A 72089-nucleotide genomic window follows, 5' to 3' on the forward strand; every position below is an offset into this window, starting at 1 on the left:
GAATAATAAATTGACTCCATTATAATTAATTACCAGCGCCTAATACAAGCTTAGATTTCATTTATTGACCAGCTAGCTAACTTTTCTTTGAAAGATTTATCAGTGATGGCATTTAACGCGGGAATTAATTTCACATCCGCGAGATGGCGCTGTTGCAAATCTTTACTTCGGTAAGCTACATCATGAACATGACATGCTTTGTCGATAGCATTTATCGGATACTCGCCTGGATTGGGCTGATCTAAGGCATCAAGTCTGATATCAAGTCGGGTTCCAGGACCACAGTAATTATATCCTGGGAGATGTTTTTCTCCGGGATATTTAGCCCACGGAGCCCCTGGTAATTTTCCTAACTTGGCTGCGATATCACCTCCTTTTTTTTGGGGGGGGAGATAAATTTAAATTTCTTTGTACCACATCGTTCACACTTGCCTGTAAGCGCAGATCTGTTATTTTTTTGTTGTAATAGTTGTCAAATCACCTGTTGGAGTGCGTGCTCTACATTTCACACAATATAAATCCATATTTATATGATATTATTCTAATGGAAATCACTGACTTTTCTGCTACAAGGAAACGAGAACCGGTTAAGCACCATCCGATGCTACCAAATTCTGTCCGAATGATTATCACGGGTCCATCTGGATCGGGTAAGACTCAGTTGTTGTTAAATTTAATAATGAAGTGGATGAAGTGGGACAAGTTGTATTTGGTAGCTCCATCTGTGGACGATCAACGATGCTACAGCGTGTTAAAAGATTTTAATGAAAGTGCAAAATCATTAAACGACGGTGATGATGTTGTTGAATTTATTACTAGTATTGATGAATCACCGTCTGTGGATGATCTTGATGGGAGTATTAACAATTTAGTTGTGTACGATGACGTAATGTTGGATAAACAATTAAATCCTGCCAGGATATTTTCCAGAGGCAGACATAAAAACACAGATGTGATTTATGTTACTCAAAAATTAACACAAATACCGCCAGTAATCAGAGAGAATTGTAATATTATTGCTGTGTTTAATGGAGCTGGTGCACACACGCTACGATATATTCATCAGAATTGGTGCGACGGTGATATGGATATAAATAAGTTTAGAAATTTATTTAGCCATGCCCAATCAACCCCGCACGGATTTATAACAATAAATTTACATGATCCTCGAACACGGTATCGAGTCGGGTTAGATAATCTTTTTGGATAGAGAGCAGCAGAGGGGGCGACGACAACGAAACGCAGCAACAACGGCGACAATTACGTTTACAACAGCGTAAGGTTAGAGCCCTCCATTTCGGCGTTTGGAGGCTTCCTAAAAGTTGTGGGATTCACCCCTTCTGGGGACGACGACAACAAAACGCAGCAACAACGCCGACAATTACGTTTACAACGAACCGTCAACGCGTTCTTTTTAAGGGCTTATTTCGGCGTTTGGAGGCTTCTAAAAGTTGTGGGATTCGCCCCCTCTGCTGCTATTTCTTAAATACTATAGGTTAAAGAGTAATGTAATTTATTATATATACACAGTAAAGTTGATTGTAAGCATGGTTCTATGAACATGGCAGAGAGATTTTAAAGCCAAATACAAACCTGCATAAAGTGAAAGAACAAGTCCTTTGAGAATTGGCACATTCTATTAACAATGTGACTCTTCAGGCTATTTTGGTGATCCTCCAGACATGAATTTCACTGTAGCAAGGGATCAATTTATGGATTCACTTCCTGAATCTAAGACGTTTCTGAGAATTCATGAAGCACATGATAGGGACATTGGTGATGCTCACATGCTGGCAACTCAGAAGTTTTTGGTTTGCGGATCATCAGAAAGTACAGTGTGTCACTTCGTTGATTGTGAGGGGCCTGAAAGCGGCTTTTTAGCCTCCCGTGTGTGTGTGTGTGGGGGGGGGGAAATGCAACTAGTAAAGCTTTGCAAACTGTGATAGTCGAGAGATTTAGACAATCTGTGTCAGAAAATTTAAGTCTATGACAACCCACTTTAGGAGTGTCATTGAGCCAGATCTGACCAGCTCTTCATCCAAGCCTGAGACATCAGATGACAAACAACAGTCTTGGCAGAATGATCAAAATGACAAGAACAGAAAGAATAACATAGGTTACAAAGATGGAAGAGGAAATCCTATAAGCACAATACAAATTACAATAAATCTGTAAAACCTAAAGCTGATTTCTCATATGAGTAATTCCAGGGATTCATAAACCAGTAGAACACGGGCCAGTGTTCACCAGGCAAATTAAAGTCAATGCTATCACCATTAGATCTTCAAAGTATGGTGATGAGGAACTGTTGGGTTTCTTTAGCGTTTCAAATTGAAGATTTATTAGTAACCATTTTAGTGGATACTTGAAGTTGCATATGGACTTGATTTAATATAAAGATGTATTTTGAAAAGATTCTAAAGACTTTGGGGTTATAAACTTAATTCCGTATAAAATCAGTACAGGGGATGAGGCATCCATACACCAGACCACTTATGAGATTCTACTTGGTAAGATGAAAGAGGTAGAGGAGTAAATGAAAGATGTTGCTAGTAGAGGGATCAATGAAATATTTAGTAGCCCTAGCTTGGCCTTCGCCTGTTGCTTTGGATTGGAAATAACAATGAGTCTACATGCTTTTGTGTGGGTTGTCACGGGTTTAATGATGTGACCATTACAATTTCTCATCCCGTTCCATAAATAAATGATGCTTCAAAAAAACAGATACTGCCAGATGAAAGTAGCAGATAAGGAGAAGCCTAAAATAGGAGTTTTGGATTCTGTAGTGGCAGTTTACAGTGATGGAGTAGTATGATAATAGAAGATTTAGACCTAGGTTAATGGTCTAGTTCAAAGCCTTCTACACTATATGACTTCTTCCTCCATCACTCTTGAGTGTGAGTAAGCCCATGATTGTAATGCATATAGAAGCCTCCCAAGTGAAGTTAGTAATAGGTACCCCAATATACAACTATTACAATGGTATGTGGGAGGATAGAACGCTTTGACCTAGATCAGAAACTGAACAGTTGATTATTGTCATAATACTTCGGCAACTCTATTATATTTTCAGATCCCAAAACATAGGATTTAGGCACACAAGTGTAACCTGCATGAGCCCCACGAGTGAAATTATCCTGAGATACCACAGATTAATACACAACTACTAGAGCTATTGCACCACTCTTGGTGTATTCTACCAAAAGGAAGTCATTAGTGCAATTTTTACATTTTTTTACACCTGTCCATAAATCATAACTATTCAAGTGTCATGCAGCTTAGTGCAATAATTCTTGGGCGAGTATGATTCTGTGAGCCTGCCTGGATGGAAGCTAGATGTAGCGATCATGTTGATATATGTCCGCATGTCCTTTTTCACCCTAGACAAGACACATTGTTACATTTTGTTACTTCCTTTCATGTCAACACCAGTTGAGTACCCCAGCCTGTTTGGATCTGGATATAGCTCACGGATTGTCCAGATATGCAGACTATGGCCATCTCCTTCTTACTTGAGTGATTGTTTAGTCAAATGTACATGAAAAACTGCATATCAGTCTATACCGTATAGAGTCTTATATCTTCAAGAACCTTTTGAGCGCTGTTATCAGGCCTATGCTTAAAAGATGCTATTTCAAAATTATCTAGAATGCAAGCAAAATAACTAATGTTCAAAAGTCCAAAAAGGTTTTAGAATTAGACGAATCTTATGGAAAAAGTATGGAATCACTAAAAACAATTGTACAGTAAGACTTGCTTTGAATTTTGTGCTAATGAAGTTTTGAAAAAATGGTCCAAATTATCAGCATTTGCTAGAGCTAGTAGCTATGGATTATAGTGTTGGATATTATGGGTGAAACCAAAATACAAGGCACGAGTTTTCTTGTCCTGTACACTTTTGACAGTATACAGACCATACATGGTATTTCCAAAGCTGTAATTGATCAAAATACAACTATTTTAGTAAATAATAAATTATATTGAAACTGCTTTTAAAAAATTTAAGGTGAATACATAATATGTTTTAGGGAAATCTTCTTTCAGTTATTTTGAGGACAGATTTGAAAATAAATATATAGTATAATGTTACATAATTGTACATAATGTTTTACATCAAGCTATATAGAAAACTTGTGAATTATATGCTTGATAAACAAGTTAAAAATTGTAATTAGTACAAAATATATCAATATACTACAGCATCTTTTTCACAGAATACCTATTCATAAAGAACTTAACACATTTCACAAAAATTTAATTTCCATATAAATGACACATAGTGTGCAACTTTTCATGTGTCCTTTATAGAGGTTTTTTTGGACTACATTTCAACGATCAAAGGATCAATCTTTATGGATCAAAATTCTTTTAAACCGCAAACAAAATTATTTCAGTGCATATAATGCAAGGACAGTTTTTTCTTCAGTAGCTCTCCTGAAATAGCTTTCAACAATTAGAGCTTGTACATGCAAACAAGGGTCCTGCAAAGGAACTAATGTTCTAGCATCCAACTGGAATTTCCAGCAATTCAAGATATGACCATTTCTTTTTAATTGCTGAATACAGAAACTCTAAGATTCTTTAGTGATAAGATTTATATATTAGCTACTGTGGCAGTCATATTAATGGTATGATCAGCACCATTTTCATTTAGGACAAACTAGATACAATTAGAAGATTTGTTTGGTAAAACCCAATGCCAATATGACCATCCATTCAGAAGAATTAGCAACAAGCTTTTTAAATTGTTCATTGTCACCTATATATAAAGTCTGTGAGGAACCATTTTCACTTAATACCAAGTAATTATTGTAAGAAATTGTTTTGATGAAAACTCTATGATGCTATTGACATCACTTCTGGAGTAGTGATTCAAAAAAAATTCTCAGTGGCCCATGATGAACATTCTGGATTTCAGATCGGCATCCTTTTCATCAAGGACAAACTAGAAACATTTATGACCAACAAAACTTCCTAACAAGTCGTTAAATCAAAACCCTGTGTTGATATAACCATCTATAACTAGAAGCAGCAAAAAGATTTTCAAGATGACTGTTGTGATGGCCATGCTGGCTGTCTGAGCAAAACACATGCCATTTTTGACCAACTATATATTGGAATTAATGTGTAAAGTTTCATGACAATCCTCCAGGTAGTTTATTATGAGTAGTGATAACCAGCTTGTACTAGCGATGGACAGAAAATGAATATCAGATGATGGGCAACAGGTCTTTCCTTAAGCTCTTTTGATTTAGTACCAATTGAGCTAAAATACATTATTCAGATCTGTGCATTTTCATGCATGACAGACAAAGAACAACAGAGGAGTATATCATATATGTGACTGTGTTATGTATATTTGATATACTTGTATCTAATTTAATATATATTTATTTCAATTTAATTGTTTGTCAGTTTTAAATTTTATATTTTTTATTACTTGATATTGTAATGTAAATTTATTCACTAGAGATTATACTTTTTCAGAAAATAGTTTGACCTTAACTGTTAGTTTATCAACACCTGGTGTTGATCTAAATCCTGACCCTGATTCAAAATTTGTAGCAACCATTGTAAACAAGTTGTAATTTATTTTAAAATGACTGGTTGTTTTCGAGGTCATGATGGTACTTTGTCTTTGAGATGTAAACAATTTTTTCTATTTTTATTTCTTAGAATAAAATGATTGGTTTTCATATGGTCACACTGGGTAAATGTGATCTGTAACAAGTACTTGCTTCTATAACCTTCGAGAAGATGATCATCTGACCTCGTTTACGTTAAAAATATGATATTACCATGTTTTGGAGAATTAATCTCAGTAGAAGCTGGACTGTTAAACTGTTAGTTGTATGTTGTGCTGTTTTGAGTTATTTCAAATTACTTGGATTCATAAGGATTAATTCTGTTATTTTTCTAGAAAATATGTGTGCTCATGTAATATTGTGGAACAAGAACAGTTTTTTTTATAAAAATTTATTCAGCTATCAGAAACCGGAGTAATAATTCTTGTTTCTACAAGGAACTGTAGACTTCAACACTACAGATTGCAGCATACATCATCATCTTCCATCTTGGATTCTTCGTCGGGAATCGAACGTGAAATCAGTAGAACATTTTGTTATTAGGGCTACTAAAATTTTGTTCTTGGACTATTTTTGGATTTGATTATATAAAACCGCATGTTCATATTTTTCATTTTTACAAAAATTTTCCAGGGAAATAAATTATTGTATTTTATTCAAAGCTTGTTGTTTTCACTCTTTCTTGTGTTACTGTTTATTCAAGCCTAAACACTTGACATAAGACCTGATTAAGGACAAAATTAGATTCTTTGTTCACAACAGTCCAGATTTACTGGCAAGTTTTCTCACATGACCAACGCAGGCCAAGCCTGAGACTCAAACTCTGAATGACATAGTATTTCACAATATATGAAACTATAATGCAGGACTTACAAGTTTTTTTCTTTCAATTCTAAAAAGCTTTCAAGGATATAAAAATATATTTAGAAAGCCACAGAAGAGACAAGAAAACCAAATGTACTAGTTTTAAATATTTTTTCAAAAGGAATGAAATATGGAGTATAAACATTGCTGAATAGAGATTTCATGATCTAGCAAAATGTTATGGTGATCAGTCTTGTATAAATAATATGAAATAATAATATTATCAATATTTTATTCATTGAAATGTACACAGACATTGGTGGTACATTTTTAATGTACATGTACATAATATTTATCACCTAAATAGTACAATCAACACAATTAAAGGCATAATTGCTAAATATTTTCTGTTTGGTAACTTGTGAATATATTATAATGAAAATATTATGTTCAACCAATAAATTATTAGATACAACCAACTGCAGATGCTGTAGATGTCAATAGGGAACAAAGATATGTAACTATCACACACAGCTGAAGGTTAAAGAAAACCCAATTTCTCAAGACTCTAGGGTTACAACTACTTGTGTTGAGAATTATTTATTTACGTTGCATTTACAATAAAATTTCTACACTTCTCTGATAATGTTCTTTAATTAGTATTTTATGCACCATATAGATTTGCTTAAAAGTTCAGTCCAAATACATACTGCATACATCCCCATCTGAGATCACATAATGTGCCAGCAGATCTGGATCTATGCATTTTTTTTAAAAAAAATACTCAGGAGAACAAACAACATTAACTCTCACCTGCAGGCACATTATGTGATGGCAGAACAGGTTCTACGATGTTTGCAGATGGACTTGACCTATAAGTGAGTAAAACCAAGATTATTTTGCCAGTGTAAACAATTCCCTTCAAACCATTGTGTATTGCCAAAAGGAACTGTAAAGATTATGATACTATTTCACTATAATATACTATATTCATATCAGTAAATTGTACATTTTAAAATACCATATTCCTAGCATCATATTGTACATTTAATATACCATATTCACAGGTTTATATTGTACATTATAATATAACATATTCATAGCATTAAATTGTACATAATAATCTACCATAATTGTATCATTATATTGTACATTAAAATATACCATATTCCTAGCATTATATTGTACATGATAATATACCATATTCCTATAATTAAATTGTACATTATAAAATACCATATTCCTAGCATTATATTGTACATTATAATATACCATATTCCTATAATTAAATTGTACATTATAATATACCATATTCCTAGCATTATATTGTACATTATAATATACCATATTCCTATAATTAAATTGTACATTATAAAATATCATATTCCAAGCATCATATTGTACATTATAATATACCATATTCACAGGATTATATTGTACATTATAATATATTCATAGCATTAAACTGTACATCATAATATATCATACTAGTAGCATTATATTGTACATTAAAATATACCATATTCCTAGCATTATATTGTACATGATAATGTACCATATTCCTATAATTAAATTGTACATTATAAAATACCATATTCCTAGCATTATATTGTACATTATAATATACCATATTCACAGGATTATATTGTACATTATAATATACCATATTCACAGCAATATACTGTACATTATAATATACCATATTCACAGCAATACATTGTACATTATAATATACCATATTCACAGCATTGTATTGTACATTATAGTATAACATATGCATTGTAACATTGTACATTTAAATATACCATATTCATAGCAATATATTGTACATTATAATATACCATATTCATAGCATTATATTGTACATTATAGTATAACATATTCATTGTAATATTGTACATTTAAATATACCATATTCATAGCAATTTATTGTACATTATAATATACCATATCTATAGCAATATATTGTACATTATAATATACCATATTCACAGCATTATATTATACATTATAATCTAGCATGCTCATAACATTACATTGTACATGATAATAAACTACTCCCTCGATAACTCGCACCCTGATAACTCGCAAATCCGCATATAACATGAGGTCAGGTGTGGATCCCATTTTATAGCAAGAAAATGCCAAAATATTGATCACTATTTGTTGAACCTGAAGAAAATCTTGATCGAAATTGGTAACGGAAACTTTGATAAATCGCTCATTTTATCATCGAAAAAGGTAGTTAGGACCTGGAAATTTTCATCAGCATTATGAAATATCAACTTTTAATAAGAAGTAATATAATATGTTACATTTTCTTTTCAGACGACATTCTTAGTACACTGCAATTTATGATATTCAATGACAGTTCAATCAATGAAAATGTCACGCCTAGTGGAGACATTACTTTAAAAAATAAATACCAATTAAATAAAAAAATTATTAATTGAAATTTGTGATCTAGTTCTATCTTTTAGTTCTTTCTAAGTGTAATCATCATAAATGCAATGTGTCCTCTTGTAATTAAACGTAAAATATGTCAATTTACTATAACAGCTATGTCCACGAGCATTTCTTTGAGAACCTAATTAAGTGCCCACCATGTTTTGATATCATACTAGCAGAAGCATTTGTTGTATTGTTGCACTAAATAAAAAGTGGTCCTCCTTTTATATTAACATGGTAGTTATGTCTTTTGATTCAAATAAAGGAGGTGGAATTAAAAAAAAAGTTAAAAGGCATGCAAATCCTACATGTTTAAGAAAAAGCGCTCTTGTGGTGTTGGGTAACTCATTTCAGTTGATCAATCGAACACTGATAAATTTTATTGTGTATGTAATCTAATTAAACTACCTTAAATGCACCTACTCAGTCATAATTGTGATTAAAGATAGCAAGGCAACCAAGCAAAATGAGTACTTCGTAAAATAAACAGCTTCATTTCTCAGATATGGACTATTGCGGGAAAAACAAGTTCCATGGAATTCCTGAATTCACACGTAGAGATATCCTCAAGGATGATAAGAAGTTACGGTAGTACTTGCAATAAAATCAGGGCATCAATATTTTACTAATTAAAAAATACAAAACTTTAGTTTCAACGTAGACGATTGTCTCATGAAATAAATGTTGCGTGGTTTAGATAAAAAGAAACCTTGTTTGGTAGAGTATCAACAGTTAGTCTGGTTCCCTACTTCGTAGACTCCTACTGTTGCAAAATACTACTCTGCACCAATCCGGGAACCAGACTAATCAACAAAACAAAACGCTGTGATGTAATACATGAATGTTTTCATGAACCATGTTTGGTTCTTGAAACCTGTTGCAATCATGTTATCAAACTTTCATATGTTGGACATCTTGAAAATAAATGTTATTTATAGAGAATAACAAACAGCTTCATCAGAAAAGGCGCTTTACTGAACAACTTTCTTGATTCAATAATAAAACAAGGATTCAGCCATTAAACAGCACAGTCCCCCCCACCCAACCCAGTGGTTTTATGGATGTCTAGCAAGTGTTTTAGTCCCTCAGTAACTTGCACCCTCACTTATAGTGCAGTCTGTGCTTTTGGACCCCGATGTGTGCGAGTCATCGAGGGAGAGGTGTATACCATATTCATAGCATTCTTTTGTACAGTTTTGGTTATTAGCATGTACATTTTACAAAGTATCATACGAGATTAATCCATGAGAGTAATAAAAATAGCACTAAAAACTGTAATATTTGCATTGTGATATGTTGCAAGTATACTGGTGTAACTATTACAATTTAAATCAAATTGCAGGGGGTGTCAGGATTTTTTTGCAGGTGGTGGGGTCAGTCAGTCATGGCCGGGAGAGTTATTATAGTAAGCAATCTGAAATTAAGGTTCATATTTACTAAGTGTTTTGAACTGAATCTTGTGACCTATTTTCAGCTTCATTTTGCATGATTAAACTTGTTGGAATTTATATATATGTATATATCTATATATATATATTTGCAGTATGATTTCATGCGCCCATGCTTATACATCAATCTTTGTATTTTTTTACCAACAATTAATTACTGAGTTTTGTACAAATAAAATGGCAATATGGTATTTTCGATCTTGTTTGCAAAAGTAAATTTTGCTAGTAGATATTTTATGTCTGATAATTTAATGGATTTTTTCGAAACATGCAAAATGATATGTACGAAAAAAATTACGATACATTTAAATAATTATTTTGATATCTGGATTGTGTATAAAAAATTAAACGGTATGAAAAAATACATGAAATATTTTACTGTTTTAAAATGATTAACTGTCACCCCTTTTTGACCACAATCTCCACCCAAATGAAAATTATACTTGTAGAATACTGACCAGTAAAAATTTTTTATTGAAACAAAAACTGTACAGATACAACTACCAGTAATGATGCCATTGTCAGTTGTTAGCAAAATTTTATGACTCAGAAGTAGAGATAAAATTAACTGTAATGATGAATGAATCTAATCACATATTATCATGCAAAAGGACTTGTGACCATTGAAATTTAGCTCCAGCCTTAAAAAAACCATTTACATGTATTTTCAATATAAAATATTGAAATGCTTTTACTGTTCTGTGTTTTACGTTTTACATCTTGTTATATTACATTCATCATTTACATTTATTTTCCTTTTTGTCTGCATTCCATTTATGTTTGACTGGTAAAATTACTGCATGGTCTGTAACTGGTTATAAGTTATTAACATAATGGTATCAGCTGTTGAGTCTGAATCAAATGGGTATCTCTAAAACAAAAACTCAGTATGACACAACTCAGATACAGGTACCAAAAAGCACATGTTGAAAGATATTCAATCTATGTACAGGGAATGCCCTTCATCATGGAACTAAAGCCACATACAGGAAGTTTGCACTGTATTTCACAATACATTTCTTTCATAAAATGCACAAATAAAGGGTTTTGATCTGCATATTCGTTGTCAAAAGATATAATTAAAAAATAATGATCTTTCAGAATATATTTCACTTTACATAATTCTTGTAACCTGCCTGATACATTACAGAAATCACAACTTACCAGTTTAAAAATTCCTAAAATGTGACAACAATTGTGACACATGTCACTCCTTTTGGACATTAGAGGCCACACTATATTAAAATTTCAGATAATGTCATCAGGGAATCTTGATTTGAGGAATCACATAATTTTTTGTTTGTTTAGTGTTTCTTATTATTTTGATCGATATCTACATGGTTTTGTGTCTTCAAAATCTATGATGATTTTCATAACACTTTGGAATAGAAGTAGTTCCTTCCATCAGCCAGTAGAGTAATGCATGATGGCTGAAAGACATTGTGCTTCGATTTTAATATCTGCCACTGTCTCTTTTATTGCTCACAAAAGCAGTGTTAATTTATAATGTCTATCACTGAGTTTAAGTGGCTGTTTGTCTGTGTCTGTGTTTATTTAAGCCTTATCCTATTGCCTTGGACAATTGTAAACAAAAGCTGGAGTGGTGTTCTCACAATTTAGCTATTTGTCTTCACCAGCAAATTCACATTTGATTCCAAGATTTTAAAGTTCATGTTTATCAAAACGTTGCACACAATACTGAGAATTATCATTAAGGAAAAGAAAAAAAGATGCAACACGGATTCATTGTCTAGATTTTTGGTGGTTTATATTTTATGATAATTTGGTGTGATAAATATGTATTGAGAAGAGTGTTCAAGACAATGGTATGCAATGACCACTTACTCCTGGACAAGGGGTGAAAGTGCTTTGTCAAGTTCCACATCAATGTGTTGTTTTATATGTATTACATTTTGTGTTGCTTAGTAGCTGGTTATTTGGTTGGTGCTTCCAAAAGTTTCATTTTGATGTGTACTTAATAGCCTTAAAAAGTAGAATGATAATTTTTTAAAGCTGTTTATTCTTTTTTTTTTCACTGCACAATATAACTGAAACTAAGATAGAATTGAACAGTGGCACCAAGCTTGTAGGTAGCAAAGAACTAGAGGCCACAAATGGATCTTTTATGAAGGGTCCCTAACAAAACGTTGTGACAAAAAATAAAATATGTACTGACTGGGGGGAAACATAACCTGCAAATATAACCTGTTTGGGCATATAAATTCTTTTAATCCCAATCATATCTGCTGCAATGAATGTCATCAATATTTAACCTGAATGCAAAAGACACGAACATATAGCAAGAAACATACATGTTACATATATAAGTTTTTGGAAAATCTCCAAGAAGTGACATGATTGTTAATTTAGCAACAAACTTAGACACCAGCAACCTGTCGAAAGTTTCTAAAACCAGATGATGCTAAAGAAATCCGCATGAAATAAGCATTATCCCGTTTACCAAAAGGTACCTGTTTATGGGTTGTTATGCATATGAGAAGCAATCATAAATGAAAACCACTCAATAAGGTCCAGGAAGTGTAGATAGCAGAAGTTGTGTGATGGAATGTTACCTGAGACGTTTTGTCTATAGAACTTTGAGTTGAACCTGTTTCTGCTGTTGAGGTATCATTCATCTCACTATCAGATTCATTCTGTTATGAAGTTTTACTGCCCACAGTGCTGTTTTAAATGTCGGGGAGCAACATGTATCGATTCTTTTGAATGAATGTTGAGTCACTCTTTCTTATATGTACTATCCAGTAAATGCCTTGTATTTCTTCATTCTTTATCCTTATATTACACATCAAAATTCTTTCCCAGCTGAGGTCTTTTGGTGTGACTCCATCATGTGGCTTCGTTGGTATGAAACAAATCTCATTCTTTCATCCAAACAATGATAATCAGTACAGCAGTATTTCACTGCTGTGCACAGACACACATTAGTAAGATAAAGTAATCACTGCATTTTAGCAAGAAATAGCACAGTCTCTCAATTTAAGACTGCACGGACACACAGTAGTAAGATAAAGTAATCACTGCATTTTAACAAGAAATAGCACAGTCTCTCAATTTAAGACTGCATGGACACACAGTAGTAAGATAAAGTAATCACTGCATTTTAACAAGAAATAGCACACAGTCTCTCAATGGAAGACTGCATGGACACACAGCAGTAAGATAAAGTAATCACTGCATTTTAACAAGAAATAGAACACAGTCTCTCAATGGAAGACTGCACAGATACACAGTAGTAAGATAAAGTAATCACTGCATTTTAACAAGAAATAGCACACAGTCTCTCAATGGAAGACTGCACAGATACACAGTAGTAAGATAAAGTAATCACTGCATTTTAACAAGAAATAGCACACAGTCTTTCAATGAAAGACTGCACAGACACACAGTATAAGATAAAGTAATCACTGCATTTTAACAAGAAATAGTATACAGTCTCTCAATGGAAGATTGCACATGTTCATATTACAGCAATACATTATCAAACAATAAATCTGATAAATAATGCAAAAATGGCACTTTATATAACCAAAAAGATATATGCAGAACATCTTCTGGAATTGTACTAATTTCTGTTAAGAAATGTAAAATTTAAATTACAAATAAAAACAAAATAATACAGCTTCATCTTCATCTTTAAATTAATAAAGTCTGTTCTCTAGATATATTCCATAAATACCTATTAATCTAAACCATAACATGTATATTTGCTCAAAAATAAGAAACTCGTAATTCAAAGTAGGAAATATTTTAACTTTGTAAACCTTTCTATATTTGATAAGGCTGGTTCATCCATGCAAATATCTGAACAAGCATTTAAAAAATCGTACCCTCTCCTACATAATGACAATACAGAATTATATCCCTTAGTTGCTTTTATCAAGCTTTGTTAACTTGACAGTGAGAAACAAGGGAAAAAAATCAACAAGTGACAAAAACTCAAAACTTCTTGAGCATCAATAGTTTTTAAAACACAATAAACGTATTAAACCTCACCTCTCACCGATCTCCAAGAGACACACACAAAGTGAGGGTCTGGTAAAGTCAATGGAACTGATTGCTACCAACATGGGTTGCTTTTATTAGCAAATTTCGAAGAAGAAGAAAAGCTATTCACATAAAAAACTCCACATTTCTAATGCAGATGCAATGTTCTTTACTGCTGATAGAATATACTGGTACTGTTGCATAATGCGCATTCAGTATTCTATTAACAGTGAGTATCTTAGGTTTAAAATGGTCAGGCAAAAACTTAAAACAAAAGGTATATGTTTCACCCATAACATAAATAGAAATATATATTTTTTTATACTTTCATGGTCTACATTTTGGTCACTAACAGTAACTAGGTTTGTCCCTAAATCTCAGATTTCACCCAAAATTTAATAAGCCTCATTTTTAGTATAACAATCAGCTGATAGGTCTTTACAAAACCCTTGCATAGTGTAGATCTCAAGCAGTCACGAGAGATGTCTTATTAATAGAGACTAAATGCACATTAACAACAACTTACACCTATGACATTCATACATCATAATAATTTACATTGGTTCAAGTTTGCAATCTGTTCCAAAGATGGAATCAAGTTTGATGTTTTAACTAAGTTAAACTCTAACTCTATTGTTCTGGCTGTTTACAGGAATGGTACACTCCATGTTCCATCAATTCCAACTCTGTGTAATGTCAAAGACACCCATAACATCAAATAGAAACATTTACATAATTCATAAAGAACATACGGGAATTAGTTAAATGAATGGCTTTCCAACATTCCAAGCTATATGTGGGCATAATTTATGGTTATACTTGTATTTCATGGTTTAGATGTATCAAACAGAAACCTATGCCCAACTTGCACAATTCACAAAGAACATGTAATTAGGTAACTGAATGGTATTTCCAACATTCCAAGCCAAAAGTGGACTTAATTTTTGGTAATATGTGTGTTTCTCGATTTAGATGAGTAACTCAGACAAAATTTGTAAACTTTAGTTCTAAAATTTCTAAAAAATCTTGTGTATCTTGGATAACTTTCTGTATCTTTGATAAAACAGCCTTATTATAGACACAGGTATAGTATAGTCAATAATATTACTAGATTTAATATTAAGTTAGATAGGCAAGTAAACAAGGGAATTTGATTAAATAGCATAACATGTGAAGAATCCACAACATCCTATTATGGGTTCTTGCTGTCACTCGAGGTTCAAGCTGCCAGGACCTGGTGTGTTCAATTCAGGATGCTTTTTGTCCAAGTGGTCAAATTCTGTTCAGTGGTTGTGGACAAGAAGCTGGAAAGTTTTTCTTTTTGTAGTAATGGCAGCCAATATTTAATGTCATCAGCATCCTGTGAACAATTTTTACAGTCCTATATACAAGGATGTTCTTGGCTAAGTTAGGTTGTAATTGGTTCAGTGGTTTTGAGAAGTTGAATACAGCAACTATTGATAGAATACTAAGGATATACACCATGTGATACTTGCTGGAAACAAGACCATACCATAAGCTTATTTGGCTTTATGAACAGACAACCCAATAATATGAAAAGAGATAATGATGCAATTCAAAAGTATAAATAAAAAAAAGTCTTACGGCAATGAAAATATAGCACTGCCGATTATTATTATTCTGCCTGATATGGTATATAACATATACATATTGCACCAAACCTGTCTATATAATTATATATACAAAGCAAAGTAAATGTACTCGTAACAAATTTATGTGTGGAGAGGTATTATATTTCCCTTATGTGACACGTGCCAAGTAACAACAGCTTAGATGCAGATCTGCCACTGCATAATGCTACAGCAAGTCCTGTTTTCTTGAAGTCTTTCAAACAAGAAGCTCGAGCTCAAGCATTACTGTCAACCATTTGACCTTGATCCTAAGGTCAAAAGGTTGAGTAGAGATGGTGCAGGTCTTGGCTCCATAATAATTTATCTTAAGCCTTAAAAAATCCATCAGCAAGCTTAGAAGTATCAGCAAATGTAAAAACTTCAACCAAAACCTTAACACAAATTTTCTTTGACTGTGACCTTGATCCCAAAGTCAAGGGGGAAATATTTACATGTCAAAGAATAAACTGCTGTAGTATCATAATATCATAATGATGCATCCTATGTGCAAAGAAAATTCATCAAGAGTTTAATAAATACAAGCAAATGCAAAAACTTTAACCAAAAGCATAATGCAAATTTTCTATTACTTTGACCTAAACTCCAAACGTCTAAGGGGCAAGTGAGTGTGTCACAGAATGAATTGGTTTAGCTTTATAATGATTCATACCATGTACGAAGAGAAACTGTCGTAGAGTTGGTGAATATATGTAAATAGAAAAACTTCAACCAAAAACCTTAACACCAACTTTCTACCATGACTATGACCTTAACTCCAAAGTAAAATAAGTAAACAAGCGTGCAAATTTTATTCATACAGCATAAAGTAACTTAGAATATACTGAAATTGCAGATAATTCACAAATCTGCTTAATGAATAATGAAAATAGTTAAGTAATATCATCAAAACAAAATTTATTTTAAACATCAGAATTACTGGAAATGTACTGTGGTAAAAGTATTATTTATCAGAATGGTGTGTATGATTTACACAGGAAAGATGAAAGATCAACTCAGGAAAATATTGACATGACACATGACCATGAGCAAGTTCCCAAGAAAAATACTATGAATTCATTTACTTTTGTAGGTTCTAATGTTCGTGTTTTTGCTTTTTTGATTTTAAATAACCTTTTCATAGGTACCAAAATGTCAGGATATGCCTCAGGAGGGTAACAGATCATGCTGTCTTCAGAAATCTTTCATTCCTCATTGGGTTTCAAATCTGATGGGTCCTAGCAACAATGAAAATTTGCAACAAATGAATTTACTGTAAATTAACTCTTGTTTACAGGGTACTAGCCCTGCCCCCTTGCTTGCTGCAGATGGCAGTACACTAATAAAGGACAAGGCTGGCATTAAGTACATATGGAAGGTAACTTTATTCAGCTCCTAAACCTGCCCTCATCGGTCAGCCAATCTGTTCTTGACCAAATACCCCAACAGCCAACACACGAGCAACTGGATGTTCCACACATGATAGAGTTGAGGACGGCCATTAAACAAATGAACTGTGGCAGGGCACCTGGAAAGAATGGTATCCCAGCAGAGGTGTACAATGCTCTCAGTGAACATACTCTGGAGGCATTCCATGATGTGCTAATCAGCATCTGGATGGAAGAGGAGATGCCAGACGACCTCTGCAATGCATAATTTGTGATCCTCTATAAAAAGAAAGGTACACGTGTTGACTGCTGTAACTATGGAGGCATCTCCTTGCTCTCCATAGCTGGCAAAATACTTGCTTGCATCATTCTCAACAGGCTTATTGTGGCAGTGTCAGAAGATATCCTCCCTGAGTCTCAGTGTGGTTTTCGCCCAGACCGCAGCACCAATGATATGATCTTCGCAGTGAGACAAATTCAAGAGAAGTGCCTTGAGCAGAACATGAATCTGTATGCCATCTTCATTGTCCTGACAAAGGCTTTCAATACAGTCAACAGAGATGCACTGTGGGTAGTACTCAAGAAGCTTGGTTGTCCTCAGAAGTTTACCAACCTCATCAAGCTCCTCCACGATGACATAACTAGAGAGATTCTCTCAGACGGTGAACGCACTAAGAAATTCCCCACATCTAACAGTGTCAAACAGGGCACTGTACTCACCCCGGTACTCTTCAACCTCATCTTCACACAGGTACTGCTCCATGTGATCTGTGACATTGGTATTTACATCAGATACTGCCTGGATGGATCAGTGTTTGATCTCCATCAACTAGCTGTAAAAACCAAGATGCTATAAAGACTCATCACTGAAGCACTCTTTGCAGATGACTGTGTCCTCATGACCCATGAAGAGACTCATCTACAGGCAATCATGAACAGGTTCTCTGAAGCCTCAAACCTATTTGGACTCACAATTAGCCTAGGAAGGACAGAAGTCCTCTTCCAGCCAGCCCCAAACACCGTCCATTCACAAAACTGCATCACCATTGGCAACACGCAGCTGAAGAATGTGGACAGTTTCAAATACCCTGGCAGCACAATATCCAGTGATGGCTCCTTGGGCAAAGAGATCACTATGAGGATCCAAAAAGCCAGTCAAACACTCCAAACCAAGGTCTTGCAGCACAAGGACAAATGCCTGTCAACAAAGTTGAAGGTGTATAATGCAGTTGTCCTCACATCTCTCTTGTATGGTTGTGAAACATGGACTGTCTACCAAAGACATATCAGTCAACTGGAACATTTCGACCAGTGCTCCCTGAGATCCATCATGCGGATCAAGTGGCAGAACCGAATCACCAACCAGGAAGTCCTTGATGAAGCCAACACAACAAGCATTGAAGCCAAACTAATCCAGGCCCAGCTTCATTGGACTGGCCATGTCATCCACATGGATGAAAACAGAATCCCAAAGCAGCTGTTCTTTGGTGAGCTAACCAAAGGCAACTGAAACCAAGGCCACCCTCACAAGAGTCCAAAGACAATCTCAAGACACACATCAAATGGACAAACCTTCAACCCCACCAGCTCGAGTTCACTGCCTCAGAAAGAAGCTACTGGTGAGCCCTGACCAGAAAAGCCTGTTCCACCTTTGAGGTTGACTGCTGCCAGTGTCTTGCTGCAGCTAGTGAGAGAGAAACATCACATAGCTGTATCCCAACCACACCAAACCACCTGTGTCCCATGGCCCACCTGCAACTACCTGTGTGCATCAGAATTTGGACTCCGGAGCCACATGCGAATCCACCATCAATGAGATCGCACAACTTGTCTTCCTTGGCTCAAGAGACTACCAAGAGACAGGGTACTAATTTTCATGTATTTCCTTGTAGCAACAACTCATTAAAGACCTAACAATTATCCTTCTCTGGACAAAATATTCAGCAAACCTCCCTGAGCCAAATCATAAATTTGACTACTGGCAAAAATATCTTCCTTTTCAAACAATGCCAAGATTTATACCTACAAATATAAATGAATTCACATGATAGAATTCCTATATCACATGACATAAAAGCATGTGATCATTACAAATTGCTAGCCAGAGAGAGAGAGAGAGAGAGAGATGTTATAGACTATAGTTCTTGGGTAGATGGAAATAAAGGAGCAAACACATATTTTTAGTGAAAGAAATATTCAAAGTACACAACCAATAGGATTATACTGTCAAAAATGTATCTTCACTATCTGTTAGCTGGCTGAAAAATAACTACCACAACTACAATGGCATTTATAGTATTTTGATGTTATTTACTTTAAGGCAGAGCAGACTGTAACCATAGAAAAACACAATGTAATCAGTATTTTCAATTATTACAAATAAAAAAAACAATGAAAGCAGCTGAAGGCAGTAAATTTCCATTAAAAAAATTTCATCTAGCCAGAATGTGTGAAAACAAATAAAAAATTGATAACACATTTTCTTTTAATGCAAATTGAAATGTTTTATAACTTGATTCAGGACCTAAAGCCCTATATCTTACATGCAAGTACTCTGATTACCATTTTCTCCTCAATACACTAAAACAGTGTGATAACTATTGTTTTTATCAAAAGACATTTACAGTTATTTTTCAGCAAGCCAGACTCAAAGACATTCCATTTGACATTTCTGCAAGAGTATCTATTTTTACAAACGAATGTCATCCAACTGAATTTGTTCTCCTATGAATATTGACTCTTCAAATTTATTGAAATTGTCCATGTGACTCCCTTTCTGAAGCATAGGCTTTTGTCCCTGACGTGACAGATCCAAGAAAAATGCTGGTATCATAGACAGTCCCCTATGAAAATGTTCACCGGTCTCTGTCCCAAACTGAGGTGCCGAATTTTTCCTGCTCTCAAACTGCACAGGCATGATGATTGACTTGATATCTCTCTCCAGGTCATCAGACACAGAATCTGGATTGGAAACAGTTTCCTGCGATTCAGAATAAGCAGATTTTCCATCAAGATCATCCCAAGCCTTGTGAACTTCGGCCTGAAAGACTGTCTGTGAACTATAGAGGCTATTTCTCAACATGGCAGGCATGGACTTGCTCTTTGTTTTGGCAGCATGTGGGAAGTCTGTCTCAGTGTGATGAGGCTGTAGGAATGGACTTATTGGTGCTGGATATTCCATAGAGTCATCAAAGTGTCGTTCCTTGCAAAGACTGGGACTATTATTGTCCCCTACAGCCACCTGTATATTATCACAGCTACGTGAACTACTGGAGAGCAGAGGGTGTGTGAAGAAAGGAATGTTCTGCCGGCTGCCAAAAGAAGATTGGCAAGAGTCTTTCTGGGTGGAATCCTCATTCTCCAGCTGTTGCACAAGCTCATCTTGATTACGATTATGCTGCACTGAAGTTCGTGGCAAGGTTTGGGTTTGGATATTGGATGTGATGGAAAGAGGTTCAATATTTGGTAAGTCTTGATTTTTGCTTGACCCCAACAGTGGCTCTTGAGAGTTTCTTCTGACATGATGTAACTTTCTGCCCAAATTTGGTACCTGTTCAAGTCTGTCCTCCACCCAATCAGGATTACTTCGGAAGTATTCTTTGGCCGATTCTATGGAAACCTGAAGCTCTTTCCCCATCTCAGATTCCATATAGTTGCTCTCAGAAATTCCAGGGTAAGGTGCTCCATCTTTTGTTGGTTCTCCATTGAGTCCATGTAAATGACAGAAGAGTCTATCAATATCTCTCATCAAGCAATATTTGGTTGCCATCTCTAACTGGTGTGGAATGTCACTTGATGTGGAATAATCCATATACAACACTATAAAATTTGTTAAAGGCAAACCTTTTGATCGCTCTGCTCGCATCTTTTCTGCAACATAATCCAGAGCAACAGCAAAATAATCTGGCAAGGTCCGAGTAGTCTCCAGTTTAAATCGTACCTTTTTCTTAGAGCAAAGCCGTGCACCAATTGAGCACAAAACAATGACAAAATCAACTTCCTGCAGTTTTTCTATCAGCCACTCATCCAACCCACGATCATGTATAATTTGCTCTTCAAATAAATCTAGGTGAACATTGCAGTTACAAGTCTCAATAAGGAAGCCTGCTAGTGAGGAAACAACTTTTTCATGGGCAGAGGAGTCAAATGAATACAGTAACAACACTGTTGGGGCTTGCTTCTGCTCAAGGTCTGAAATACAAAATGAAATAACAGGATGGTAAAATTCCATTGTCTGGCACCCATGGACATGTTAAACATTTTGCTTAGCATGAAAAAGTATTTAGTATACATGGAATATAATGGGAAAAGTTTGCATTTATTTTTTGATTTGTGTTTGTAAAATATGTAGCAAAAAAAGGGTCAAAGTTGAACATGTTCAAAACTGTATGAAAACAACTGGATGTATAGTATTTTTAATGGCACATCAGCACATTAGCAGCTATACTGTGCCAACTAAAAGTAAAGTTCAAAAATGCAAAAATGAAGAATTGCACAAAAACCCAAAGATGAACCCTTCAGAATAAATGTATTAATTATAACAAGATTGGAAACAAAGGTTAAATATATTATCTGGTCAATTTTTTAAATATTAAAAACCAGTCCCTCAAAATATCCTAGATGAAAAAAATACATACCGGTAAACAAATTGTCTAAGTGACATGAAAATATAATCACCTTATCTACATGTGCTTTTACCAATGTCCCAAATATTCCACTTGTTCATGTCATGTGTGGTGTGTTTTCTTTGGTGGTACAATTCTGCTTACATGGTATTAATTTTAAAAAGTCAACTTTAAATGATTTTTAAGGGAAAAAAATAAACCAAAAATTAATTAGCAGCCTCAAAATCTCATCAGGTAATCTACACATGCATATAAGTTATTGCACAATTCAGCAAACAAGATCTGTACCAAAGACATCCTAGCCCAAAAATTGCAAAATAAATGATGAAAAAAATAGTTATATTAGTCTGAATATCTAATAATGTCGTCCGTCCATCCATACAAACATGTCTACTATATTTCACTGATCTATGTCTAGTGATTTAAGTGCACTGTGCTAATAAAAAAAGTCCTAGATCCAAAATATTAAATAATTTTCACAGATTCAGTAAATGTAGCATGAAAATCAAGTTACCAGTAGGTCATCTGTATATGCTTATAAACTTGCCTACAAAATTCCACTGCTATATATTAATAGTTTTTGTGTAATCCTAATAACATTCTTCTCAGGACAGATGGATGGATGTGTGGACATACAGATGTATGGAAATGACCCCACCAAGATGACCCCTCTTCATAGAGTGGGATCTTCTCAGGATAGATGGACAGATGTGTGGACATACAGATGTATGGAAATGACCCCACTAAGATGACCTCTCTGCATAGAGTGGGATCTTCTCAGGATAGATGGACAAATGTGTGGACATACAGATGTATGGAAATGACCCCACTAAGATGACCTCTCTGCATAGAGTGGGATCTTCTCAGGATAGATGGACAAATGTGTGGACATACAGATGTATGGAAATGACCCCACTAAGATGACCCCTCTGCAAAGAGTGGGGTCTTCTCAGGATAGATGGACAGATATGTGAACTGAAGAAGGATGTATAGAAATGATCCCTCTGCAAAGAATGGGGGGCATAAATATTTAAACAATTTCATCACTAGATCCAGTGAACCAGATTCAGTGTTTAGGCCCATTTTCAGGTTCTTTCCATGATGAAATATGTCAAACTTATTTCAGGCAACATCTCTATTAGGTCAAATTGGTCTTTTGAGATAGGAAGTTGCTTGCAGACCCATTAGCAGAGATGAGACGTTTTTTTATTTGGACTGCATGAATATGAAGCGAAGCCCTCCAAAAGTTTGAAAAGTGGTACGATAACAAGGTATAACAATTTATTGTTTTTTTGTAATCAAAATGCCCGCCAGTCTAACATTTGCATACCAGCCAAATGCAAGAGCAGATGATCATACAGTAAAACCTGTTTTGAGAGACCACTGCTATGAGAGACCACCTGTTCTGAGTGACCATGTTCTCCAAGTATCGATTTATTGATCATATAGTGTTATGACCTGTTATGAGAGACCACCTGTCATGAGAGACCTTTATGTTTTGGCAGAAGGGGTGGTCTTTCAAGACAGGATCCACTGTACTTTCTAAAGAAATTTTCATTCAAAGCTTTTGATTGCATTATATTCTTAAAACATTTCTTTCAAGGTTTCTACTTTTTCTCTATCTTTATCTCTACTTAATGGCACACCAGCATCATGTAACAATATAATGATAGTCTATATCACCAGAATACTGTCTTTTTTGGCTACATTCTGTTTATATTTTAGCTAAATTTGTTTTCATGTTTTTGCAGTTTTTATAATGGTGACCATATCTAAAAGCAGAGTAGAATCACTGGTAACAACTTTAAAGTCCTTCTTGAAGGGTTGCTTTAAGCAAAATAACTTAATACTCTGTTCAGCAGTTTTAGAGGCAGACTGCCAACATTTGCGTAAATTTCAAAACCTTTACTGCCAGTGATCTTTTGAGAAATGAGGTCAAAACTATGTTAAGCTATCTTGGAGAAGTTACTGAAAGATTTTTCTTTTCTTATTAATGGTGGCTATCTTTATTGGTGGATTAGCAATATATGTGCAAACATGAAAACCCTTTATACAAGGATCTGTAAGTCTGCTCCAATTCTGTTCAGCAATATTGCTGTAAGTTCTATAAAGGTTGTTCCTTTTTAATAATGGCAGCCATATTGGATAGCGGAGTATCATCATTCGTACAAATCTTATAGTAAAGGTGTCTGAAAAGTTTAAAATATCAAATGTTGACAGATAATGCAGAACACATGATGTATGTTGGATGCAAGGCCATACGATAAGCATATTGGGTCTTATAACCATGTGAGTTAAAAATCTGAAATCACTTTTTATAATATCAACATTTAAGCAGTAATGTTAACAGCTTCTTGCCAAAAAAATGCATCTATAATTAACTGAATAAACATTTTAATAATGGCAAATACATGAAATTTAAAGCTGTTTTTAACATGTTGTAAAGTGAATAAAGATACTCTCTTTTTACAGTCACTGTGTTGAATTCTGTGTCAGAATTATGTACACATATTACTGAGTAACTACTGCATTAAGGCATATTGGACAAAATTTAATTTACTGACACATGTTGATAAGCAAATTATTATGCAAATGGTGATTTCTTTTAAGACCATACAATACTAGCATCTGAGCACCTGGATGTACATTACAGTGGCCCCCTCTTATAAGGCCATCTATCTGCAATAGGAAAGTAGTCTTATAGGAGAAGTTGTCTTCCAAGAGAGGAATAACACCTGTGTGAGTGTGTGTTTGTGTGATTTGGATTTTTAACGCAGCTTTAACAATTTTTCAGTCATATCGCTATGATGTCTACAATGTGGCAGTTTATAGTGATGTCTAGCACTGGGGCATCATGCTGCAGACATTTAACATCATGCCCCACCCTGTCACATTATCCTGAAACCAGACCCACCAGTCCTAACACTAGCTTCTTAATGCTGAGTACCTAGCGAGGCAACTCTTAGTACCATATTTTAAAGTCTTTGGTATCACTTGGCAGGGGTTAGAACCTGCAACCCCCTACATCCACAGTATATGTTCTAACCACTAGGCCACCGGAGCAGTCACAGTTGTAAGTAATAATTGCATATCAAATAAGAAAAGCCATAACTAATTGTTTAGATAACTAAATACTTTCATTTAAAAATCAAACTGCATGTTACAGAATCAATGTGATTAAACTTATATTAATATTATTTGAAATAATTATGAATAATCATTAGCTGCAGTGCAAAACTATTTTATTAAAAAATTCAGGGTACAAACATATTGCTGTAACTTTCACTTTATTTTCTTATTGCTGCAGAAAGATGTTTGTATGAATCTGTTTTGCATCAAATTGATTGTCAGTGATCAAAGGATTCACTCCTTTCATATATTCAAATTGCTCTCAATTCTGAATTGAGAATGTCTGATGATATTCTTCACTTTTTACAACAACTTATTCCTTCAGTGGCAACTACAGATTCTTCAATCAGCTCTATTATGCTAAATGTTCTATGTTTACAAAAGAGTGAGCTTGACACATACTAGACTGATACCATTTCAAATACATTTTGAAATCAATGCAAGAGGCAATGATGGCTAACATACCATTTTCACTTAATGGCAACCAGATGTCATGCTAACTTAAACTGAACATTACGATGCTTCTAAGTTGTTAATTTGTCTCATCTTGATAATTAATGGATGTAATACTAGCCAGTAATTATCAAGGTGACAAAACCAAACATCTAAGAAACACATAGGTGCAATAAGGATAACAGGATTACCTACCTCAAGGTATGCATTAAAGCAACATACTTTATCAGATATTCATCAGATTTCCACTGATAACCACTAGAGGGATACTTTGAACCTCTTAGATGCCAATGATTTCTGGCTGTAAAACATTGGTGGCAACTGGCTGAGTGGCTATTCCAGAAAGGGACCACTCTATTAAAGTTCGTAGAAATTGCTGTACAATCAACATAAAAAAAATGCAGTTTACACTTACCAATAGACACAGATCTTTGCAGGCTAGGATATCGATCACTGCTACCTGTACACAGAATGGAAAGAGAATTAAAAAAGTATCAAGTATCCAAATCTTATATAAAAAACAATTTAGATATAATGGGTAACAAGAGGCCCAAGTGGATGTGATATCAATCACCATGCTTATTTAACTTGACAGTTAACCATTTTACTGAACATGCTTATGAAATGTTGTAACAACACAGCCCCCTGTTTATATCATGATGATCTTACATATTTTACTATTGTCTTATAAAAAAAGAGCAAAGATAAAAGCATAATTAACATGCACACCCATAACTAAACTTATCCTACATCTTGATTATAAAAACCTACTAGTAAGTTTTACTTAAATCAGATCAGAAATATACTCATAAAAGGTAACATGCTCAGCCAATCGGATGTAGAATACTGTATCAAAGCAGTCAGACTCCCATGTGCAAGAAATAGTAAAAGCAAACAACCTATCAATTGGGCGTGCTGGAGAAAATGTTAAGGTCCGGCAATTTTTATTTTGAGATTTATTATTTTATCATGACCTCAATTTGAATCAAACCTATTGTAGCATTATTTTTGTCAAAAAATTAAGGTTTATAAATTTCTTTCACGTCATTTTTTAAATACTGTTACATAAATTAAATGGTAAACTGTAACTAAATGGAAAAATTATTTAATGTCTCAATGACATCATCATGTCACACCTACAAACCTGACTCTGATGTCCAAGCAACAATTCTGATTGATGAATTTTGTTTACAATAACGAAACTTGATTTCTGCATCCCAAATGAGGAGCACAGTTCTGTTCAGCCTGAGAAAGTCATCATGAATTAATTTTCATGTTCCAGTTAAATGTGATGAGTATCTGTGACAAGGTCCATTTCTCAGTTACTGTTGTGTGCACAGTGGTGAACTGTTATGAGAATATGCATCAAGCATACATGTGGTAAAAACTAAGCTACTGTAATCTACATTTGTATCTTAAGTGCTTCTTGCTCTTGATACAAGGTCCATTATCAGATCCCTGCAGTATGATTAACTTGTTGCTGTTGCTGTTGTTGTTGTGGGGCTTAATGCCATTTTTCAGCACAAGATAGGCTATACATGGCGGCCAGTATTAATGGTGGAGGAAGAACCCGGGAAAACCCCGGAAAGAACCACCGACCCACGAAAAGCTACAGGCAAGCTTTCTCACATACCCACATTGGCTGAATCCGAGACTCGAACCACCGCAGACAGATGGCAGTGATCCATAATGGCGAGCGCTTTAGACCACTCGGACACTTGGGGCCCGGATTAACTTGTAAAAATATGCTACATGCTCCACATAAACTGTCTCTGTGTTTCATCACAAGGGATGAACATTAAGTGTTCTACTCTACTCTCTTAAGTTGGATCCTGTCACAGAGGTCATTATCACATACTGTATAAACTTGCTTATAAGTCAAGTGCAAACAACTAAGACATTGATCTGCCATCACACAAAGTGTCAGTAGATCAGGGTCTGTGGTGTTTGTTCTACACACAATATGCCAAACTTATTGCATAGACCCCAACCTGACAGCATATTATGTGATGGCTGATCTGAGCCAGAACAGTATGCACTCAAATTTGTCTTATAAGCGAGTAAAGATGGTATCACTGACCGCTGGAGTTGAAATTGATATATGTTGCATGTTGAACTGATGATCAATGTCTTGATTCAAAAATCTTGACCTTGAATTGTGACTGAAAGAGCACTGAGCATGTCACAGAATTTATATTTGTATCTTTATAATAATTCAGGCAATTCCACCAAGGAGTTTAGGAAAAATGAGGAAATAAAATTTTTACCTAAACGTTAACATAAATTTTCTATGACTGTGACTTTGACCCCAAGATCAAAGTGGTAAGTGAACATGTCACTGAATAATTTGTCTTAGCTACATAACAACATATCTAAAGAATGATGTTAATCCAGGTAAGGGCTTAAAAAATATCAGCAAATGGAAAAAAAACTAATCAGGACATTAATTTTCTATGACTGTGACCTTATAATAATAATAATAATAAATAATAATGACCTTATTTAAAGAGGGTAACACAATTAGCTAAAAACTAATCTACCTTGAGGCCCTCATACAAAGGAATTTATTTATTTAAGCTGCATCTCTGAAGCCACTGGATATATTGGGTTTGGAAGAAGGAAATAGAGTGGGCATTTCTAATCTCAGCTGGAATACTATTCCAGAGCAGAGTTCCAGAGTATTGGAAACTTTTTTTAAATAACTCCTTATTTGGTTTGGGAATTTTATACTGTTTGGTAGACATGGATCGCAGGTGGGGAGTATTACCAGGTAGCCTATACTGGAATAGTGATTGTAAATATTCAGGAGCACTATTCTGAGATATCCTGTACATTAATTTGGCTTTTCTCAAACAGATTCGGTCTTTAATAGGTAATATTTTTAACCTACCAGCTAAACTTTCCTTGCTTTCTTTCTGGATTGATATTAGCCCAAATGCTCTTTTTTGAAGATGTGCCAGCTTTGCTATGTTTTTATCATTTGAATTACCCCATACTGTACTACAGTAGTCCAAATAGGGTTGTATGTAACTGTTATAAAATAGTTTCCTGTGCCTTTCAGGGAGAAAATGTCTTATCCTACTGAGAAGCCATAAACTTGAATTGACTTTTTTACTGGTATGTTTGATATGTTCAGTCCATGATAGGTTATTATCTACCAGAACACCAAGTAGCCTATCATGACAGACTATTTGCAGATTTGTATCCTTCCATGTCAGACATAGTTCATCACTATCAAGATCTGTCCTTCTTTGCCGTGTTGAGATAAGTAATATTTTAGATTTGCCAGTATTTACCACCATGCCATTACATGTGCACCAGTTTTCCAGTTTGTTTAGTGCATTCTGTAAAGAAATTTCGAGCTCATGCTTTGTGTTTTGGATGTCTGACAATGTTGTGTCATCTGCATAGAGATCTGTAGATGATATTGAGTCTCTTAGTAAAAGTGGTAGGTCATTAATAAATAAAATGAATAGTAGTGGACCTAGAATTGAGCCTTGTGGTACTCCATATCTAATTGTTTCAAGTTCAGACAGAACATTATTTATGTAAACATGTTGTGTTCTCTCATTTAAGTATGAAGTAAACCATCTAATTGTTCTTTCATCACACTGGTAGATTTTCAGTTTCTTCAAAAGGATTTCATGATCCACCATGTCAAAAGCTTTCCTGAAATCTACAAATACAGTTCCTATTATTCTACCTTGGTCAAGTGCTTGAAGCCATTTATCAGTTAGGGAGATCAAGGCAGTCTCACAGGAATGGTTCTGTCTAAAGCCTGATTGATTAGGGTGTAACAGCAAGTGTTTGGTTAAATATGACATGAATGAGTCATGGACATGTTTTTCAATCAATTTTGACAAGTTTGGTAGTATTGAAATTGGTCGGTAGTTATCAGCATCATCCTTAGAACCAGATTTGTGAATAGGAGTTACTTTTGCAGTTTTCCATATTTTGGGGACAGATGAGGTTGCAATACTTAAATTAATTATGAATGTTATGCTATCTACAATAGCAATGGCAGAAGATTTAATGAGTCGTGGACCAATCTGATCAAGTCCTGTAGCTTTCTTGGTATCAAGTTCACTGAGACATTTTTTAACAAAGTTTTTTGACACTGGTGGGATAGAGAAAAATACCTCCTTTGAGATTTTACTGCTGCAGAACTTTTTCAGTTCATTAAAGTTGTTTTCTATCACTGGCTCTTTTAACTTTGTGGTAATGTTGATGAAAAAATCATTGAAAACATTTGCAATGTCAGTTTCATCAGTGACTACGGTGTCATTTACCAGAAGTGAGTGAATTTTATTTGTCTGTTTTTTGTGCGTTCCTCCAGTGAGTTCATTGAAGACTTTCCAAATGGAGTTTGTGTTGCTCTTTTTGTTTTCAAGCAATGATTGATAATAAGTTTTTTTTAGCTTTTTTGATCATACTTGTTATTTTATTTCTCCATACTTTATATTGTGCATGGTTTTCCCTAGCCTTGAATTTGTCTCGTGTTTTCATAGCATCTAGGATTTCAGTAGTAAGCCAATTAGGTTGAATATCAGTCTTTACTCGATGTACTTTCAGTGGTGCATGCTTAGATACTACATCCATAAATAAGTCAGTCCACACCTTGACCCCAAGATCAAAGAGGCAAGCATGTATGCCACAAAATTAACTTTCTTAGATTCAAATGATTCATGCCAAGTATGAAGGGAATGTTATCAAGAGGTTTAGGATATTAGCAAATGAAAATACTTTAATCAAACCCTTCAAGCAAATTTTCTATGAAAGGGATCTTGATCCTGTGGAACAAGGAGCGATCAAATATGTCACAGAATTAACCGTGGAAGCTTCATAATGATTCATGCCAATAGGATGAGAACTGATCAAGAGGATTAGGAAATATTTGCAAACGTAAGCTCGAGAAATATGATGGTTTTTGAAATGTCCTATAAAGGAAATCTACTGAAAGATGGCACTTATATATAGAGTACCGGCATATAAACCTGATCCTTGTTTATCCACATCTCATTATTTGAATGCTACTTCCAGGACCAAATCTGTACTGTCTTTGGAAGAGCTGATTAATTTGATTAATTTATGTTCACTGGGGGTGGGGGGTGGGGGGGTTGGGGGGATAGATAAAACTACTTTGATTAACATGGTTTCACTGTACAAACCTGCATTTTCCCGTCTTCTCCTCCTTTTCTTGTAGAGTCGATACAGCAGGGTTACAATGATCATCAAAATCAGGAAACCAAACACCCCAAACACTGTCACCAACACAATTTTCAGTGACTGCTCATATTCTTGTGTTTGTTCAGTCTTTGAAATCATTATGTTTTCTGAAAGGACAGAGCAATTTACAAGTAGCTTCATTTGAAGGAAACAGTTCTTTCTGAATGGAAATAAAAGTACTCTAATTTCTATTAAAAAAGTATATATCTATACACATATATATATATATATTTGTATGTTCAACACTGGCCCAAATATCCTTGTGATGCACTGAATCAAAGTTCATTTTAAAATCCACTTCCAATAACAACACCAACCTTCATAAAATAAAGTAATTTTTCATATAAATGAGAACAGGGAAGTCAAGAACTTTTCTGTTCAACTTCCTTGTCAAAGTAAAGGTAATTGTTGATTATGGTGTTTGTATACTGAACATATATTATTTTTACTGTGAAGTGCACATGTACTATATATACTCAAGTCAAACTGCAAACAACAAAGAGCCTGATCTGTTGTAGCATACCGTGATTGCAGTTCAGGACCATGTTGTTTTGTTCAACTGATTACTCCTAACAAATTGCACAGACCTAGGTCTGCTGGTGCATGATGCGATGGCAGATCTGGGTCTGTTCAGATTGAAGTTGGACTCTACTTATAAATGAGTACAGATGGTTGAGACTGCTCTCAAAATGTATGACAAATTACCACATGATCCAGCTAGATTTATTGACAGTAAAGTTTTGTGACATTTTTTTTAACTAATGGCATTCACAGGGTCTTAGGTTTGATAATAATGTAATTTACCACTGCAGACAATGGCATTCACAGGGTCTTAGGCTTGTATAATAATGTAGTTTACCACTGTAGACACTGGCATTCACAGGGTCTTAGGCTTGTATAATAATGTAGTTTACCACTGTAGACACTGGCATTCACAGGGTCTTAGGTGTGTATAATAATGTAGTTTAACACTGTAGACAATGGAAATATATTACCTGAGTTTAAGTACTATCAAAAGCTTAAGACTTGGCAGTAAATATTTTGGAATGATAATTTTTCACCCTTTTAGTACACAGGTAGAAATCATCAGCCAATCAGAACTCACCCGGGCTTATCAAAATAACTGTTGTAATTCTTCTGAGATACCCATGCATAGCTTGATGATGATGACAAGCCAATCTGTGTAAGCAAAGCTACCTGGGAATAATAAATGTTATATTCTGCCTTGACCTTTCACCTTTTGGTTCCAAACCAATCGGTGCAATTTAAATGCTTGGTTTCTGGCAGGAAGGTTCGATTAAAAATAGATGACTTAAATAGTTCCCCCAAAAAGCATTAAAAAAATCATCCAAATGATTTTTAGTCTTATTACATACAATGATAAACAACACATTCTTTTGTAATGTAAATCACTTGTAAATAGCATTGGAATGTCTTATATTCAGCATACCAGTGTTTGGATATGCCCAACTAATTGTAAATGCGAGTCTGAACATTATTCACAATATAATCATATATTATAATCATATAGGGGCCAGTTAAATTTCGTTAAAATAAATCTGATTTAACATTTTTAAAATCTGAATCTCTTTTTCTTTAATTTAAAAAAATCATGATTTTTTTCATACCCTGGTTTCTGGTACTTAAGTTACTGTGTGAAAACAATTTTTCTCCTCTCAGTCCACATGACCTTGACCTCTGACCTTTTGAGCTCAAATTCAAAAGTTGTTTTTTTCTTGCCCCAAATGCAAGCTATTGACAATATTTGATAATGGTTGATGTGGAAATCTGGTAATGGTTGATGGTGGAAATCCAAGTTATTGTGCAGAAATGAAATAGGAAAAGGACAGATGTGTAGATATATATCATTATATGATACACTCCGTCTTATGGAGGGCACACACAAATTTACAAGATTCCACTCCTCACCTACTGCAAATAATATTATGAGAGAATAATTCCCTGAACAACCTTATCCTACTAGGCAGTTCAATAAAACCCTCTAGCCCTACATCAGTGGATTGAAGGACCATAACCAGTGTTGGAAATAGATGAGAAAAGACTCAAGCAAATGTAAACTGCAGGCATGGGGACTGCAGACACACCTTAAAGTGACAAAATATACAGAGTAAAAATGTTATTCCACTAATTATGCAACGCCACAAGGCCAATATCATCAGCAGCAGAAAACCGTCAAAATCCAAGTGAGACAACCAGGTCTGCATGCCTTTTAGAATATACAAACTGTCAAGATTTAATTGAAAACAACCTCTGTTGTTTACCTGTCATTTCTGATCGCCAGCAGTAAGACATGGGAAAATAATATGTATTAAGCATTCTGATTCGATTTGACAACATTTACCCCATTTTGATGACTTTAAATGTTTGTCTCATCATTAAGCAATGCACAAGTTATATACAAAAGGGGTTTTAGCATAAAATGATCAGGTTCTGTTTGTCACTTCTAAATGGATCATCCAACACCAGAAACAAAAACAGAAAAGTAAAGAAAAGTCCTGACTTTATCTAATTTACATACTCAGACTTTGCTGGATACATCTATGTAAATTAACAAATAGTATTTAAACACAAGAGTAATCATCAGTCAGAAGGATCAACATGTCAAATTCATCATCCTTAACAACTGCAATTACAAACACTATCATAACAAAAATCACTGCTTTCAGTGAATGTTGCCAAATTATTTTTCAAATTTTTTAAATCTTACATAGTTTCATAAGTTATGAGACACTACAACTGGATGCAAGTACATGCATACAGAAACACAACAATACAGTGCATATTTTTGCCATGAAAAGCAGAGGAACAATGGCGATTAATGAAACTCATGTGGTCCTCTCTGATACATATCTGAGAAGAAACATACCATTTCCTGCCTTGGGTTTTTGTGTTGAGGAGGGCAGATCCCCAGTTCCACCTGCGCAAAAGCAAATAAAACATTAAACTAATGTGGAAAGATCATATAATAATATGTCAAAAATAAGTCTGTGTTGGTGTGTTTTGTGTTTTTTATTTGTAACATTATTTTAGTTTTAAAATTTTCTTTCTATAATATAAAGTACAGGTACTATTATGAGCTGACAGCAAGAGTATCTTAAAGGGACTGATACTCTACTTGCTGAAAAGAATTTTCAAAGATTCAAATTTTGATAATTTCTTAGTTTTAACTGCTGAGTGTTAAAACAATCTCAGATATTCTTCAGCAATAAGAGTTTCAAACTGGATGTAAGCTTGTGTGTGTGTGTGTGTGTGTGTGTGTGTAAGTAAATATAAGAAAGATTATAGCAACCATTGTCCTTTATAGACAGTTGATGTTTGTGAATGTAAAAAAAGTAAAGAAGCAGTTTTTACATTTATTTTCCTTTATAGACAGCTGATGTCCTTTATAGACAGTTGATTTGTGTACCTGTAAATGAACTTATAAAAACTGTTGCACACATAATTAAACTTAAGAATCACAACTATTGCACAGTAGTAATTTTGGATTTCATACTTTATAAGAGAGAGATAAAAATATTAGTTGTCATCTACATCAATATGAGTAAAATGAGATAGAGAGAATTTTAGTTTTAACAATTTGAGTCATACCACTACAATGTCTAGCAGTGGGCATCATGTCACAGACATGTATCATCATGTCCCACCCAGTCACACTATCATGACACCTGGCTGACCAGTCCTACCACTAACCACCTAATGCTGAGTGCCAAGCGAGGCAGCTGCTAGTGCCATTTTTATAAGTCTTGGTATAAAGCAGCTGGGGTTTGAACCCACAACCTCCTGCATTCAAGTTGGATGCTCTAATCACTTAGGCCACCAGAGCAGTGCACCAGATATACTACTGTAAGTTTAATACTGTTTTGCATACATGGCCAGTACTTCAGAAATCACAGTCAAACCTGTCCTTTGTGACAAGGTGTTCTTTATACTCAAGTGAACAAATATATCTCACCTCTACTTTTACTACTCTCACAGTAGCGATTGTAAACATTATAAGATTAAGACCAAAGTGATCTTCACCCCTTTTGTAACTAAAATGTTTTTGGCAATCCTTTATATTTACTTTAGAACATGTCATTGTTGAAAATTTAGTGTTAACTTTTTATTGGTGCTATATATCCAGCATTGTTCTGACATACCGTGAAATCACCTACCTACTTACTTGTCTAGTAACCAACATACATTTACCTACCTACTGTGACTGGGCTTAAAAAAGCATAATAAAAAGAACATTTTTTTCTATGATGTAAAATACAGGTATTATAATGAGCTGATAGCAAGAGTGTCTTAAAGGGACCAATACTCTACTTACTGAAAAGAATTTTCAAAGATTCAAATTTTGATAATTTCTTAGTTTTAACTGCTTAGTGTTAAAACAATCTCAGATATTCTTCAGCAATAAGAGTTTCAAACTGGATGTAAGCTTAGTACCATTTTCATTTAGGACAAACTAGATATCATTAGAAAACGTTTGGTAAAAAGAAACCGATACCATTTTAACCATCCATTCAGGAACAGTAGCTATAAAATTATTGTAAACCTGGACAACACAGCAGCCATATTAGGTACAAACTTGGCACCATTTGCATTAAGGACCAACTAGATATCATGCAAAGACATTTGGAGAAAACCATGTGTTAATATGATAATCAATTCTAGAATAGCAATAACAAAAATGTTGGATCAGCATCATTTAGATTCAAGACCAACTAGAAACCATAAGAGGCATTCTAGTGAAACCCCCATGTCAATAAGACTGTCCAGTTAGAATAAGTATCAATAACAAGATATCTGTCACATCTGGTCAAACTTAGTTGTATAAATTTGAAAACCCTCTGTGCCAGAATGATGTATGTCACATCTGGTCAAACTCAGTTGTATAAATTTGAAAACCCTCTATGCCAGAATGATGTATGTCACATCTGGTCAAACTCCGTTTAGCATAAGTTGTCTACATGTTTTTCTTTTATTAGTAATGGTGGCCATCTATGAAGGCAAATCTGCACCATTAGCATAAGTATGAAAGGTCTTTCCGCACCTTTCCGAAATCTGAGCCATATTATATGAGACATATGTGAGCTTATGTTGCATTAAAAGTTCAAATATACAGTAGGTATGTAAAATTAACAGTCTTATTAAAAATCAATTATTTATTTTGGTTCCAGAGTAATTAAAACTGAGTGAAGGATTACAAATACTGTGGAGTATGCTTCTATAGTTCAATTAATTTTAATCAAAATGTAACAAACCTGTATAATAAAACTTGTCTATAAAGGACACATGCACTTCAAACCTCACATTTTGTTCATTACAGACAGCTGATTGATATATGTATATATGTAAGTAAACATAAGAAAGATATTTAACAACCATTGTCCTTTATAGACAGTTGATGTTTGTGAATGTGAGATCACAGTCAAACCTGTCCTTTGTGACAAGGTGTTCTTTATACTCAAGTGAACAAATATATCTCACCTCTACTTTTACTACTCTCACAGTAGCGATTGTAAACATTATAAGATTAAGACCAAAGTGATCTTGACCCCTTCTGTAACTAAAATGTTTTTGGCAATCCTTTATATTTACTTTAGAACATGTTATTGTTGAAAATTTAGTGTTAACTTTTTATTGGTGCTATATATCCAGCATTGTTCTGACATACCGTGAAATCACCTACCTACTTACTTGCCTAGTAACCAACATACATTTACCTATCTACTGTGACTGGGCTTAAAAAAGCATAATAAAAAGAACATTTTCTTCTATGATGTAAAATACAGGTATTATAATGAGCTGATAGCAAGAGTGTCTTAAAGGGACCAATACTCTACTTGCTGAAAAGAATTTTCAAAGATTCAAAATATGATCATTTCTTAGTTTTAACTGCTGAGTGTTAAAACAATCTCAGATATTCTTCAGCAATAAGAGTTTCAAACTGGATGTAAGCTTAGTACCATTTTCATTTAGGACAAACTAGATATCATTAGAAAACGTTTGGTAAAAAGAAACCGATACCATTTTAACCATCCATTCAGGAACAGTAGCTATAAAATTACTGTAAACCTGGACAACACAGCAGCCATATTAGGTACAAACTTGGCACCATTTGCATTAAGGACCAACTAGATATCATACAAAGACATTTGGAGAAAACCATATGTTAATATCATAATCAATTCTAGAATAGCAATAACAAAAATGTTGGATCAGCATCATTTAGATTCAAGACCAACTAGAAACCATAAGAGGCATTCTAGTGAAACCCCCATGTCAATAAGACTGTCCAGTTAGAATAAGTATCAATAACAAGATATCTGTCACATCTGGTCAAATTCAGTTGTATAAATTTGAAAACCCTCTATGCCAGAATGATGTATGTCACATCTGGTCAAACTCAGTTGTATAAATTTGAAAACCCTCTATGCCAGAATGATGTATGTCACATCTGGTCAAACTCAGTTGTATAAATTTGAAAACCCTCTATGCCAGAATGATGTATGTCATATCTGTTCAAACTCCGTTTAGCATAAGTTGTCTAAATGTTTTTCTTTTATTAGTAATGGTGGCCATCTATGAAGGCAAATCTGCACCATTAGCATAAGTATGAAACATCTTTCTGCACTTTCCGAAATCTGAGCCATATTATATAAGACATATGTGAGCTTCTATTGCATTAAAAGTTCAAATATACAGTAGGTAAGTAAAATTAACAGTCTTATTAAAAATCAATTATTTATTTTGGTTCCAGAGTAATTAAAACTGAGTGAAGGATTACACATACTGTGGAGTATGCTTCTATAGTTCAATTAATTTTAATCAAAATGTAACAAACCTATATAATAAAACTTGTCTATAAAGGACACATGCACTTCAAACCTCACATTCTGTTCATTATAGACAGCTGATTGATATATGTATATATGTAAGTAAACATAAGAAAGATATTTAACAACCATTGTCCTTTATAGACAGTTGATGTTTGTGAATGTGAGATCACAGTCAAACCTGTCCTTTGTGACAAGGTGTTCTTTATACTCATGTGAACAAATATATCTCACCTCTACTTTTACTACTCTCACAGTAGCGATTGTAAACATTATGAGATTAAGACCAAAGTGATCTTGACCCCTTCTGTAACTAAAATGTTTTTGGCAATCCTTTATATTTACTTTAGAACATGTTATTGTTGAAAATTTAGTGTTAACTTTTTATTGGTGCTATATATCCAGCATTGTTCTGACATACTGTGAAATCACCTACCTACTTACTTGCCTAGTAACCAACATACATTTACCTATCTACTGTGACTGGGCTTAAAAAAGCATAATAAAAAGAACATTTTCTTCTATGATGTAAAATACAGGTATTATAATGAGCTGATAGCAAGAGTGTCTTAAAGGGACCAATACTCTACTTGCTGAAAAGAATTTTCAAAGATTCAAAATATGATCATTTCTTAGTTTTAACTGCTGAGTGTTAAAACAATCTCAGATATTCTTCAGCAATAAGAGTTTCAAACTGGATGTAAGCTTAGTACCATTTTCATTTAGGACAAACTAGATATCATTAGAAAACGTTTGGTAAAAAGAAACCGATACCATTTTAACCATCCATTCAGGAACAGTAGCTATAAAATTACTGTAAACCTGGACAACACAGCAGCCATATTAGGTACAAACTTGGCACCATTTGCATTAAGGACCAACTAGATATCATACAAAGACATTTGGAGAAAACCATATGTTAATATCATAATCAATTCTAGAATAGCAATAACAAAAATGTTGGATCAGCATCATTTAGATTCAAGACCAACTAGAAACCATAAGAGGCATTCTAGTGAAACCCCCATGTCAATAAGACTGTCCAGTTAGAATAAGTATCAATAACAAGATATCTGTCACATCTGGTCAAATTCAGTTGTATAAATTTGAAAACCCTCTATGCCAGAATGATGTATGTCACATCTGGTCAAACTCAGTTGTATAAATTTGAAAACCCTCTATGCCAGAATGATGTATGTCACATCTGGTCAAACTCAGTTGTATAAATTTGAAAACCCTCTATGCCAGAATGATGTATGTCATATCTGTTCAAACTCCGTTTAGCATAAGTTGTCTAAATGTTTTTCTTTTATTAGTAATGGTGGCCATCTATGAAGGCAAATCTGCAATATTAGCATAAGTATGAAACGTCTTTCTGCACTTTCCGAAATCTGAGCCATATTATATGAGACATATGTGAGCTTATGTTGCATTAAAAGTTCAAATATACAGTAGGTAAGTAAAATTAACAGTCTTATTAAAAATCAATTATTTATTTTGGTTCCAGAGTAATTAAAACTGAGTGAAGGATTACACATACTGTGGAGTATGCTTCTATAGTTCAATTAATTTTAACCAAATGTAACAAACCTATATAATAAAACTTGTCTATAAAGGACACATGCACTTCAAACCTCACATTCTGTTCATTATAGACAGCTGATTGATATATGTATATATGTAAGTAAACATAAGAAAGATATTTAACAACCATTGTCCTTTATAGACAGTTGATGTTTGTGAATGTGAGATCACAGTCAAACCTGTCCTTTGTGACAAGGTGTTCTTTATACTCATGTGAACAAATATATCTCACCTCTACTTTTACTACTCTCACAGTAGCGATTGTAAACATTATAAGATTAAGACCAAAGTGATCTTGACCCCTTCTGTAACTAAAATGTTTTTGGCAATCCTTTATATTTACTTTAGAACATGTTATTGTTGAAAATTTAGTGTTAACTTTTTATTGGTGCTATATATCCAGCATTGTTCTGACATACCGTGAAATCACCTACCTACTTACTTGCCTAGTAACCAACATACATTTACCTATCTACTGTGACTGGGCTTAAAAAAGCATAATAAAAAGAACATTTTCTTCTATGATGTAAAATACAGGTATTATAATGAGCTGATAGCAAGAGTGTCTTAAAGGGATCAATACTCTACTTGCTGAAAAGAATTTTCAAAGATTCAAAATATGATCATTTCTTAGTTTTAACTGCTGAGTGTTAAAACAATCTCAGATATTCTTCAGCAATAAGAGTTTCAAACTGGACGTAAGCTTAGCACCATTTTCATTTAGAACAAACTAGATATCATTAGAAAACTTTTGGTAAAAAGAAACCGATACCATTTTAACCATCCATTCAGGAACAGTAGCTATAAAATTATTGTGAACCTGGACGACACAGCAGCCATATTAGGTATAAACTTGGCACCATTTGCATTAAGAACCAACTAGATATCATACAAAGACATTTGGAGAAAACCATATGCTAATATGATAATCAATTCTAGAATAGCAATAACAAGAATGTTGTATCAGCATCATTTAGATTCAAGACCAACTAGAAACCATAAGAGGCATTCTAGTGAAACCCCATGTCAATAAGACTGTCCAGTTAGAAGAAGTATCAATAACAAGATATCTATCACATCTGGACAAACTCAGTTTATAAATGTGAAAACCCTCTATGCCAGAATGATGTATGTCACATCTGGTCAAACTCAGTTTAGCATAAGTTGTCTACATGTTTTTCTTCTCGTGGGTCGGTGGTTCTTTCCGGCGTTTTCCCGGGTTCTTCCTCCACCATTAATACTGGCCGCCATGTATAGCCTATCGCGTGCTGAAAAATGGCGTTAAACCCCACAACAACAACAACAACAACAACTACATGTTTTTCTTTTATTAGTAATGGTGGCCATCTATGAAGGCAAATCTGCACCATTAGCATAAGTATGAAAGGTCTTTCTGCACTTTCCGAAATCTGAGCCATATTATATGAGACATATGTGAGCTTATGTTGCATTAAAAGTCCAAATATACAGTAGGTATGTAAAATTAACAGTCTTATTAAAAATCAATTATTTGCTTTGGTTCCAGAGTAATTAAGACTGAGCAAAGGATTACACATACTATGGAGTATGATTCTATATTTCAATTAATTTTAATCAAAATGTAACAAACCTGTATAATAAAACTTGTCTATAAAGGACACATGCACTTCAAACCTCACATTTTGTTCATTATAGACTGCTGATTGATATATTTATATATGTAAGTAAACATAAGAAAGATATTTAACAACCATTGTCCTTTATAGACAGTTGATATTTGTGAATGTAAAAAAAGAAAAGAAACAGTTTTTACATTTATTTTCCTTTATAGACAGCGGATGTTTGTACATGTAAAGAAACATAATGACTATCGTCCTCTATAGACAGTTGACTTGTGTACCTGTAAATGAACTTGTTGTTGTTGTTGTTGTAGGGTTTAATGCCATTTTTCAGCACATGATAGGCTATACATGGTGGCCAGTATTAATGGTGGAGGAAGAACCCGGGAAACCCCCGAAAGAACCCACAACCCATAAGAAACTACTGGCAAGCTTTTTCACATACCCACATTGAATGAACTTATAAAAACTGTTGCACATGTAATTAAACTTAAGAATCACAACTATTGCACACCAGAAATTTTGGATTTCATACTTTATAAGAGAGAGATAAAAATATTAGTTGTCATCTACATCAATATGAGTAAAATGAGAGAGAGAGAGAGAGAGAGAGTGTGAGAAAAGAGAGTTGTCATATACAATCAACATGATTAAGACGGAGGATTGATTCCTTCTCTCTCACTCTCATTAATGGCTATATGTGCCTGTAACATTCTCTTTACACAAACATGTGGATGACTTTTAAAGCTTGTTCTCCCCCTCCCGTTGATAAGATGATGGAAGTTAATTTTACATTTCTCTAACATGATTTAATGATTTACACAAATAAAAAAACTTGTCAGTAGAAGCAATACCATTTTCTTTATCACCTCCTCTAACCATAAAGCAATAAAGTTCTATTTTTCAGAATGTCTGAATCCCTATCATATGCAGTACAATACAACAATGAATTAATCTAAGTGGAAACAATTTTATGGATATCATCTATCACATTTTGTTTGTATTAGTATGAACCAGTTGATAAAAGGAAGTTTGGTCTCATATTTATCTCCAATTCATTTAGTGGTTTTTACTGGATCTTGTAGAATCCTCTACTTCAGCAGTTAAAATGAAACAAAAACTAAAGAAACTGCTGTTAGTAGATCTATTTAGTGTACATTTTGCACAATCAATCTTATTATTGTTTTTATTATTATGTTATCAGAATCTACAGATGCATTCATTTCCTTATTTCTGTTGCAGTTTGCACAATTTACTTTGTTATTTATTATATGAAAGTCAGTAATATTGCACTCATTGCAGCATAAAGATAAATGTCAAAATTTTTTAAAACTAAACTGCATTCATGCCTGACTGAAGTGAAACAATATCACACAAGTTCCAATAGTTACCCCACATGAGTTCTCATGAACAATACATGTGGAGAAACATGCAGAATGCCATACATTTGTTGCAAATTTGAATCTCTAAACATCTAAGATTGTACAGGCTACCACACTGTTATTTGTTTGAGGTCAGATTAATTAGGAATAATTACCAAACTTCCATTGTTAATGATAAGACCATAATTTGAGCTGTCAAGTACAACACACCAAGTCAGATGGCTTCATGTGATAGAAATGCATCTTTCCCAAACTGAAATTGACATCATCTTCTGACCATACATTTTACAACAGTGTTTACAATGGTCACTGTCTTTATTTCTGCAAAACATCCACTGAAGCTAAGTCTTTATTAGAGAGAGACCATTTCTGCATCTAAAGGTGTGTGTGTGCGTGGATGCTTGTAAACAATTGTCTTGTTCTGATTTGTAGTACTAAAAGAACACTATCCGATTCCTTGTTTTACTTTAAACAAATTTATCTTGTGACGAATTAATAAATAAAAAATACCCCAATTGGAAGAACAATTTAGTCCCATAAATCAAATGACAATTCACTTACAGTATACATGGTGTCAGAACTGAACTAGTTCAGCTAGTTCATAGCCATGTACATGTATATTCAGCCTTGTGGCTGGGTCATTACTGTTTAAGGACTATATTTATGTGTAAATTCTGTGTTTTCTGTTATGTTATTCATTTGTTTTTCTTAACCAGAAGTGGCTGTCATCTGGAATTTAATTGTCCATATCTCAGAAAATTACTTTTCATGTTTAAACAGTAGGATAAATTTACACTGTTCAAGAGAAACTCAACAAGGTCTCAAGTCAGTAAGTTTGTTTTGATTTCTTTTATTACAAAAGATGTCGATCAGCCTTTTCTAAATAAAAAATATACAGTTGTATTAATAGTTATGTCAAATTTGATTGGCATTATATCTATTACATTATCTTCATTACAACTAGGATATGTTTACAATCAGCTAAATCAGCAGCTCTCTCAGTGAACCTCTATCGAGGATACTTACATAGTAATCCACAGCAGACCAAGCCCATTTAATAGAGACCATGTCCACTACATCAGTGATGACTCCACAAGGAAGCACAGGGTGCAGAGCCATTCTCCATGAGCTGCCATGGCAACTCCATCGGGATGTGTGGAGAGATGGTGGAGGTTTTTTTCTTACTCCTCTCCACCTCTACTATGATGCATGGGGTTTCCAAAAATTATGTCTGCTGTACTGTATATCAGTCAGAGGTAGAAAGAACCAATTATGACCTAACTGGATTACCAGTAACTATTTATCAAACTGGTGCTTGTTTCATTGCCAATCAATCAAATTATAACCAATTAAACAAAACTGGAAATGGCAGCTTGCGAAGCCAGTTGTCAAGATAGGTGGACAAACTTTGTATTTTGATGGTGAATAATTTGCTTCAATGGACAAAATGTTTTAAAATTTTGTTTTAACTGATGTATTATTAGTGTGAATTGACTGGACATGATGCTCAGTTTTTGTGTTGGGAATTATCTGAAACTGGATAGCAAGATGGAATAATTCTGTTATATGCATCTGTGAACTATCAAATCACAATGGATCAAATAGTAATTTATTTTCTATCTCAGTGTCAGAAAGGACCTGCCATTGATGATCATTCTGACCTTTTGACTCCAAAGAAAGAGTAACAATTCTGAGGAAAGGAGAAGAAAATTCAAGGAAGAGTGGAAAGTGAATTTTCATGGGTTAAAAATGTTGTGAAAGATGAAAATACTGTGATGATATGTGGTATAATTGTTTACTTCTTACACAATACTTAAGTGTAACTCCTTATTATACAAGACAACAAATCTTAAATATCTGTTTGCTGGATGAATAATGAACAAACCCAGCAACTCATGACTTTCAAAAACTAATACTATGGAGATATAAATTTCTGCTCTCAAGATTTTGACTCTGAGAGTATGGGGTCAAATGACTCCTCAGATTTTAAATCTACAGAGAACCCAAGATGACATGTGTACATATAAACAACCTTAAGATTGTTATCCTTTATACACAAATGATGCATGTACATGCAAGTAAACTAACAAAAATGTTTTACTACTGTTATCAGTTGTAGATAGTTGATAAACATACTTGTAAATAATCTTAAGAAAAAAGTTTTACAACTAATGTATACATAATAAACTTAAGAACAAGGCTTTACAACAGTCATCCTTTAAAGATAGATGATTTATAAAGGTTTCACTCAATTTGTCCTGGTAAAATACTAGTGTCCTCCACTGAAATTAATTTTAGGCTTTATCATTCAGTATATATTATTTAAATTATAACACATTCAATTTGTGCATTTGTCATTCAAGCTTTCAAATACTGACATTCCCCTACAAGATTATCAAACTTCAGGCCTTTTGCCAAAGTACATGTACAGTGAATAACAATTTCATGTGAACAAATAATGCATCATGCCACAGAAGTACTGTGATGCTGGTGGTTGACCTTGACCAAATTGTTCATTGTTGGCCCAATAAAGTCTGTTTCCCACTCAACCCAAATAATTAAATGTTTGCAATCAGTTATGTCTCCATTTATGTTTGGAAATCAGTCATGTGAACAATTTCCACCAGACATTATCTGTGCATCATGGAAATGATTGCCATGTGCACAAATTGTGTGATATTCTGACTGCATCATGCATAACTTGTTTCCTGTAAATCATTGTTTGTTGTGGTTAAGGAAGTAAATTTTACCCCAGAATGTGTGTGTGTGTGTGTGTGTGTGTGTAAGAGTAAGTAGACAGATGGTGTAACTGGCAGACTTACTGACAAAACAAAATAAGTGAGAAATGGATAGAGAAAAAGTGCAATAAAAGGAGAGGAAACAGAGAAACAGATAAACTAAAGCATCAGGCATACACAAGTTTAAAATGAAACTTTACCTGTAGCTGCCATTTTTTCAACAATAATTATGTGTTGATTCCAGCAATTTCATGCCTATATATCTGTAAGAAAAAAAAATGAGTTGTCATGAAATAAATACAAATAAAAATTTGAGCACATTAGAGAAAATATGGCTTTTATTATACATTTTTAAAAAGATATACAAGAATACATTTCAACTGCCTTGGTGATTTAAAAATTATTACACTGCCATTACTTTGCAATTCATTAATCAACTTGACCTGAAATTTGTAAAGATGAAAGTACATCAGTCTTATTTTATTCTACAGTAACATTTCAGAATTTGATCAATTATATGCAGCAAGAGTTCGCATCAATCTAACAGTTAAATAATTTGATTGTCAGTTCTATTATATACCCTGTGAAACCTATCTTGTACATTTGTATAAAGTGGAGTGGGGTTTTCACTGGTGCAATCTGTCCTACCAATAATTCCACTTAATGGGATGTACTGCATACACACAAAAAAAGGGTATAATAAAACAAAGGGTCCATTAAGGGACTAATGCTCTAATGGCTGAAAAGAATTTGAAATCAAATTCAAGATAAGACACTTTCTTCTTTCTAACTGCAGAATGTAAAAACCATCTCTGATATTCTTCAGCAATAATTTCAAATGAGCTGTTCTCAATGTCAGACTGGCATGAATTTCATTTAGGACCAACAAGACAGCATAAGAATTCTTCAGGTGGAAACCTGATGCTGATATGAATTTCCATTCTGGAGAAGTAACAATAACAAGAATTTCAAGATGGTTGTCATGAAGGTCATGTCTGATATAAAACTGGTACCTTTTCAATTAAGAACCAACCAAACATCATAGAAGTCTTTTCTTAAATGCACAATAATGATATGACCAGCCATCTTGAAGAAGAAGCCATAACAAGATTGTCAAGTAGCTATATTGAAAATCAGCACCATTTTCATTGCAATCAACTGGACATCATTGAAAACCCCATCCTGAGATGACCATTTATTCAAGATGTCTGAGCAACCAGACATTATAAAAAAAACTCCATGTTGATATGACCATCCATTCTAGAGGAGCAGCAATAGCAAGATTTTCAAGATAGCCACTCTGGCAGCCACACTGTACATGCAAGTGGCACCCTTTTCTTTTAGGAACAAATAGACTTCATATGAAATCCTCAAGAGAAAACCCACGACAATATTAATTTTTGTTCAATAAGAGTAGTGATGACAAGATTTTCAAAATGGCCACTATGGTGGCAATATTGGACATCAGAGCTGTACCATTTTCATGTAAGAGCAACCAGACATGAAAATCTCATGTCACTATGACTTTCTGTTCCGGAAGAATAGTGATAACAAGATTTTTAAGATAAATGCTGTTGCAGCCTTACTGGACATTATTTTCATGCCATTTTCACTTCTGACCAACTAGGCATCATAAACAGGAGTAGCCATAAGAAGACTTTCAAGCTGACCACTGTGCTGACCATACTGAATGTCAGAGCAGCATGATCTTCCTTTTCTGAACTACCTAGATCATTGTGTGTGTGTGTGTGTCTGTGTGTGTGTAAAGCTTTATGGCAATCTTCCAAGAAATATCAGGAGTAGTGATAACAAACTTGTGCTAATGCAATGATGGAGAACATAAAACACCATCCTACAAGAACTTTTGATCTATCACCAGTAGTGCTAAAAACAAGCAAAGTTGCTTGTGCAACAAAGTAGATCGACGTGATCAACTTATGTTTCGGGTGAATAGTAACCTCTTAGACAAATATACCCATTAGGTTCATGACTGTACATGCAAAGAGACAGAAAAATGAACTAAATGCAAAAGTTTAAATCTTGATGCTTATGCTAACAATATCGATGCCATCTGAAAAGTGAGCAATGTCTTAATAATGCTTTGCAGACAAGAAAAAATGTGCAACAATTCTGTACAAATTGTGTATTGGTATAATGAGCAAGCATGGATTTAACAAAATGATTAACAGTAAATACTTTATTTATGTCTAGATGTTTCTAACATTGAACAAGGAAGTGAAAGTTTCTTTTATACATAATCACTGTTGCAAAACAACCTTAGTTGTAAAAAAGAAATCATTAATAATCTCATGCTGCAAACAGGACAGTTTTTATACCTAGGTATTCTGAGGTGAGTAAAGTGACTCATAATCTCAGCCCTACACTATGACTGTACAAACATACGTATTATGTACAATAATGACTGACTGGGTGTATTCTAGAATGGAAAATATATGGGATTAAATTTCCCATTCTACTTAAAACAAGATGTACTGTAGTCAGTGACATACAAATTTGTGCACTTCAAGCCGGTTATTCTGAACTTGTTTTTCTTGTATCCCAAACAAAATATGCCTACTCACTCCAGATATTTGGAGCACTTTTTGACAAGTTTTCAATCAATCTTCCCAAAAATGGTCAACAGGAAATCTATAAATCTTTATTACACATGTATACAAAGTAAATCTCTATCCAACAAGGCTTCAGCTGATGTGGGAGGAGACCCAATGACCACCTCAATTTCCCAAAATAACAAGTCTTGGACAATGTTTAATGAAATTTCCCAGAATGTGGGCCTGAAGTAAAATGTAAAACCTTACTACAAACCAATTCAGGCTACCACATTTCAATCACATTCTCCAGCTACAGTAAGAGAAGGGATGATTTATTAGTTTATATATTAAATATACCCATTTCTTTACCATTTTTCATGTAAATTCCAGAAAATGGACAGGAAGAAGAGTATACGAGTTTTACAAAACTACATGTACACCAAGGACCCACCTAACATACAAATTTCTTTACAAAACTACATGTACAGCAAGCACCCGCCTAACATTCAAAATTTAAAAAAAAAATCTTTGAACCAGTTTGGGAGGCCAAGCAATGACAATGATTTCCTAAAATACCCTATTTTTAACATTTTCAAAAATGGATCAGAGGAAAAGTGTAACAACTTTACTACACATCTATATCTAGGTTTCAAAGTTTCAACAAAATCCTCTTACCATTGTATTAAAAGCAATGACGAAGTAAATTACCCCCCCTCCCCCAATTTTTGTTTTACAATTTTTAAACAAATCACCCAAAGTGGGCCAGAGACAAAAAAGGTAAACCTTACCACACATGTACACTAGCCTACTTCTTGGACAAAATACTCTATTTTTGACATGTTTTCAAAAATGGATCAGAGGAAAAATGTAACCTATTAAGCTCAAATACAATCCTCCAACCAGTGTATGAGGAAACATGAGAAGAAACTAAGTTCCCAAAATACCTGTCCAATGACAATTTGTCAGAAAATTCCACAAAAATGGTACTGAAGAAAAATCTAAAAATGAATTGCTCATCGATACCAACCACCTTGCTAGTCTACAAAGCTTAAAACAAGCGTTCTTCAATGGGACTAATGCATAAAAAGATTCTCAAGGAATTCAATTGTTTTGGTCCTTTTTTAAAACCTGATGAATACTGAAAACTATTACTAATATTGTCAAGAAACTCCAACAAATTGGGTAACAAAAATATTTTCTTTTATACGTCCAAGTTAAGAAGTTCATAAGATACATGTAAGTATAGTACTAAATTCTTGTCATGACCTTTCACCTTGAACCATGAAAGAAAATCAAGATATACCCACTTCCTAAGTTTGGTTAAATCAATAATTAACATTTGTTTTGGGAAGGAAGTAGCAACAAAAAAAACCCCCAAAAAACAAAGTTATGTTCTATTATTCAAGGTATTCTTCATACATAACCACAAACTGGGTTTCAAAAGAATAAATTTATAGTTGTTTATACTATCATGCTAGCATTTTATTACAGTCCTCCACTGAGTTATGTGATTTCCACTGACAGGAATTTTGTGTTAACACAATTAGATATCAAATATTTTTCAATTTAATTTTTTTTTGTGAAGACTAAAAATTAATGGAATTGTCTAAAACAAAAAACAAATTAGGATTTGTAAATGGATAAAATGAATGGTATTAAAGTGAACTGAATTAAAGTCTTTTTAACGAAAATTAAAAGGCAGTGAAACCAAACATTTACAGTTATGCAATTCTGAGTTACACAACACTATTGAGATTAGCTGTACAAATAAATATACCTCTCAAAAACTTAAAATCAATGTCAGTACTGACAATCAACTTGTTAACTGGTATGCAGCTAAACAGAAAGCCTAGTCCAAATTCACTTGTATATTTACATTTCAGTGTTGATAAGATATGTGAGGCAAAACAAAAGCAATTCCCAGTGACTTGATCATAATGTTAATTAGGTCTGGTTTCAAAAATAATTCACCATGCTGATACACTAGTCGTTCAGCCTGTACCATTTTCAAACAGAACTGATATTACAAGGGGTATTTTACTGAAAAACCCAAAAGAAGCAATGATGCAAAATTTTAGAAAACATATAATGCCATGCTGAAAGTGCAACAAATCAGACAAGTCAATCAAACCTGTTATATATTTGTTAAGAGTATTTTAGCATAAACCCAAGTTGTCATGACCATCCATTCAGAAGAACAGCCATGTAAAGATTTTTAATATGGCCATCAAGTCAGCAATTTCAAGTTTATATCTTCTTTTAATATGGGAACAGTTAAATATTGCAAGAAAGAAGTATTTTCGTTGTTTTTTTTCTTCTTCAAACTGTTGGTATGGCCAGCCATTCTGTACAATTAGCTATTACAAATGTTGTGTATATTTAATTTGCATTGTGGTTAGGTTTTTAAAAAAAATCATTATATGCTATAGATAACTGTATTTTGGACTTGACCTTGTCTGAAATCAAGTTCATGTTGTTCCTGACAAAAGACACTGATGCTGTTTTTATTTTGGTAAACAAATAATGCATAGATAATATTTTCTCTATGAGTGTGGGTTAAATATTAGGATCACTTATCAACAGAACATATTTATTTGGGCCTGGATCTAGAACATTGGTAATCACAATAAAAATACCTAGCCCACCTGATGTTTACCACATCCTTATTATAATTTTAGTAACAGATTTTATCTTGTAAAAATCTTAGAATATTCTATAATGGATAATTCCATCAAATTACGGTGTTTCTAGAAACCGCCATAGTCTGACTATACATCCCCATTTGTTTGTACCACCCGACCGATTTCAAGAACGAAAACATTTCATGTGATAAAAAGTGCAAAGAACTAAGTCAATTGAATCACTGATTTATAATTTCTAACCTGACTGTGACCAGAATGGCACTAATACCGGCATCCCCTGTACCTTTCGTGCTTAATAGACTTTCCATACAAACATGGTGCCATGTTACATACACTATGGGTTAGTTTATTTCCATCAGACAACATAATGATGTAGTTCATCCTATTCGGTAACTACCGGATAATTCCGTAAATTACCATTACATGGAGAGTTTGGAATTATATCCCTTGAACACATAAACAATGAAATTAATCTGCTTGTTACATCATCCATGTGAATGGCAAATTTATTGTTGTCATTCTTTTCCTTTGCTTGATTCAACACTGTCCATATCGGAAGCAGATGACATATGAATGTGCATCTGTAATTGCACACACACCCCTTTGCTGGAAATGGACTTGTCCTGGAACTGGAAATGGATTTTGGGCATGTCTGTCTATTATATTGAAAACTTCTGTTAAGTGTGAAACGCACAGATGATCATTGTGTTAGGGACAATCTACTCATAGTCAGGTTAAAAACTGTAAATCAATGAATGAATTGTCTAAGTTCCTTGCACTTTTTATCACATTAAATGTTTCCGTTACTGAAAACATTAGGGGTGTACAAACAAACTGGGATGTATAGTCAGACTATAATTGTGACTTAGTCCAAGTCGGGGGCTTTATAATCTTGTTTAATGCAAAATCATTTGTACTGTTGTGTTCAGTATTTGATCTGGGCTGGAATTATTTATTCAAATTATTATTCTCTGGAATTACAAAGAGCTCAAAAATATCTTGGACAACAACAATAATCTGGAACAATAGTGAACTTGGGCAAGAGCATGTTTGACTATATTATTTTGATTAACTGGAAGAATGTTAGTACATCATCATACTTCAGACTACTGGTACATTAGTACATTCAAGACTACAGGCACATCAATGCCTTCAGCGCTGGATTTTACTTTGAATACAACTGGAATTTAATTAGAACTTTATTCATTAGGAATAGTGATAGAACGTTTTGGACTATTTGGAATTTAATTTGCAATGTTGTAAGTTCTTTGTAAATTTTTCACTTTTTTGTATTCAGGGAAATAAATTGTTTGCTGAATTTTACAAAATCTGTTAGTTTTCACTCTTTCTTTTACTTAGTTTAAGACCATAGAGTTGTAATACAAGAGCTTTCAAATTTAGAGATGCCACACTGGCATCATATTCATTTAGGACCAACAACATATATATATTTCAAGATGGCTACTATTATTCAACATCGTCAAGTGGAAGCTGCAAGAAATGTTTCTTAGTGTGAATCCAGATAATGATTTTAGGACTTCATGTCCAGACCAAGTGCAAAAAGCTTTTCAGTTGTATTGTGACTGGCTGCAACTTACCCATTGACAACTGAGTCCATAAAAAACAGTTGATGCTGAAAAGCCAAACATGGCAACAAACTGCAACGTTTCCATAATAAAGAACAATGGCATGATTTCATCCATTTGATAATGGACCATTTTATACAAACTAAATACAAACAAATCACTGTAAGCAGGTGTCTAGGCATGCACTATTGAAATTACTTAAAACTTCTGATAGTCTTTGTTGATGCCATTTTATTCCAATTGCCTTGGCACTTATAATAACCAAACTTTGCTTCTGTGCCAATAACAGCAAACCAAAACAAAATTAAAATATAAACCTTGGCAAAGCATTAGATCCTGTCAATCTTATAATACATTCTTAAAGAACTCCACAATGGAATAGTCCCAATCCTTTATGACATATTTACTGCCTCCCTTAAAAAATGCAGAGTTAAATATACAAGAATAATGGCTATTAAATACACACTTATGATTGCATTTTACACACAAACATCATAATTTTAAATATACAAGAACAAGAAGCTGGATATGACTATGCATATATCTATAGAAACCACAGGTACAAATAGTATTAACACAATGGAAGCATACATATTACACAAGACAGATCATTTAAGAGCAAATGAGTGTATTACAACGAAACAACATAATGTCAAAATGTCTAAAATTGTGTGAGAAGAGTCAGAAGAAACGTCGGACTAATCAAACTATAGAAATAAACGATACAAAACAAAAATTATTAAAAAAAGCACTACACATTTTGCTGAGCTAATGCAATATGCATTTATTATTGGGTTGAATACCCATCTTCAGTATATATATATATATATATATATATATATATATATATATATATATATATATATATATATATATATATATATGTGTGTGTGTGTGTGTGTGTGTGTGTGTGTGTGTGTGTCTGTGTGTGTGTTTTAAAAAACAGACCAAACAATGCTATATATGACAGCAGCAGAAGTTACATTTCATGAAAAGCATGAACTCAGAGTAACATAATTCATCATTTACCATAGGGATATAACTTAGTAATACAGAAGAAATCTGGCCCTTTTGATCCCACCTTGGTTGGTGCGTTGCATTGCTGTCACTGTCAACAATCACGTTTCCTGTACAGTCGCGATGTTTTGATATCCAAAATCTGTGGAATTAATTTAAACAGATATTTCTTCAAGCTCTAAAGCAAGGCAAAATCGTTAGATTCTAACGTGTGATGTTATATATAAAAATCTGTAGTTTCTTGTTGTAATATCAGCACAAACAGAAACATAACATTTCATGAAGATATGTGTATCTGTTGTTTTTTGTTGGTTTTTTTTATGCTCCATTTATATACCGGAAGTAAAAACAACGCGACATCTATATAAGGACAATAACTCTGTATGGATTATAAATAGTAAAGAAAAGGAAAGACAAATGTACGTTTTTAAATAAAGGATATCTTTTTAAATTATTTATTTTTTCTCTCATACGTTTAATAAAAAAATGTAACTTCTACCCTACTATATATGACACTATTACAATTTAATAAATTTAATAATGATAATGTTGTTGTTGATCATAGTATATCTAACAGAGTGACACCGTGATGTTAATCGCTACAACTACGATATGCAGGCATGTAAGCAAGCTGTACAATTTCGTTACGAGCAATACTGTTTTATTATGTGATAATAAGTGATAGGTGTAAATATCCCTGCAACCCCCTCTCTAACAAACAAACAACAACATTAACATTAACAACGAAAATTAACAACCACGCCAAACCACAGGGGTTCGTATCGTTGCTTACAATTTACCTGTCATACATGCACTATACAATAACTATAGTTATTATATAGTACATGTATGACAGGTAAATATGTAAGCAACGATATGAGCCACTGTGCACCAAAGTAGTTTACTAATACCTGGACGTGTAATGCACGAGAGTGCCGAATCAAATTGTTATATTGAATATAACACCAACAATCTTAAATGTACACCAGTGACAAGAACACTATAAAAGTTTATTTTTGTTAGACATATTTCAGTTTGTTTTTGTTGTTCTTCTTCTTCTAGGGTTTAACGCCATTTTTCAGCACAAGATAGGCTATATATGGCGGCCAGTATAACTAGTAGAGGAAGAGTCCTGGAAAACCCAGGGAGGAACCACCGACCCACGAGAAGCTACTGGCAGGCTTTCCCACGTACCCACGCTAGCCGAGCCTTGGACTCGAACACCCACACAGACAGAGGTGAGATAGCAGTGATCCGGAGTGCTTTAGTCCAATCGGCCACTTGAGGTCCCTGTTTCGGTTTGAAACAACGCTCCCCGGTTGCCCCCCCCCCCCCTTGTCGGCCCTGACTATGCTTCATTAACATTGCTGAATGTAAGTTACCCCGGTTGCCCCCCACCCCCACGCCTCTTGTCGGCCATGACTATGCTTCATCAACATTGCTGAATTTAAGTTAACCAACAATAGCAGAGCAAGCTAAACATTTTTACCACATTGCAAAAAAATATACAAATTATAAAGCGTGTATTCACTATTTCAAAATTTTAATTTAAGATCAATTTAGACCTAATATTAGATACAGCTTGAACTATTCAAATTTACATTGGATTACGTGTAAATGAGTATCATGATGCTTAAAGAAAGAAGATCGTGGCAGATTCGGAAATTTAAGAGAAAGATGCTAAACAAGAAAGCAAAAACAGTATGTTGGACGGAATACTCTGCAGAGGCCTTGGAAGCGAAGTCTCCGGAAGCTTTTGCAATTTAGGCATTTGCAGGGCATACTTTTAACCATATAGTTATCAAGAAAATGTACTCTAGGAAACGTTGTGGTTTATTTAGCGCTCCTTCTTTTTTGGGGGCAACTCCCCCACCCCACCCAACCCCAAGGAAACCTTTTGCATTTCATTTTATTTAGTTTTATTTCTTTACAGTTCCCAAGAATAACGGATGTTATATCTGGAAGAGAATAATATTTTATATTTTGGGCTTCATGCAGTTGTAATTTTTCAAATAATATTTCTTAATATCAATCTTGGCAATCCAAAATTGTTGATTTTTACCAGGCTTCCATTTCACTTACGACTGTAAAATGAATCTATCTTTGAGTCCTATCCTTTTTTTAGTAGCATATTGGAATGATATAGGGTATAAGGGCAACCTGTTTTTATTAAGGTGAAACGATTATAGAGTCTGTTGGAATTTGACATTTTGCCACCATGTTAAAATGTATAGAGACAAGATATAACATTTTAAAATTAGTATATATTTTTTCGCATGATCGGTCTGTCTGGATTGAAAATTCAATCCTGTAACATGCTCATTCTATTTGGAGGGAAATGTAAAAAGTTTGAGTTTATCTGTTTTCTGGAGTAAATGATTACGTGGTAGGTTTACTATATGTGGTATTGCCTGGATTATAATGAAAATTTTATACATTTAGACAAACTGCTACGTATTTTATAGATAGTATAATTTTTTTTGGTATTTAAAAAAAAAACCACACACACACAAAAAACATTCACTCTCAGTATGCCTGGCTTAAGTGATCAATTTACCAGTCTTACTATCAAACCATTATAGACCGCTCCGGTGATCTAAGTGTTTAGAGCGTCCACCTCGGATGCGGGAGATCACGGATTCGATAGTAGTGAATGGGGTGAGATTAGCGACAATGGGAATTAGCATTAAAAACACCCCCTGGGTAAGATTAGCGACAATGGAAATTTAACATTAACCACCCTGGGTAGGATTAGCGACAATGGAAATTTAACATGGGCAAAAAACCCTGGGTAAGATTAGCGACAATGGAATTTAACATTGGAGAAAGGAAAAAAAAAAGGAAATATCCATTTTAGCGACAAAGGCATTCGAACAATGGGAAAAAAAATTATCGATTCTAGGGACACAGGCAATTGAACATGGGAAATAGAGTTTGGGTCTGTCTAGGGACAAGGGGAATTGAACATGGGAATAGAGTTTGGGTTTGTCTAGGGACAAAGGGGAATTGAACATGTTAGAAAAAAAAACTACTTTAGGGACAAGGGGAATTGAACATGGGATTTTTTTTATAAAAAAAAATTTAAAAAAGGGGTAGGCAATCGAAAGGCTATCTCTTTTCGAGAAATGTGGGTGGCCCTGAAAAGAGCCTTTGGTTTTCTTCTTCTTCTAATTTCTTCTATTTCTCCACCAACTTCTTATTTTCTCTCCTACACTCTTTCTCTTCTTTTCTTTCTTTTCTTCCTTCTTTTTATCTTCTTTCTGCTTCTCCTCCTCTTCTTTCTTGCTTTTCTCATTTTCTTCTTCCTTTTCAATTTTCTCGTTCCATACTCTCATCCTTATCGTTTCCTCTTCATCCTCCTTCTCCTCCTTTATTTCTTTAATCACAGCTCTTATCATTTCCTTTACTTTTCTTAAGTTGTTAATCTCCATCTTCACTCTATGTGGGCTATAAGAATAGTGATCCTCGTTTAACCTCACTAACATTTGCTCCATCATACCTAAATTGTCCAGGACGTCTTGCAATGTTTTCATTTTATCGAGTTGGTTCGAAGCCATCTTCTTTTTTTTATTCTTTGTAGAATGGTTTGAACGACGAATACTGTGGATTCTTATAGTGAAAGCGCGGACGTGAAGGAAAACATCCCCCTACTTTCTCATTTCATATAATATACTATTCACATAAGTGAATCAGCAATAAACTAACCCCAAATCTACTATCCACACAATCGTACGTGATCGGTTACAAAACCCAAACTATACTCTCCACATACGCTAAGAAACAATAAACAAACCCCAAATCTACTATTTACACACGCAAATCATTAAAATAAAATCCATAATCTACTATCCACACAATCGTACGTGAGCGGTTACAAAACCCAAACTATACTCTCCACATACGCTAAGAAACAATAAACAAAATCCATAATCTACTATCCACACAATCGTACGTGAGCGGTTACAAAACCCAAACTATACTCTCCACATACGCTAAGAAACAATAAACAAACCCAAATCTACTATCCACACAAACATACGTGAGCGCTTACAAACACACACACACACACACACACACAAAAGAAAAAAAGAGTCAGTGTTTATATTCACACTACTCTACCTACACACATTGGCAAATCGATTGTTATATCTTTTCTAGAGTTTGGGGTAGCCCTGAAAAGGGCTGTTTTTTAACTCCAGATGCACCTATCTAATGCTGGCACCTTCCTGGTCTGGCACCACACACACATCTTCGACTCCAGTCTCCTTGCCAATTCACCCTTGTTGCTGTAAGCGCAGAGGCGGGTTGAGTGGCTTCACTATTCCAATCTTCTGTCTCTGGAATAGTGAAGACTTCCCTTTCTCTTCTTCTATTTCTTATTCTAGGATGAATTGGCATCCTTACCTCCTGTTGTAAATATGGTGTAGCTACAGGTTGGGGAGATGTTCTTGCCTTAGGTGTTACCTTGCACACAGGGTTCATCATAGGGTGACACCTGATCTCTCTCTTTCTTTCCTCCTCTTCTTTCATTTTTCTCTCTTCCTCCTCCTGTTCTATCCTGGCTTCTTCCACAAGGGCCTCCGCAGCCAGCTCTTTCAGGAGGCATCTGGCATATTCCAGGTGCATCTGGAGTTCAAAAAGTTTTCCAAGTCTGCTACTCATTTTTATTGTTGATCAATCAACAAGGGTAGCTAGACTGTCCAGCGAGTTTCAATTTATAGTGAAAGCGTGGACGTGAAGGAAAACATCCCCCTAAAAACATAAAATTGATCTTACCTAGATCATGACCAAACAACGCGCGGACCTAAAAGAAACACTCACTCACTTTTTTATACTACCCATTACTATTCTAAACAAATTCATTAATCACTTCAATATACTATCCACATACGCAAAGTAATCCAATCAAACCCCTAAATCTACTCTCCCTACACCTCAAACAGTCAAAAACATGATCTTAATCTACTATCCACACCAACGTACGTGAGCACTTACAAACACACATTCCTATACACAAACACATACACTTGCACTATTAAAAAAAGAGTTAGTGTTTATATTCACACTACTCTACCTACAAACATTGGCAAATTGATGGTTATTTCTTTTCTAGAGTATTGGGTAGCCCTGAAAAGGGCTGTTTTTTTTTTTTTTTTTTTTTTTTGTTTGCTATGGCAATTTTTTAGTTTCTAAGAATGCGATTCCCTCTGAGGATAGACTTTCTGGCGATAGGTCTGCTTCTTCGGAAAGAGAAGAAGAACTCTTTGGTGTCGATACGACAATCGACAAAGCCTCTCTCAGGTTCAGGTTCCTGCTGCTGTTGCTGCTGCTGCTGTTGTTGTTGTTGTTGCTGTTGCTGCTGTCTCTGAAGTCTGTACTTCTCTGTCCATTCTTCTTTCTCCCTGTTCACTTCTTCTCTGAAGAGCTCTTCTATCAGGTCTTCAGTGACTTTTAGCATTCTCACATTCTCTATCTCTTCTGGCTTCGGTATCAGACTGTGTCTGACCCTATGCAAATTCACGTAGGCTTCGTTTAGCTTAGCTAGTTTGGAGCACATCTTCGTAGGAGGATGAGTCGACAATGGATGGTTAGACTTTTGTTGTTGTTGTTGTTGTTGAGTTGGATTATAGTGGTGTGCGCTCGCAATGAGCATGTACCACTGGTTTGTGGTGCCACAGGCACCTTTTTGATTGCTCCTGGGGGAAGGAATGGTGCCACTTCCTCCAGGCATTTATGTGTTCACAGAACACTTATTGATTGGGCCGTCAGGTCGAAGTACTTTTGTGTACATATCGACCTGAATGAAAGGCCTATATTTTTGTTTGTATGAGTGGGATTGGACCCAGCACGCACTCTGTCATTCATTTGCATTGATGAGCGACCAGTGGGATTGGACCCCATCTAGTTCGCGTTTTAATTTATGATGCGTGCACTGCACGTATGGGTTTTGATGTCTGTCCGTGGTAAGGGGTGAAAGTGGTCGGGCTCGGGCGGAGTTGTCTTGCCACAGGTTAGCAGGGTTTTTCCGATCCAGGATATTTGTTCTAAATTTCCGTCTTTTGGAATTTGAATAAAAAACTCTGTGCTGTTTTTAAGAGAGGTAGAGTTTATTGAGGTAGATGTTAGCTAATAGGTAACAGCAATTTGATTGGTTTGTTTTGCAGCATTGTGCTGCTGGCCCTGGATGGGATTGGTGTTTTTTTCCATCTTATTGAGTAATTATTTAGGGTCCTATTTTTCTAGTTATAAGTTTTGGTTGCAGCCTTGTGCTGCTGGCCCTGATAGTCATTGGGTTTTTTGACTACCTTATGCTTGTAATGTTTTGGGGTATTGTTCTATGTTATTGTTATATTTGCAGCATTGTGCCGCCGGCCCTGATAGTCGTTGGGTTTTTCGACTACCTCATATGTGTAAGTTTTGGGGTCTTAATAAGGGTATCCCTGATGGTCTATTCTTGCGACCACCTTATGCGTTCTATTTTTGGGATTACATAGTTATATCTAGGTTTATCTTAGCTGTCACCTATGTATAGAGAAAAGAGTTTTTGTAGCTGTTGGTTAGGATGTTAGGAGAAATATAGGTAAGGAGGAGTGGAGTAGGATTTTTATTTTTACCACCTACCCCCCTGTATATTCCTTCCTGGTTTTTGTACTAGTTGTTTTTTTATGGTTGGTGTTTTTTATTTTATTCTTGTTATTTGTAAAGTTTTATCAGCCAGTGGATTTGTTTTGCTTATAATTGTTTGGATTTATCCTTAGTTTGTGGTTAGACTGGAAACAACCCGGTTCTTAAAGTCAAAGCGCGGACGTGAAGGAAAACATCCCTCTACGGTTTTCGAGCCGCAACGTTCAATGAGTGTCATGAGAGGGATAGTAAGAAGTCAAAGAGCATGAATCAACATTCTTATAGCCAAACAAACCACAAAGGCATTTTTTCAAAACACAACATTTTTTATTCAAAATCACTTAACATTAACCAAGAACTCTGACATTTTTTAACAATAATCCAACAATATAACATCAAACATTTTTTTCAAATGACAAACATTTTTTTCAATTTACACTCTACTTTGAACAGGGTTGGCAACGTTGTGAATGAAATTGTGATTTCCACTGTTGCAAGTCATTGAGTCATGGATGGACACTACGTTTCCTAGCTGAAGACAACAAAATAAGCATACTAGTCACAAAATCAACGATTTACTTTCTCATCGTTTCTAGAAAAATCACGATCAAAATAAGTCACTAAATGTTCTTTTGCTGATAATAAGTGATCAATTTCGATCTCGACTTTCTCTTTGAATTTGTCAAAGAGGGCATTGATGTAATGGATGTCTCGAGTCGTTAATGGAGGACAGAAATGTTCACGCAAGTCTTTATACCACCAACGTAACACGTATTTTTTAAACAGACTCCAAGCTTCGTCCAGATATTCGTTGATTTTTTCTTCTTGCTTGATGTTTTGACATCCATAGTAATCATGCTTCATCCATATCGTAATTGTGTCTGCCAGGTATGTAGCACAGTAGGAGACCAATTGCTGTTCTTGTCCTGGACATCTCGACTTGATCACGATGTCCTTTTCGTCTTTGTGTTGGGATTCTTCTTCCACGGCCTCCTCACATTCCATCTTCGAAGCTTCTTCACTAGGTAAAGAGGGAGAACAGTCTTCCATAGCTTCTAATAGTCTAGAATGACTTCTCTCAAACTGTTGATTTCTATGGTATTATCGAATTCTGCATACAGGATGACGTTCACTGTCTCTTTCAGTGGTTCTGTAAACTGAAGTTCCACACGAATCTGGCCGGATTTTATAGGGTGGAAATGTCCCTCGTCGCTGCCCTGGTCTGGAGTGAAATCGAAAGCCCACAAAGCATAGCCTTCTGCGTAATCTTCGTACGTAATGCCGTGACTGGTGTTGGTTCCTAACTGTCCGGTGGCTTCGTACAGGGACAAGTACGACCTCAAGTAATTCTTCTTGTCAAAGTTAGGTTCGAAAGGTCGGGTACACAAGGTCTTGCCATCGCGACTGACTTCGATTTTCTTCACGTCGAAGTGTTGAAAGTTGAAAGGATTTTGAGTGAAGGCTCCGTTGAAGGCTGAATTCAGGACCATACCAAGGATTAAACGTTTGGGTAACTGTCCTTGAAACAGATGATCTTCGATTATGGATTGTTGGTTAGCGGGAATGGTGAACTTTTTCACTTCCACACGTCGTATGGGATACTTGGCGGTCGTTCTGCTCAACGTCTGACTGATGTCGTTTCCCACTTTAGGTAACACTTCCACGCGTCGTACGTAGAGTTTGGCCTCCTCGATTTTGCTTTTGGGATTGCCACCAGTAGTAGCATCACCATCAGCCAACAAATGGAAAGCGGCACTGCTGCGATTCAGTCTCAAGCGGACATTTACACCGTTCAGCAAATATTTCTCTTGCAACCACATGTCCAAATGCAAACGATCCATCAGTTCTAAACTCTTTACATTTAATATTTTGTTTCTTCGTTCTACAAATCCCTCATTGGTGTCTGTTTTTTTTTTTGGTCTTCACTAATACCTGTTTTATCAAAATCGCCCGCTTCGTCAGGTTCCCATAGCACGCAAGCATTGAGATGGGTGTTCTTGGCATCTATTCCGTACGTCAAAAGATTTTCCAGGTAGGCACGGTAAGGGTAAGTATCCATGCTGCTGCTGACCAGTTTGTTATTCAAGTACAAGTCTACTGAGCTGAACAAGGAATGCATGATATTGTTGACGGGAGCTACTTTCTTTTCGCCGCTTATAGAATCTCCTTCCTTATCTAGAACTTTGACTTTCAAGTACAAGTAACTACTATTCAGATCGATGTAATCTTCGGGCTGTCCCTTGATTTCAAACTCGATGGGAGCGGAATCCGTCAATGAGGAGACGGGATGAAATTCCACCCATTGGGATTCTTGCATCGTCATCATGGTGGGGGGCATGGCAAACAGATCCAGTTCCAACTTGGAACAGGCGCATGACTCTCGGTGCATCATTTTTTTGTTGTTGCTGTGTCTCAATAATCGAAAACGTCTAAGTCTCGAACGGTTCTTCTTTTCTTGATCTTTCTCGCTTTAGACGTATGAAGGCTGGTGAAAGGATGTTTTCTTCGTCGTCTCTTTCTGCCTTGTCCTTGCTGAATGCCTGACTCGGTAGCGTGCAGGGCATTTATAGGTGTGTCTCGTTGGCCCAAAAGGTCTTTACCCGTTTGCAGCAAGACATTTTTGCCTGCCCTCATGAAAGCTTCTTTAGGGTTTTGTTTGTCGATGATGACATTTTGGAGAAATTCTTTGCCTTGCGTCAGTGCCGCATCTTTCAAGGCGTGCAATCCGCGTGTCACCATCGGTTTCAACACCGGGGCCACCGAACGAAAGGCCGATTTTAACATATCTCCTAAACCGTGTCCTCGCTGTCGAGCAACCCCTCGGTACACTGGATACATGATTTACGAGTCGTGAGAGAACCGTTTTCGAAAATGGAGTTTCACCGTGACTTTTCCTTTGGTGAATGGAATATTTTGTCCCAAATCTCCTTTTATAGCAATGTTGACCGTGTCCAAATACGACTTGCTGACAGGCAAATAGTGAGGATGGACAAATTCGCGGTGGACGTGATAAGTGTTTCCACCTTCCTCGTCAGTGGCCGTGGCAGAATTTACTTTGAAAGGAATGACACGAAGTAACGGCACGGAGGTGTGTCCCACCACGTTGCACTCCACCACATCGGAGTACACGAAGATCAAATTCATTCCCTGGTTCAGTTCTACCGGGAAACGAAAATACCTCGCAAAATGCCCGTTGTTGTCAATGTCTGCTATGTGAATCTTTTTGGTCTGCTTATCCGTGACCATATTGAGGTCTCCAGCCAAAATGTCATACAATTCAGGGCAAAATTTAATACGTATACTTTTTTCCTCACTTTCAAATTTGATGAGTAGACGGTGAGACAGTTTGTGGTACTCAATGTTGACACGTTTTTTTAGTCCGGTCAGAACTTTGTCAAAGGCTGCATAGAATTTGTCAGCGATGGCCTCCACCAGATGTTGACCACTAAAATAATGGCCTGAATTAATTTTAAAGTGATAAATGTAAAAAGGAGAAGAAGTGTCACTGCTGCTGCGGGGTATTGGGGTCTTGGGAAGTGATTTATGTTGAGAAGTGGTCGTCATGGTTTGCTGGACTCTTGGGTCCAGAATTTCGACGTCAAAAGTGTTTTGAGTTTCAGTGATGTTTTTGATTTGTGTTGGGTGAATCATTTCTACCAAAGCCACTTCTCAATTGGCTTCGTGATCTAAGGGGATGGCCTGAGGTAATTTGGCCGTGTAACGGCAAAACGTGTTGTGGGGAAACACCTCCATGGAACTGTCACTGGGTAAGGTTAAGTAAAATTGATTTTGGTGACTCATAATTCCAGAGTTCTGTGGCAGTCCAAGGGGTTACTGGACGTCAGAGGCGTGTCTCCGCTCAAAATGGGGTTCTGGTTGTGGTTGGAGTGGTGACTGGCACTGGCACTGGACACAAGGTTCCCGTGGTTTCCGTTCGAGGAGAATTTCAGGGAGGGATTGGGAAGCAGGTAACCGATGCAACTGCTCAATAAAATGGTCCACAATTGTTTGTCTCCTTGTTGCAAACTCAAATTGGCAATGGCTGCCCCGATGACACAATACACCACGAAGATTTGGCAGAAAAAGACGATTTGCGTTTTAGGCACACGTTCTCCGCACCACACCCACAAGGGTTGTTTTTGTAAATCTTGCACAGAAGAACTAGGTGAAGGAGTGGTCGACGTAGCTGCGTCTGTGTGAAAGGGCATGATGGTCACTTCTTTTTATAGTCGATGACTTGCGAAGCGTCGATCCAAGAATCAAAACTGGGTGGATATCCTTTCCAACGTACTTTGACTTCTTTGACACGTCGTTTGCCTACTTTACGGGTTCTGCGCTCGAGAATGCTTTCGATGTCGTACACGTCTTCTTTTTTGGTGACACGTTGTAACTCGGGCAAATAAAACGTTCCTTTGAGCACTTCTCCGTTCATGTCTTCCAATTTATAGACGGCAGGATGACGGCCATGCACTCGTCCAGTGACACGAAACAATTCGGTCGTCCAGTTAGGTAAGTAACCTTTGTCGAAAGTGCGTTTGGTTTTGCCAATGCGCACCCAATCTCCTACGGCCAACTCTCCACTTTTCTTGGGGACAGCCCTCGTCGGGGACGTACCAAACAGACGCTCAAACACCAGCACTTCGTTGTCGGGAGTCACGTCTTGCGGGGCACGTCCGATGCTTCGATGGTAAGATTGGTTGTACGCTTGCACCAGGTACGGTAAGATGTCGATGTACTTCAGAGTGTGGTGATGCGTAAAATATTTCCACATGCGTTCTTTCAAAGTGCGTTGAAAACGTTCCACGATGCTGGCTTTGGTTTCGGGATTCTCGGTGGTAAAAAAATGAATGTCACGTTTCTTTAATTCTTTTTGGAAAGCTTGGTTCAGAAATTCGGTGCCTTTGTCCGTTTGCCATCGAAGAGGGTGACGGCCACTTTGTTTCAACACTCGTTGCAGGGCTCGCACTAACTCGCTGCTCGATTTGGAAGTCAAGGGCACGACCCAGGCAAATTTGGAAAAGACGTCGATGACACAAAACAAATTTTTGTAGCCACGATTGTAGCTGGCCAAATGAGAGACATCGGCTAAATCGGCTTGCCATTGACGATCGATGCCTTCCACTCGGGTGCGACTTCTGGCAAACTTGCGTCGAATGGGTTTGTGTAAAGTGTAGGTAGCTTGTTCTTGTAACCATCGTTGCACTTGAGGTAAACGGAGACTTTTCAATCGAGTTTTGGCAGCACGATACAATTTTTGAACTCCTGCGTAACCTGCAGGATGAGAGGGATCGTAGTAAATGCTGACTAAGACTTTTTCCATTTTCCATTTTTTTTGTGTTAATAAGACACCCACTCTTGGAGGATGCTACTTTTTTTCTCTTGGGGTACTTTCCTGGATTGCAATGCTTTGCGTGTTCGACCGGCAATAGGTGTTGAAGAGGAGGATGTCTGAGCGGGGGATATCGGTTTTTGTTTCACTTCTGTCTTCACTTCTGTCTTCACTTTCTTTTTCTCTTGTGATGAAGAAGGGGTGGCCATCATCTTTTTAATCCATCCAATTCTGGAGGTAGGTGGTGTTGTTAACTTGCGTACTTTTTCTGGTGGAGTTTGAAACCCTTCTTCTTCTCCTTTTTCTGTCTTGGTCACTGGTAGTGGTGGCACTGGTACTGGTACTGGTGATGGTGCTGGACTTTTCATCAAGGTCTTAAAATCTTTCAGAGTGGGTAGAGCTGTTTCGTCTAAAGCTTTCTGGTGAAAGAGTTGCAGTCGTTGCAAGAGTTGACCATGCTTTTGCGATTTTTCTGTTTCGGACAAATCTTGGTGATCCATCAAGGACTGCAATTCGTGTTGTAACTGGGACATCTCGCTCAAATGGGGATTGGGAGGTAAATGCGGGGTGCGTTGTTCTTGCCAACGATGGTATTCCATCCATCGTTTGTAAGGCACTAAAGCTAGTTTTCGTCCTTCCATGGGGTTGTCAGGGGTCGATTCTGAGATCTTGGGTCTTCCGAGGGCCTTTTTATCTTGCTCCCACTAGTCCTCCCAACATGGTTCCCAAGACTCCTTTCAGTAAGGGACCTAACAAGAGGGGTAAAATGCCTCCACGTTGGACCAACATCTTCTTTTGACGAATGGGAATTTTCTTTTGAACCATTTGGCGAAGAACGTGACGATGTTTACCTAAGCATTGTTTCTGGTGTTTGGATAAAGGGATCGTGCCTTTCAAGACGTTCAAACAGCATTCGCACACGGTATCGATGACCTCTTTGGAGGCCGATTGAATGAGTTCTTTTCGTAGGTGTGGAGAAGCTTTGGACAGGACAGATAACATGTCCCCATGTTTAACTAAACGAGGAGGCAGACCTTTTCTTTTCTTTCCTTGGGGATGTTTAGAAGAGGGATGTTTTCTGGAGGGTGACATCTTTGAGTCTTCAGCACCAAAAACACTGATACCCCGACTTGGTCACAGACCTTTTTTATACTGGAACGCGTCGCCACTGATTGTCTTTACGTCGTATCAGTTTGAGGACAGGCATGACACGTCGTGCAGGGGTACGTAACGGACTAAATCGAGCCAGTTCTTGCTTGGACAAATCCAGTAAACTTTGTAACATGCCCGATCTTTCTTGAACTTTGATTTTGGGAGAAGGTACTTTGTGAGCAGCAGCCACTGCCACTAAATTGGAGGGTCCTGCCACTGGGGAAGTTCTTTTTGGGGTCATCAACGGAGAAGTTCTTGGTGTGATCAACGTCTCCAAGTACTCTTCAGTTCTGGGTGTCATTAACGGAGAAGTGGACAAACGTGAGGCTGCCGGAGACGCAGTCACCGCCGTGGCAGGTCGTGGTTTGCGAGTGTAAGGTTGCGTCCTGGCCGAAGTGCCTCTCTTGTGACTAGTTTTCTGTGGACTTTTCTTTTTCTGGGGGCTTCTTTTCTTTTTCCGGGGTGGTGGTGGTGGCGTCTGGTCAGAGGAGGATCCTGCCACTGGAGAAGTTCTCCTTGGGGACCTGGTCTTTTTCTTCTTGGGGTTTCGTTGGACTTTTGTCTTGGGTATAACTTTGGGGGCATTAGGATCCCATCTTAAGAGTGAGCGAATGATGACCCCTCCTAGAGTACCGCTCCCTCCAGGTTTCAAAATGATTTGTTTTTTGGTTTGAGTGTCGATGCGGGGATCGGCCAGTTGGACCAAAGCGACTTTGTTTCGATCGAAAAAGCGTTTGGTTTGATGAGGAATCTGAATGATTCCTTGGAGTAATTGACGTGCCGTCACCGTGAACCATCGTAAGACGTCTTTGAGACTAGCTTCTAAGACACGAGCTCGTATTTGTGGATTTTTTTCTCGACTGATGCCATACAAGGCACGAATCAATTTGACGGGAAGATGCGACTGAAAGGACGTCATGTTCAAAATGTGTGTGAGACAGACGAAAAGGGTCTGAGGTTTTTATAGATTTTTTTTTGCGGAGTGAAATTAAGTCGAGGACGGAGACGTGTACAGGACAGGCCCTCCGTCTTGGCACCAGTGGTGAAACAAGTGGGTACGAAATCGCAAATCCTCGGGGGTCGTAGGTTTCAAATCGACGAGTAAATAGGCGTGTGGAGTTTAAGTGGCATCGTCGTACGCCTGAGTCAGCCAAGGCGTTCCTAACTGTTTGGCTAAGACTTGCACTTGCGATTTATCTCGAGGGCTTTTAAACAAGACCACGTAATGCGCATTGAGACTGATGGTGCGATGGGCTTTACTTTGTTGAAACAAATTTTGGGTGATGTAAATGACACTGGCATTACGGTGATGCCCTTTGCGCGTGAACCACAGTTTAATTTCTTCTTCGTCTTCTCCTAACATGTCGTCGAAAATGACCAAATGGGTCGTCTTCTTTAGGAATGCCTTCCACAAACACGATGGAATCGCCTTGACTTTCTGGCAAGAGACTGTACGCCGATTGGCACTCCTTGTAACACCACACGATCCGCTGAGGAGGTCGATCGATCAAATGATGTTTATGTTCGATCAAACGTTTGACGAATTCGGTTTTGCCTGAACCGCTAGGTCCAGCAATGAGCATGCTAAAGGGATGGCGAAGATACAAAGCCTCCCAACTGGCACGATCTAAGTGTTCGTCGATGACTTTGACAGTAGAGGAAGAGGGAGCAGAGACAGCAGAGGTAGCCATAGTGTCTGGAATGTCACTTGTGACACGAAAACAAACAAGACGAGAGTTTATATACTTTTTTCAGAACACGTTTATTGAATGTTTCAAACATGAATACGAAAGACAAAAAAATTACATAAAAGCCAAAGGCTTAAGTACAAGGATAAAAGGCACACGATAACCATTAACGTGGAATAAACAGAAGTGTCTGTACAACATGTTTTGGGTAATGTTCTGACCAGTTCTATAGGGGGTAAGGTCACACAAGTGTCCTCCCGAAAGGGTCTTTCAGGCCTGTCCACGACAGTCCTGTCCTGGGTGACGGGTTCTTCTGGCACCGTCACTAACACAGGTTGAAAAGTCGCAAGGCTCACAATCGCATTCCACTTCAGAAGCCCCACACTTGAATTGTGCCTTTCTAAACTTGTTTTGTGTTTCTCTGAAAGTATTCATCTTGTTCGCTCGGTCTTGGTAGTCACAATGAACTATCGATCTTGCCTAGGGTTCCTTTTTATACACAGACCAATACCGACGTGTCCATACGGTAAGGTGAAATGATTGGGAAGTCGCACTCGCTTCTGGTACACGATTTGATAGACTTTTTCCAAGGGTCGACTGACGATATGGTGAGTGGGTAAACGTACAATTTTGTTCGGTTGATAGGTGGTCACTTTAAAGTTTGCATCCTCTCCCGATTGCAAGGCTTCTTTCAATACCTCAAAGTTCACCACACGACTGGTACGATAATTCAGAGTCAATCCTTTCACTTTACACGTCGTGTGCAATTCTCCTTGTGGGTCCCGGTATTCGTAGCCGTAATTTGTGGGACCACCACTGACGAAACTTAGAATCTTGTCGTCGGGATGTTCGTCTGTCCAGGCTCCTAAACGGTCTCCTTCGATGTCAGGGTGCTGTTGACTCGGGTGATGGATGTAAATGCAACTGTCCGTGTCAAAGTACAGGACACGTTCCCCTAACAGTTCTAAAGCTTCGTACAATTTTAAGCGAGCATGAGATGTCACGTAAGCCGCAATGATGACATTTCCAAAGGGGTCGTCTTGTACAAAGTCCAGATCTTCTTCGTAATTGACCAAGATCAAATCCTCGCGAACGACGTCCACGTGTTTCATGTATTTGGTTTTGTCGTGAATCGTCTGAAAGTAGCGGGAAGGTTCTGTCAAATATTCCGTGTTGGGTAAACACGGTCGTTGTGCCATTTTACCCCACAAGCAATTTAACATCACTTTGGCAAACGACCGCCTGCCTTCGTTTTTTTCGATGTGGTCTAAAGAGATGCCTTCTTGTTCATAGTATTTCTCTTTGAATGTCTTTTCGTCTTCGGAAGTGTGACACCAGGAAAGATAGCCGCTGGCTTCTTGCTTCTGTTTCAAAAAGGCATCCACGTAGTCGGCGAAAATGCCTTTCTGACTGGGGTCACCCTTGTGGTATTGTTCTGTCTTGGGAAAGTGGTAAATTTCGTACACTTCTAACAGTTGGTATCCCATATCCAGAGCTTTGAACATTTATACGCTGAGCTAGGTTCCCGTCAAGGCCCGTTCTTCCTGGGTGTACTGACAATGTTGGTCTTGGTTGCACGTTTCGGCACAAGTACGGCACAATGGAAACATCAGTTTGCCTTGACAATGGTGAGGTAAGACGGGATGGTATAGGTTCGTGGGAGGCAAAACTTTACACTTGATCAAGCCTTCGTATTGTCGAATGTTTTTCAGGTCGATGTGTTCCGTGAACAATTGTGGGTGCCCTGCAGGAAAGGGACAATATTTGCACACGTAAGGATACAGCGAACACACGTCCAAGTATTTGATTTCTTCTCCTTTCTCTTCGTCGGCTTGGTACAGCAAACAGGTGGCATTGGTCCTTCCTCCGTACAAACTATCCCTCGGGTTTAGGGGGTCCATCAGCTTGTAACTTTCCACGGCACGTTTAAACTCGGGATCGGTTTTCATACGGTGATCGTGCTCGTGTTCCCACATTTCCACCACTTGGTATCCTTGCTGTTCTAACTTTAGGCGTCGCTGACAAGTGTCCTGGTACAAGTCTTCCATGGTTCGTTGTAAAAACTGATTTTTAGTGCTACGATCAGGGTAACAGACGGGACATCCGTGAAATAAGCAACCGTTAAACTCGTACACGATCTTGGGGTTTTCTAAGTCCCAGCCATCGACCGAATACGTTCCGATGGTCTTTTCGCCTCCTCCGTTGCGGGCATGCTGAATCCATTTGTCTTCCTTGTCGCACAAGTAATGTAACCAACGTAGGGCTTTGACCGAGTATTGACGTTTGACATAGTGGGTCGTTTGAGGACTGATGACAGCCACGGTATTTTGAGGCATGAATCGTTGTCGATACACTAAGGAACACGCTTTGGCAATGGTGCAAGCTTCTTTCAAAGGATCGACCCCTCCGTGTTCCATGAACAGTTCTCGAAATTTTCCACAACAACGCCGTAAAATGTCCACGTCAGAACGACAATACTTTAGCATTTCTTCCTGAAAGTCGAAAGGGTCGGAGGCGTGAGTCTGGTACCAAGCGTAGAAAGCTTCTCGTTGTTCGGTACGCATGTTGTCGGGGTCGTAATAGTGGGCCTCAGGCAAATGGGGTAGAACGGCGTGTTGATTGGCTTCCGTATTGAAAAAGTGTGGAAAGTACCCTTTAGCCATTTCTGTCATTCCAAACGTTTTAGGCATTCGACTCAAAGGCATGGCCAAATAGCTCATCGAATCTTTAAACTGCACTTGTCCCACTTGCATGAAAATGATTTTGGCTCCGTTCAAAGTGACTTTAGGACGTTCGGTGCCTTGTTCCGTATAGTATCTGAGAAGAAACTGTCCATCGTATCCGGAGAAATTGTGAGCCGTCACTGTGGCATGACGATGACAATCTCCGTAACGTTCGATGTCCTCTTGGCTCCACGTCTTGTCGATGGGATCTAAGACCCAATGGGCAAAATCGGCTAACGTGTTCGGTCCTCGAAAGATTTTTTCACGCCCTCCGGGAATCTTGCTGCAGTGAGGGCAATGACTGAAGATAGGTTCTTGAATGCACTTCTCGCACGCTCGATGAGCCACGCAGAAATTAGGAATGTGAATGCCAGTCTCTTGCATGCATTCGAAATCGAAAAAGATGAAATTGCCTTTCTTCTTGTGACCGTCCTCTTTCTCTGGTGGTGGTTGGTATTTTTGCACGTAGCATTCGTGTTGCAGGTCCACGATGTGGTGACAAATGTAACATTTTTTTTCCTGAACATACGTGTGTCTTGGTACTGTTGGTACGTAGGCCTTGTCGACACGTAGGGCACAATCTCGGCAGTTGACAAGCACATTTCTGCTGTGAACCTTGCGTCTTCAGATGTTGTTGGTAACAGGCAGGGCTGACAAATGTGCGCAGACAAGCAGGACAATGTACTCTTTCTTGTCCTTCGCTCAGACAGGGTGGAGAGGCCAAACATCCTGGGCATTTCCATCCGCAATGTTTGTGTTGCTCTCGATTGTTATAACCACGGTCACATTTCTCACAGTAATAACTGTATCCCAGGAATCCAGTGATGGTGGTAATGGTATCGAAATGGTCATCGTGATAATAGACATGAATGTATTTTCCGTCCTTAAAGTCTTTCCCTCGAAACAACAGAGGTCCGCGCATTTCTTGAGGGTGCACTTTCAAGGTGTAGAGTGGAGCTAGGACATCTTGCAATTTCTGCATTTTAGGAATGCCACAGGGTGTGTCTTTGGACAGTCCGGCTTGTTGTAACAGGAGTTCTGCTTCGTTTCGTTGTTTGGCTCGGTCGGATCGTTGAATAGTTTTCCAGGCTCTTTTCCATTCTACCGTGTCGTTCTTGTTGACATAGGTTCGTCCCACAACGATGGCTCGGTCTAAACACATCTGGTCTTGAGAATTGTGAATTTGGACGAGACTCTTTTTGGTGTTGCGAAGGTCGTTCACCAATTACACCTTATTGCGTTGTCCGGTCCCTTGAGGAGGAGAGACGTGGGCCATTTTCAGTGTGGCTTTACCATCGGTGATGTCAAACTGGTCATTAGATTGTTGTACGTGTTGAATCTTGTCCATGACTTTGGAAGGGGTTAGTTCTGCGGGTCTGCTAAACTCGATCCAAACAGGGGATTTCAAGCTGTCGTGATCTATGGATAGTGTCAAGCGATCGTCTTCTTTGGGTTGACATTGTCGCTTGAGTGCGGTGAGCAAAGAATCCCACATCTCGGTGATAAACCCTTCTGCTTTCTCCAATGTCACGTCGGACTTGAAATCTTTAAACTTCACTGTGTAGGTGTAAGCCATGGTTCTAAATTTTCTAGAGGAGCGCTTTTCCGTCTCTCGAATGGAATAGTACTTTTCAGGGTTGACTAAGGGTGGTGAACTTTGTTTAGAGGGTTCGGATTCTGGTTCACTCATGTCCTCTTCAAAATCACTGGCATGAATTTGTGCCAAGACTTCAGCTCTGGTACGAGGCGATAGATCACGTTTCTGCCTCTTACTTTCTTCTTCTTTCTTCTCGAATGAATAGGATTGTTTCGTCTTGAGTGCAAAACGTCAAATGACTCAAGTTTAAACACCATAGACTAATTTATAGTCATGGCAAACCAGCGTATATA

General features: G+C 36.3%; 1 protein-coding gene across 2 annotated transcripts; it reads right to left on the minus strand.

Annotated features, from left to right (window-relative positions):
• Window positions 1-6667: 6667 nt before the first annotated feature.
• On the minus strand, window positions 6668-53010 carry LOC149788958 (uncharacterized). 2 transcript variants are annotated; one of them, XM_089975110.1, is made up of 6 exons: window positions 52748-53010; window positions 45087-45149; window positions 33627-33677; window positions 30682-30846; window positions 25929-25973; window positions 6668-21497 (listed from the first exon to the last, which is right to left on the minus strand). In XM_089975110.1, the coding sequence occupies exons 2-6, from the start codon at window positions 45097-45099 to the stop codon at window positions 19996-19998; spliced, it is 1776 nt and encodes a 591-aa protein (XP_089831236.1). In that variant the 5' UTR covers window positions 45100-45149; window positions 52748-53010; the 3' UTR covers window positions 6668-19995. The 2 variants fall into 2 exon arrangements, with proteins under 2 accessions (XP_089831236.1, XP_089831237.1); XM_089975111.1 differs by having other exon boundaries at window positions 52696-53010.
• Window positions 53011-72089: the final 19079 nt, after the last annotated feature.

Source organism: Sinohyriopsis cumingii, chromosome 11, assembly GCF_028554795.1.
Source record: "Sinohyriopsis cumingii isolate HCF-2022 chromosome 11, ASM2855479v2, whole genome shotgun sequence".
Taxonomy (NCBI): Eukaryota; Metazoa; Mollusca; class Bivalvia; order Unionida; family Unionidae; genus Sinohyriopsis; species Sinohyriopsis cumingii.

Bases quoted from the DNA above. Each gene is read 5' to 3' on its own strand.
- LOC149788958 (XM_089975110.1), bottom strand. The intron at 30,847-33,626 runs GTATGTTTCTTC...CTGTCCTTTCAG, and splicing joins AAAACCCAAGGCAGGAAATG to AAAACATAATGATTTCAAAG. The intron at 25,974-30,681 runs GTTTGTACAGTG...TTCTGTGTACAG, and splicing joins GAGAAGACGGGAAAATGCAG to GTAGCAGTGATCGATATCCT.